This window comes from Dermacentor variabilis, chromosome 2, assembly GCF_050947875.1.
Source record: "Dermacentor variabilis isolate Ectoservices chromosome 2, ASM5094787v1, whole genome shotgun sequence".
Lineage (NCBI taxonomy): Eukaryota > Metazoa > Arthropoda > Arachnida > Ixodida > Ixodidae > Dermacentor > Dermacentor variabilis.
In genome coordinates, this window is record NC_134569.1 from 176,741,908 (window position 1) to 176,804,066 (window position 62,159).

General features: G+C 44.9%; 1 non-coding gene across 1 annotated transcript; it reads right to left on the reverse strand.

Annotated features, from left to right (window-relative positions):
* Window positions 1-50,786: 50,786 nt before the first annotated feature.
* TRNAS-CGA (transfer RNA serine (anticodon CGA)) lies at window positions 50,787-50,859 on the reverse strand. Its single transcript has one exon. It is a non-coding gene; the product is annotated as a tRNA-Ser (tRNA).
* Between the last annotated feature and the right edge of the window lie 11,300 nt (window positions 50,860-62,159).

Consider the following 62,159-nt stretch of genomic DNA (forward strand, 5'->3'; position numbering starts at 1 on the left):
AAGGTCAATCGTTTTTCAAACTAACGGACGCAGGTCATTTTTGGTGTCCAAAGTGCGCAGTAGAAGGCGCATACAGCAACAGCCGGCTCTGCTTTCCAACAAGATCCTGCACATTGCGCACCGATGATTCGTTGAGGTGCCAGGCGGACCCTGACCATCACCTGGGCACCTCAGTTTTGACGTCGCATTCCATAGACTGCGTCGTCTCTACACCCCTCGACTACATGCACCTTTTATATCAGGGCATTAAAAAAAGTTGGTTAGTGCTTGGTTAGGTGGCCGTTTGAAGGTCAGTTTCGGACCTGCAGAGCGCCGACGGTTGTATGACTTTTCTTAGCTCCGTAGGTTCCGTATGTTTAGCTCCGTATGTTCCTAAAGAATTTCCCCGCAAACCTAGAAGTGTAGCAGAGGCTGAGCGTTGGAAGGCAACAGAATTCAGACTACTTCTCTACACTGGGGCTGTAGTACTCATTCATGTTCTGCCGCCTGATCTCTAGATGAACTCTCTTTCGCTGCGCTGTGCAGTCTACATTTTGGCAAGTCCTAGCCTGTACCGGTAGCATACTGATTATGCCGAGTCTCTTCTTCAGTACTTTGTTAAAACTTTTGGAAAATTTGTGCAAATGAGCAGCTTTCCTACAATGTTCACTGTGTATTACATCTTTCAAATGATGTACGCAAGCTACACCACAGGACATGTTCAGCTCATTTCCTTTCGAAAATAATATGCAGTTCCTCAAGCGGCTTCTAGAAAGCCATAAGACCACTTGCCAAGCTGTACAATCGCTTAAAGGAGCGAGAGGAAATGTGGCGGCAACCTTTCCATCACTGAGCACGATTAAGTTTACAAAAGAACATTCAGATGGGCCTTTCAGCTCCTTGGGCACCGCACCAGTCGAAATAGGCCACGTTTGCTAGCTTCATCCTCAGTGTAGATGTTCCTGATACGTGCTGCATTATAGATGGCTGTCATTACTGTGTATAGTGTTGCACACTTTAGAGCTACACAAGCACCCTGCATCATTGGTTGCGAATTCACGGTGAAGGAAAACTTCGGTGAAAAGCAATTTCCTTGGACCATTGATGCGTGTGTGGTTTCACAGCTTTCTGATGCTAAATGTCGGCCATTAAGGAATGTGCTTAAGCTTGTCAGATTAACCTTGCGTGGGAAATGTGTTGCACTTTCATTGCTGCACATTTCTTAATCGCAGGTGTTTCAGTACTGTTGAAGCGATCTAGTCAAGATTAATTCCTTCATGTCATTTCGCTTGCTCTCGCAGTTTAATAATGCTAATAATTCTTTCTGCTCTCTTCTTTCTTTATTCATGTGCAAACTCATATGTCCAAGCTTGATAGGCGAAAAGAATTTTTCTTCTGCTGTTCTCTAACTTCTGTTGTGCTATTGGAATTCCAAATTTTTTTTGTGAATTTATTTGTTCTTTGAACAGTATGCCTATATGCGCTTTTTGGTCTTTGTATCTATAAGGTGACAATAAAGGTTTACATATATTTGAAAGTTGACGTAAGTCCGTTCTTTTGTTTATTTAAAGCAGAGTCACTATAGCAGAATGCATTCAAGCACTCGACCAATGTAAAATATGTAACGGTTGTGTGCTTGAATGTCTCCCGGCCACTGTCGTCGCTACAAGGTATGTGTAGATGTGGAATACCCGTTGGATGTCCCCCCTCCGTCATATATATATATATATATATATATACATACATCTCCGGGCAGATGTCTGACGGTCGTCCATGGGAAACCCATACGTAACCGCTTTGTTCGTCGGTAGTACGTCCGACGCGATATGTACATACACACTCAGTCCCCTGAATATCCATGTTGGATGTCGCGTCGGACGTACTACCGCCGAACAAAGCGGTTCCGTATGGGTTTCCCATGGACGTCCGTCCGACATCTGTCCGGGTGGTTACTTGGGTAGCAATCATCTAGACTATCTAGCCGCATTTTTGCCGTCGCCGTGATGTTCCGTACGAAGTACAAGGTGAGTAACAACCTTCGTCTCGCGCCGTATGCTCTGTGTGAGAGCGAGCGCGCTTGGTGAGCCGTGCATCACGGCTCATTTTTGCGCGCGCAAGGGCGGAAGCGCCCCGCATTTTGGCGCGCGAACCCAACCGAGGCGAGAGGAGGTAGTCAGAGCGGGCTTGTACTTCGGCAACAACTGCCTATGGCGCGACCGCACGCGCTTTATGTTGAAAACGATCAGACTTGGGGGCAGTGTCTAGGTGGGCCTATGTGCCTGCTTTTGCATTTGTGTGCGCCGTTTTCTCGCTGCTCAGCTTGCGTTGAAGCGATGGACAGCTCGAAGGTCACTGCGCTCACTGCTGCTGTCCCGTTTCCTCACGCCAAAATTTCTACGCCGAGTGTCTGCAGTCATCGAGTCTGATGTGTGCGTCCTTTCTTGTGGGCGCTGACACCATGCTTGTTTTTTATTTAGCAAGCGAGTGTTTACAAGCTCTCATGTGTTGATTTGACACCTGACAGCGCAATTGTGATGCAGCTGAATGTGCAGGTATAGTTGAAGTTTGAGAGCTTTGACTGTCGTCACCTTTAGCCATTATTCCATCTTGACAGAGTGGAATGGTTTTAATTTTCTTGCGTTGCCAGTCTGGCATCGTTGCTCGTGTGGCGGTGCCCGGGCTCGCGATTGTTGTTTTCGTTCTGCATGACGGGAACGTTCTTGGTCGGTGGTAGTTTCGCGTCGGCGCCATTTACATTCTCGTTGCTGTTCCTTCCGGCACCCCTCGTATGCATGTTGTTCTTCGGGTGTACAAACTATAGGTGTCCGCGCCGTCGATAACGCATCTGTTCTTAGCGCCGATACCTCTGCCGATTATGTGCTGCGATAACCTTGACCTCGCGTTATTGTTCACGGCGAGCGTTCTAATCTGTTCCCCATTTTGACATCTGCGCCGCCGCACACTACGCGTATCGGTTTGTTAGAAATCGCTATGTCCGTTTCTGTTGCGGGAAGCCGAAAAAATAACGGAACGTTAGTCGTACACAACTTTCGCTCTAAAACTGGCAAATGAGGCACTGGTGTGGAGCATGGACCGGCACCGTGAGAAACACGCAGATTGTTACAACCTGCGCAAAGCCGGCCAGTTAGAAACCAGAGTTAAAATGTTGAGTTCACCTATCTATCGGTGTAACACTAGCGCTCACACTAAATCTGCACAGCTGCTCAGCGTAGGCACACGTTTCCCGTTACCCTCCGTGGTAGCTTGTGGCTGTGGATGGCGCTCCTGAGATCGACGTCGCGTGTACGGTAGGAGCGTAATACAACAACGCTTGTGTATTGAGATTAAGGTGCACGTTAAAACCTCAGATGGTCAAAATTAGAACTGTCTCTCCACCTACGGTGTGCTTCATAATTATATCGTGGTTTCGGCACGTAAAATCGCTGCATTCATTTTTAACGTTTTCAGTTTCCTTAACGTCGTTGAAGGCCTTTGGTCGTTGAAACGCATTTTTTACGTTGGCGTTGTTTTTTTCTTTGAGTGAAATACGTATAGATGCTATAAATGATAATACAGTGCAACGACACATGTGCGGCTAACGGAAGTGCGTAGCTTTCAGACAGGTAAAGTGACAGACCGAAGGATAGGCAGTGCATGTAGGTGTTATTTTAGGTGCAGGTTGTATGGACATTTTGGGCGCTAAATATCTAAGAATCTTTAAAGCATACACAAGCGTCGTAATGTCTATTTTATGCTTATATCTGGATAAATATTAGCACAGATATCTTCTAGATGTTTCTACAAAATGTTTTCTAGCTGTATTAAGATCAAAATTGAAAAGACCTCAACAATATTGCTTCTAGGCATCTTTTGCAGGATGTCTCTAGACGTAGATAAAAGAGGGTTTGCGGCCCTCTTGAATAGTTGTACACGTTTTACTTTATTTTGACTGGTTCAAGACGGTTAAAACGTGTTGTGCTCGTGGGATACTTGCGCATGTCACAAAGTTCGGAGCGCAAGACACTACTTTTAAGAGGGCTGCTGAGCACGAGGTCGCGGAATCGAATCCGGGCCACGGCGGCCGCATTTCGATGGGGGTGAAATGCGAGAACACCCGTGTACTTAGATTTAGGTGCACGTTAAAGAACCCCAGTTGGTCGAAATTTCCGGAGTCCTCCACTACGGCGTGCCTCATAATCAGAAAGTGGTTTTGTCGCATAAAACACCTTATTTTAACTACCTTTAAGACAGGCGTATCGCTGTGACTAGAAGACGAAACCTCTCATTTCACATCGAACAGTAGCTCTGTGTTTGCAGGAAAGAGTGAGGTTTGCAAAACAGGCAGTCGGCGCCTACCATCAAAAGCAATGAAAATGACATAGAAATAGTGAGATTATGTGCTTATCTCAGCGTTATAGCCAAACGCTCACCTGGTGACACATTTTCACAGTGGTGTCTCGAATTTGAATGAGTCGTGTAGCAAGGCTTTCGATGAAATCGAACTGCTGCCGGAACATCCGCACGAAGTTGTAGAATAGCGTCGTGTGGCCACTCGTCTGCTTCGCAAGATTGTGGAAATCTCAATCGAAAGATACATGGAGGAACACTTAACGAACCCACACCGTTCTACGACGCCTCCATCTGTATCAATTAACTGTATAGATGATAGGCTCATTTTGAGTCTCAAGAGCCTGTAGCTCTGCTAGCACCCGTTTGCTAATTGGCGCTTATTGAAAGAAAATTAAATTTCTCAGTAGTCGGGATGTGCTGAATTGCCGGTCGCAAAAAAACGTATCAAACCGAAGTACTTAATGAGAACAATAGACGGTTTTTTTGCGATGTAACAGGAGTTCCAGCAATTGCGTAAAGGGCGGTAATTACATATATGGCGGAGGCGGCTGTAGTCTGAGCACGGCTTTACGCTCTTAGGCAAGTTTCCCAGCTGTCAGTTGCGTCTATGCCACCTATTTACCAGGTCAGCCAGTGATAGAGGCGTATTTTTTTTCAGCTTAGTCAACATTACGAAACAGTTTACTTCGCTGTTCTTGATTTGAAAAGTACAAGTAACTCAATATGCTTGCCGAACGTGACCAGGAGCGTTCGCTTTTACTTGAAACTAAGCTCCGCTGCGTTCTCGACCTTCGCAAGGCTTTACCTTCTTTCCATCTGAGAGGTAAACGGCTTGCCTTTGCGCGTAATTTAGTAGCGTCGGCAGGAATGTTTTCCACGGTGGTTTCACAGTGAAGAGGAAAGGGGCCGGGGATAGGCGGGAATAGTCGCATGTCGTTTTATCCTAAGTATTTTCAGATACACAACGCGTGGGACAACGTGCTTACGGTTAGCCAGGATATCTTGTAACGACATCCGCTCGCTCGGAGAGGCTTTGCCAGTTTTACAGTGTGAATAACTGCAATGTAATGCAGGTTTTCGATGCACAAGGATTGGCAGAATGTGCATTTGGGCACACATCTTGATCTTATGGTGTGCAAAGGTTGGCAATTTATCAATTAAGCAGAAAACCCCGCCGTTCGGCGAGTACCCGTCGGCACAAACAGCTGCCCTGGTATTCCCTCGAACTGCTTAAATGCTCTTACAAAATGAGAGAAACTGGTCGCTACTGTTTAAAACTGCTGTTCCGGAAAGGACAGCCATATTGCGTTCTACCAGTTTCGCATTTTCGTTATTACGAGTAAACATAACTGATGTTTTGAATAGTTTTAGTAATAATTATGCGGAATTAATGACATTGTCAGGATCCATTCCAAAGTTGCCTTTCTGTAAGAATTGGGGAAAAGAAGGTGATATTTTAGGTGATACACAAAGCCGGGCTACTTATCCGTGGCTTATCCGTAGTGCACACTCACCCGTTCAGACATGGCAACCCATCCTATGCAAAACTGTACGGATACAGTAGTGAGCACTAGGACATTGCGGCACTCCTGGCAATGAGCTGGCTCAAGCAATGGCGCAAGCAGCCGTACATGGCCCTCATTCCTTGTACGAACCACAGAATGCCACCTCAACAGAGGTGAAATTTTATATGCTCTGAATCACGGAAAGGCCAAAATGCTGGGCGCAAATACTCTAGCAGTTCATGGAACAACGAAAGCAGTGACCTTCTAGCAAATCGCCATCTTCCTTTCTACGATCACCTTACCAATTGATTCAGCTATTCTCACAAATCTACCACTCTCATCTCCCTGTGGCTTTTTCTGTGAGTCTGCAAAGCTAATCTTGTGGGTTACCATAAATGTTGGATTGGTTCACAAATTAAAAAAAAGCAAAATCAGTAAAGTCCTATCCTTATCCTAGGACGTAGCTCCTCTCCTGCGGAACACAGTTATGTTGAACCAATAAAAACTTGAATAATAAAACGGCACCTTCTGCTCTCTAGTACTCCCGCGATATAAAGAAGCAGAGAACGTAAACAAAATCACTAATCCCGTGGCCAGACTTGCTCCACTAAGGAGCACATAAACGTAGTCCGAAAAAATTAAGACAACACTTAAACTTCGCGTTTAAAAGTGAAACGCGAGAGCGTTGTCGGGCCCATTTCACTAGAATTTCGCATAATTACCTCATTCTGAATTAGAAAATTCATAATTGCTCATGTGCGCATCGGTACCTGTCTCTAACAGTTCAATAAGTTAAATAAAACAGACTCACTAGGTCCCTAGTATCCCCAACAAGCGTCCTTGGGCACTAAGACAGCCCTCAAACGGCTTTTGGAAAAGGGCTTTGTGCTTGGGTTTTTTCGCAACAGAATTACGTTTTCTCGTTTATTCAAGTCACACTTCACACGCTGTCATGTCCGTTGGTTGTGTGTAAGTCGTACTTTACGAATTTTCTGATACGTTTTACTTTGAGAAATTGAATTCACTCGGTGACAACGCCACTGACGCTCACGCCGTATTTTCTGCTCGACGGGACCCTCAACGCTAACGCGTGAAAATAACTTTCGCCCAAGGAAAGCTAGAAATATTCGAGCAGTAAGGTAACATTCGTCTCTCAACAGCTATGCAGGGAAAGCGGGTAGAAATATTTTCTGCAGTGAAATACATTACCAAATAGCATGGCAAGTCTAAGATAATTCTATTCTGATATTCTTGAAAGGAAGAAACATTAGTTAGAGTAGACTTTTTCTTTTTCCTTGCATTGGCTATACACATATTTAACTGGTGAGGTCCTTCGCCTTTATATTTCTAGCAGAAGTAAAAGGGTACCTGCTCGCACCGAAGCGAAACAATGATTTATTTATTGCAGAAGTATAGCATGAAAATCACTTTCTGCACCGCAGTTTCGTTGCGTGTAAGCAACATAACACCCGAATGGGTGGTAGAAACGCGCGAGGCCATTTTTTCGGCGCTGTCAATATGAAGACCGTAGGGAACGTTTTCTGCAGAAACGTAGTGAGGTCCTGTTGAATATCCATTTGTTAAATTCTAAATATAATTGTGAGCGCAGCAGAAAATTTTGAAAGTTTTAAACTATCTTGTACATGTAACAATCCCATTTCATATTTTTGTTAACCATTCGTCAAATGACTAATCCTTGCTATAAGATGGACGAGTCGACGGCCAATGCAGTCGAGGCTGAAGGGACCGAAAACTGCAACGGCTTTTCTTTTTCATGAGCCATTCACTTTATTTCCTTCTCTTTGTACAAGTTGATCGAACAGACGGGGCAAGTTTACGGCAGTTTTAACAGTTGCTTCCGGCAGCAGCCAGCTAGATATAATATTGAATTACTAGTATTATTAGTACTCAGAAAACAATAGAAGCTCAACAGGACCACCCGGTGTAATGCTTAGTTGAATGTATTAATCAGTCGTTCATCTTATATAACGTGACAGCGGTCATAAACACACCAGTTGCGGAGTGCAATGGTTGACTTTCTGCAAGCACGTGTATCAAAAATATGTGGCGAAAGGTGTCAGAATACATGCAGCTACTGCATCAATGAATTCCCGCACTTCTGTTCTGAACACCCTAAAACGTTAAAAAGCATTCTAGAGGGTAGTGGCTTACAGAACATTCAATAACTGCAGAAACATGACCAGTTATACAAGATAATTTGGAGTGAAAGCAAGGCGATTCCTTTGAAAACTTATCAAAAGTTGGAATTGAAGAAAAAGAATAACATCGAAGATTCCTAAAGTGAAGACTTAAGAGAAAAATGCATCAAGCACAAAACATGGTCATGTAGTAGATCAATTGTAATGTAAAAACACAAAGAAGCTATATAGTCCATAATAGACAGACAATGAACTTCATTTGATTCTGAGGAGCTTCAGCGGGGGTCCCTATCGGGGACCCGCGGAAGCCGCTGGCCGCGTCCAAGTCGGGGCAGGAATACCGTGGTGTTCCGCCCTTTCTCGGGCCTACTGGATTGCCTCCACTTGTGTCTGGAGCGATGGGCTCCGGAGTGCATCTTCCCAGTCGGCTTCGCTGGATAGAGGGCCGTTAGGTAACGCGGGGATAGTCCGTAATAGAAGCAATGTTAGCAGCTAGGTGGTTCCAGTCTCGCGAGGTGTGCTGAATGCAAGGTATTGTTTGTGCGACATGACCCACATCAAAATTCGTTAACGTGGTCAACACGTAATGAATGGCATGAAGGCGCAGGATGGCTGCGAAAATATTGGCTGGCAGGTTAAGGAATAGAATGAATCTGTGCGACCAAGCTCACAGACAGCTGTTTGAAGGACAGCGTGTGTTGCCGGCCCTTGGCGACGCCCGACTTTCCCCGAGAATAAAATGCTTCACTCATCCGCTAGCATCGTATGGCTAACCTCCAAAGAAAGGACTTCAACGCCTAAACGTCGGCAATAGTGAGTACCTCTCGTTAAACAATGGCAAAGGGACTTGCGCCGCTTCCAATCATAGTAACTTTCCCGCACGTTAGCTACACACGTCTACCCCAACTGGCACACAAACTTACTCACGCCCACTTTGTCGCCAACGTATCGAGCATAAGTGAATGGGCGCACACTTGTATGAATACACGCCCACCTTATCGGCACAATAAATGACGGACTACACCGACAGCACACGAGTGGTCCAAGCTCAATGTTTTGTCACGGACCAGAGGCGTAAGCGAATTACTAGCGATAATACATCTTTTGTAATGATGTTTAATTAAAGTTCAGAAGCAGCAGATAAGCAGCAGCCTAGCAGCAGCCAACAGCCCGAGCTCTTGCAAATCACAGCACAGGTCGTGCTCGTCGTCTCCGAACTGCTATCGCAAACACGAGGGGCGTCTGCTTCATTAGAGTGCTTTAGTACTGCGCCTTGACGATACGTACGCTGCACGCAAGCGCGTTGCGGAACGCAGCAGCGCGTGTCGCGTCAGGGCTTTTAGTACTGCGAAAAGGCTACGTACGTAAGCATACTGCGCATATCTGGCATATAAAATGAAAGCGCTTGTCTAGAATTAAGCCAAGCCACTTCCAATGTACTAGTTTGATTCCTAGCCAGAATACGGCACAGTAGACGCATACGAGCCGGATTATGAACGTGCACTCGGAAATACGTGCCGTTCTGCAGGTGGCAAAGAGTTCGCGATTGTTTTTTTTTTTTGCGTGCTGTCGTATGGTCGGCGTTGCAATTTTCTTCAACCATGTTGTACACCAGCGTTCTTTGGGACCCCTACTGTCTCGCGTACCTCAGTTGGACGGATATAGAGGCTCTCATGTTGCGTAAGAAAGAGCAGCCGCGTAGGGCGTATGTGTCGCGAAATTGCCTGCTGAACACCTCGTGCCAGACTTTCACACGACGGGTGCGTTTCGAGAAAGCAGATTTTGCACTGCTCGTCCGTGCCCTGCAGATATCCAAGTGCGTCACAAGTGCCCAGGGCGTGCGCGTCTGGGCATCGCAACGGAAGCCCTCTGCATTTGTCTGAGGTGACTAGCGTACCCAAACAGGCTGTTCGACTTGCAAGAATTTTTTGGACGCCAACATTCTGTGGTGTCCAGCGTATTAAACAAGGTGCTTTACCACATAGAGAAGCTCGGTTGTCTTCTGAGTGACCTGACAATGCACCACTGGCTGAAACACTCAGACTTGGAGGCAATGAGCGAGGTAAGTCACGCGTTTGTTCTGTATCCTTTGGTTCCGTAGAAATGTTCCCACAAGCTTGTTACAACATTGTCTTGAAATACCTGAGTGAGTGTTATCACGCCGTAAATTGTTTGCCCCCAGGCTATTCATTGTAAAGGTGCTGCTCTGAGCAACTGCAGGTCGTTTATCGACGGTACAACACGCCCCATATGCCGACCTTCGCAAGACCAGCGCTTCTACTTCTACGGGCACAAGCGGCTACATGTCCTCATGTACAAGTCGTTGATGTGCCCAAGCGGACTCGTATGCCAGCTGGATGGCCCATACCCGGGACGAAAGCACGCGTTGGCGAGTCGTGAAGGTTGCGAAGGTTGGTGTGTACTTGAATCAGGGCCCACACGCCAAAAAAAAATCTATCATAAACCAGTTAGCAGCACTCTGGTGCGAGCACTGACAGTTCCTGTAATCAAATTGTGTGCAGTGTGTTGAATGAAATCGCATTGTATGGGACATTTATTGGGGGGTGCTTGCAGGAATACTCCGAGACAGCCAACTGTGCGAGAAGGTGGAGGCACTAGTCGAGGACACTTTGTTATATATGGCGATCCTGCCTACCCTCTCAGCCCACTGATCATGAAGCCCTATGGAGGAGCAACATTGGCAGCTACCCAACAGGAGTTCAATACGTCAATGATTACTGTCAGGCAAGCGGTTGAGTCGGGCTTCCGAAAGGTAATTTCCGAATTTCCATTTCTAGATTAAAAAACAAAATATTCCTTCAGGCAGTGTCACGTATGTAGAGGGTAGCTGCTATCCAGAATAATTGCCAATTATACATATATGGCAACCCAGGGCCCACTTATTTTGGTGTAGAGCCACCTGTTCTCATGGATTACTTAAGGCCTGCCAGACAGTATTGAATTGCAGTTTAATGCAGCTTACATAAACACTTGTCTTACTTTGAATGGTGGTACAAAGGCTGAACCCCCTAAGTACTCTATCGTCGAGGTGCTACGTAGGTACATTTGTTCAATAAACCATCTGTGAGAAAGCAGTTGTCTTCTTTATTTACAAATATACATTGTGAACAAAACAAAAAATACATTAAAGGGACACCGAACGGAAGAATTGCAGCGTCTTAAGCTGATGAAGCATTCGTCAAAACTCTATTTGATTAATATCGGTGATAATGCGGTATTAGAGAGCAATTAAAGGCGAAAACTTTGGAATGCAATGCAGTCCTGTTATAGCGATTAAAAATGTAACTAAATAAAGGAAATTGACAAAGTTCACGATGCTACGGTCACTTGTTGCGGGAACATAAAGGCATCATCGCCACTTAGCTATTGTTTTTCCATCTTTTCTGACCTACCACGCGTCTTGAAAAAAATTAAATTATGGGGTTTTACGTGCCGAAACCGCCACGCGTCTCCTCACAATAAGCGTAACTTTTATTGCAGTGCAAGAAGCAATTTGTTAATACAGTTATTGTATCAGTTTGGTGGCCCTTTAATGGGTCACTGTGGAAAAAAGCATTCTGTCTATGTTTACCTGCCTAGCTTATTAGGTAGTGTTTCTACAATAATAAATATTGATTGCTGAGTAGTCTCGTAAAACCTTCTGTGCGGCTCCCTCTCGCTTGACTCATCTAATTACATTTGAAATTTCCTCTCGCGCAGTTGAAATTCGCGTTCCGTCTTTCTTCAATTCATGTTTCTTTTCCTGCGTTTATGTTTAGCCTCAATTCTCATTCTTTCAATGGCGAGCCGCTCCATTTCTCCCTGATGATCTTTCTCCTTAAGGGAACTTTCATGTCACCATCTTTTTTTCTAGGAACTAGTGGTCCGCAGTTGCTTCCACAGCTTGAGCCATCCGCTTTTGTGTAAAATTTCAAATTTCACGAAATTAGCAAGAGGCACTGTTTCCTTCACATGTGAAAAGACAAACAGTACAAGTCATTAGAATAAAACAAACTAGCGCACCAATTTTTAATTGGGCGTACTCCAGTATTACTAAACAAAGAGTTAGTGCAGGTCGCTTATCTGAATCCTGAGTGTACTCGCTCAAACTCAGAGCGACCGATGACTTTAGTGTTAGAGAGTTGCAGTGAGTATCTGTGGTTAAAACTTGAATGTACTGAACAGTAATGTTAGCGAGTGCCAATTAATGAAAGCTAGTGCAAGTTTTAATGTGCCTAAATGGCATCGGTTATGTTAGTACATTAGCTGTTAGAGTTCAAGAGACGGCATGCAAACACGTTTGTACATGATGGCAAGTTACTGAATCAGGAGACAAACATGTGTGAGGACTGGTGCATAATAGTTTTATGTACAATGAATTTGCAATGATAAGGAACCTTGCTATCAAGTAACTTGTTAAGGTAGTTCAATATGTGTAGCCTGTTGAATACAAAGAATCAAGACATTACTAAAGCAAAATGGAATAATACAGTACTCAACATTTGTGCCAGTCCTCCCAGAACAAACACTAACGCGTTCCACCTGTAGTTCGCGAATGCATACCGCTGATTTGGCACAATTATCCACAGACGTGGCACCTAATTGAGCAAACTCGTTTACCGTGAGATGGAGATTCCGATTCGTGGTTAGGAACGTGCAATTCGGCGTCATGTGAGCCTAACTCGGCATGTGTCTGCGAGTAAGCTTGGGCCCGTGATTCCATTACCTTTTCTAAGCCTACCTGAGGAACGTATGCTTCATAAGCCAAGTGAGCCTGCCTGCTCTGAGTTCTTGCGAACACAGCTCGAGTGAGCTCACCTAAATGTTAATTTCGTGAGTCTTAGGCAAAAAGTATATACTGTAAATATGTATGCGTAAATTTTGTTTACTTAGGTAACCAATGTCCATGAATAATTTAATAATGAACAATTCACTTACTAGGTGCCACTTGCGCAGCTCCTGTCTCAGTCCCGTCGCCCTCATTGGGTCTTAATGGGCCTGGGTTCAGCAACCTTTGTCGCTGGCTGCGCTGGATGTCGCTGCTTGGAGAGGAACCTTGCGCTTCCAGTACGTCTGTGCCACGTGCCATTCCCTCCAACAGTTCCGTGGCACTGTCAGCTATGTCTTCAAATCTCGCATCAGCGTTGAGTGGCTCTGCCTTATGTGGAAGAGATAGGGATGTTTTAGACGTACTATTTGACAGGTATTGCGCATATTGAAATTTCCTTGTACAGTGATGCCGAATTGAACGTTAGTGATTCTTATCTGCACATTCGCTGCTCCCAGTACTTTATACAAAAGCTGACATCTTGTACGTAGAAATGGTTGGAAAGCTGTGCTATGAAAAAAATGCAACGCAGCAACAAAAGCTGCTGTTGAGTGCGGTCCTCTTTTAGATATCTCGCTGTGCCATGATTCGCACATCATTGTTTTATTGTAGCGCCCCTTCCTCTTCACGATCACGCTCTCTCTGTAATCAGCTCACTAATTAGTTATGGAGCGCCAGCTATCTGCTACAATGCAGTATGGACAGAAATGACCCTGCTGTGCTGGAAAACCGTCCTAAGGGATTTACTGAAGCTGTGTCTACATTATTGACCTAACTTGCCATAGCACTAATGAAATGAGAATCTGAGTGGTTACACGAAAATTTCCTAATTCTGTATGTAAACGCGCACCTATTGTAATCTGAAGTATTGCTTCACTACAGACTACATAGCAAGCATTTGTGCACAGCAGCTGTGCTACGCGCCACTACATACCTGAACTTATACTTAACAGCAAGCACTACTGGTGCCACGGTAACTGCTGCGCTGTCAAGAGCTGCAGTAGCACTACTTCTTTGAGTCTCAGCAGACTGTGCCTTACGGCTTCTGATTTTGTAGCCGTATTCCCTCGCAAGCGTCCAGATCTCCAGAAGGAGTCGTTCCTTCTCCTCGTACTCTTCTTCTGTATCCGACCTAAAAGATAACGTAGTCATGTTTTATACACGGGGGAAAATGAATACTTGCGTGACAAAACCTCACAGTTCGCCTCTGCACGCCGCCTAGTGACCGCGAAGCTGCGGATTGTAAATCCAACTATACAATAAAATATTTAGTATAAATATGGGCTGCTGATATTCTGTTTAATGCCTATGGTGTAACTGGGCTGTCAAGGGCTGCAGTAGCACTACTTCTTTGATTCTCAGTAGACTGTCTTACGGCTTCTGATTTTGTAGCCGTATTCCCTCGCAAGCGTCCAGATCTCCTGAAGGGGTCGTTCCTTCTCCTCGCACTCTTCTTCTGTATCCGACCTAAAAGATAACGTGGTCATGTGTTATACACGCGAGGAAATAAATACTTCTATGGCAAAAGCTCACAGTTCGCCTCTGCCCGCCACCGAGTGGCCGCGGAGCTGCGGATTGTAAATCCAACTATACAATAAAATGTTTAGTATAAATATGTGCAGCGGATATTCTGCTTAATGCATATGGTGTAACTGTATGCCACATCTATTCTCACGATTTTACCTACATCCAGCTTATCTCTGTTGTGCGCGCCTTCTGGTAAAGTCTTCTTTAGCCTAAATGTTTCTCTTCTGCACGCCCCTTTATGGGATGCGTGCTCTATCGATAAGCCATCTCTTGTCCCAGGAGTACATCAGCTCTAGTGCGGCTGCCGAAGTTGAACCCAGCCAGATATATTCCAGCTCAAGATGCTTACCTTCAATTGTAGTCGCCTGAGCAAAATTTGATCAACCAGAAATTCTGCAATAAATGCGATTTCATTTTCGACTAAACATCTGACTTGGAATTCACGACTGCAGCCCTTACATGGTATTGCAAACTGTCCAGTGCAATCTCTGGTGTTCGTTTGTGCGCTTGAATTACAAAAAACAGTTTTTTTTTCAGCCGAGCCTGTGGTCCCTGTGTTCCCTGTACTTTTGCCTCACGGGTGTAAACATCATTGCACACGTTGACAACCTTTAAGCAAGCATCCTAAATTGCGCGTTTACTTGACGTATATACTTCAATGGCATTCGTACAGAGGATAAACAGTAGTAGAGGTAAAACGTTGCGCGAAAATGTTTGTGATGTATAATGTGTAATCTTTCTTCCTTCCAATGCTTTCCTTTATAGCACTCAGCTATTCACAACCCTTCTTCCCTCCTTCACTGTGCACAAAATAAAGCGACAGCCCGCCGTGGTTGCAAGTGGCTGTGGTGTTGGGTGCCTTTCGTCCAGCCTTTCGCGCAAACAGCGCAAGCCAAAGACTTTCGCAAAAACAAAGTTCATATTATCGTTATTCATTGCCCACCTTGCACGATCCTGGAAAGTGTTCTGAGCGTTCACTTCGCGCAGCAAAGCCAAATCGTACGCCACGAAAAAAAAAAGAAGTCTTCCGTTGGTCACCTTCGACACCGCAATTTTGCGAAACTTTTGTCTCGCGCTCTCCCGAACAAACGAGAACAAGGAGATCAGCACGGAAGGCTCCCCCCGTACGTAGCAAGAATCTGATGCGTACGTACGCGGCGGCCGCGTAAGCATCATGTAGCGTACGTGTTTCGTTCTGCACATGCGCACTTTGCAGAACCTGGCAATCTTGCGTACGCAACGTATACAGTACTAAAGCTGTCTGTTACATTGGCTCCGGGCGTGAAACGGAGCCATCCTGGCGATTCAGGGAGTAGAGAAGATGAGGGGGTCGAAATAACGCTTCAGCTGGCTAACATGCACTGCCTCGCGACCTCAACAACAAAGGTCCGGCGATGGTATGACGGGCTCAACGATATAGTTAACAGGGGAGGAGGTGTCGATGATGCGGTAAGGACCGTGTTGCCGCGCAAATAGTTTAGAAGAAAGGCGGGGCATGTGAGTGTGTATCCGTAGCCAAACAAGGGAACCAGCAGAGGAGGTGGGCGTGGCTTGATGACTCGCGTCTTGACTTGTGACGCCTTGATCCTCGCTGGTCAACGAACGAGCCAGCTGGCAGCAGTCATCAAAGTCAGTTACGGCTTAGCACTTTTCACTTTTCCTAAGTATCACACACACACGACAATCTTCAGCGTATCGGGCGACTTCTGAAATAGTTGTACACTCGGAAGCTTCAGGTCAGTAGGTCAAGATAGTATCCAGGAGACACTAAGATTAACGCCCATACAAGAGGAAGAAAGATGAAAAACCGGTGTTCGCTTGTGTCGCGGTGTTATGAGCGAAATTAACGAACGGGAGTACGATGTCCCAATTGGTGTGATAGGACGAGACGTACGTCTTCAACAAGTGGCCCAGTGTTCGGTTGAAGCGCTCCGTGAGACCGTTCGTTTGGGGGTGATACGCTGTCGACTTCCGGTGAATGAACTGGCACTCACGAAGGAGGTATTGTATCGCTTCTGAAAACACGACCCCTATCGCTGAGTAGTTCAGGAGGAGCACCGTGGCGAAGGACGAAGTTGCGAAGAGTTAACATCGCAACGTCACGCGTGGTCTCGGCGTAGCCCGTCAGGTGATCGACGCCAACAATAATCCAGCGGTTTCCACATCCGATGTATGGGGGCAGGCAATAGAGGTCGATGCCTACGTTGTCGAACGGTCGAGCAGGGCACGGTAGCGGCTGTAGTGGGCCAGTAGGGTGCAGTGGGGAGGTTTTGCTTTGTTGGCAGGCGGTGCATGATCGAACGTGCTGCTGCACAAACCGATATACTTCACGCCAGTAATATCGTTGACGCAGCCTTGTGAAGGTTTTTAAGGCGCCGGCGTGGGCGTTTTGAGGGTCAGCATGGAAGTGCCGCACATATTGGTGCGCAGGTGACGAGGTACAGCCAGAGGCCATTTCCGACCGTCAGGCATATAGTTGCGGCGGTAGAGGGTAAGTGGGCTGCTTGACGGCGTAGCGTCCGCGTTAGAGGTACGACCGATGGAGCGCCAAGGTAGTCGAGCAGCAGGACAAGCGACAGGTCCTTGCGTTGCTCAGAGGGCATGTCACTAGCGGTCAGTAGTGACGGGTCTGAGGTCGGAGTATTTAAGGGAAAGAGAAGCCACTTCAGGTGTCATCGGCGAGCGGGAGAGCGCGTCAGCGTCGGAATGCTTTTAACCAGAGCGGATTACGACACGAATGACATATTTCTGCAGGCGAAGCGCCCTACGGCCGAGGTGGCCCGACGGGTCTTTCAAGGAGAAGAGCCGGCAAAGGGCGTGATCGTCAGTGATGATGCTGAACGGACGGCCGTAGCGGTAAGGACCAAACATGCCCAATGCCCAAATCATGGCTAAGCATTCCTTCTCTGTAACGGGGTAATTGATCTCTGCTTTTTTTAGAGTACGGCTGGCATAAGCCACGACGTATTCTTCATTCGTGGCTTTCCGTTGGGCGAAGACCGCACCAAGGCCGACACCACTGGCGTCAGTGTGAACCTCTGTCGGCACAGTTGGGTCGTAATGGCGAAGAATCGGTGGAGAAGTCAGCAACTCACGTAATTTGTCAAAGGCTTCGTTGCATGTTGATGACCACGCGGAAACGCCTTTGCTTACGGTAAGCAGCTTCACCAATGGTGCGATAAAAAAGGCGAAGTTCCGCACGAAGCGCCGAAACTAAAAGCACAGTCTTGTGAAACTTCGCGGGGACTTGATAGATGTGGGCGTCGGAAACTGGGCGACTGTGCGAAGCTTGTGGGGATCAGGAAGGATGCCGTCTCTCAAAAGAACGTGACCCAAGACAGTTCATTTTCGAGCAGGGAAACGGCACTTCTTGAAGTTGAGCTGTAGGCTAGCTCAAGAGAGACAGGTCAGAATGTCGTGCAGACGGGCGAGATGTGTCGGAAAATCCTGTGAGAAAACAGCTATGCCATTCATGTAACAAACAATTCTCCCAATTTGTCCGCGAAGGATAGTATCAATCATGCGCTCGAAGGCAGCAGTAGCATTGCAGAGCCCGAAAGGGATAACGTTAAACTCGTGCAGGTCATCGGGAGTGATGAACGCTGTCTTTGGGCGGCCTGCCTCAGCCGTGGGAACCTGCCAATAGCCAGAGCGGAGATCTAAAGGCGAGAAGTATTCGGCACATTCCAGACAGGTAGAGCATCGTAGATCAGAGGCAGTGTGCAGACGTCTTGTAATCCTGTTTAGGCGGTGATATTCGATACAAAACCGAAAAGTGCCATCTTTTTTGTGCATTTCAACGATATGTGACGACCAAGGGCTTTCAGCAGGCTAAATGACAGCGCTCTGCAGCATGCCGTCAACATGATCCGTGATAACTCGGCGCTCTTGTGCGGAAACGCGACACGCATTGTCTCGCAAGGGAGCATGGGAAACGGTGCTAATAGTATGGGAGACACGTCGTTCGACCCAAGGATGGTATGTTGCAGTCGAACGAAGGAACGAACTCGTCCAGTAGAGCAAGAAGTTGAGCGCTATGAGATGGCGAATGGTCTGCCGCGATGCCGGTGTCGAAAACTGCTGAAAGCGGTGTGGATGAGACAGAAGTTGTGGCGTCCAGATGTAAAAGGGTGTCGCCATCGTGAACGTCAAGGTCTTCAATACACGTGAAAGCTTGCACAAATCTACGGTCTGACTGCGTAGTATGGTGGCTGGATACCGGTGTGTATCAAAGCGTATTCAGACCTAACAGTAAGGACGGCGAACAGAAGATATAAATCCTTGCGGCTAGCAAGCATTTCAGATGGCGTAAACGCCAGTGTTGAGTCTGGCACGGCAGCACACGACAAGGTCACAAGCCCCGACGTCTCCGGAGGCAGATCAGTGTCATACAGTGAGGTCGGCGCCGACCGATGGCTAGTCACATAGCGGCGAAAGAGCCACTTCCGCGCGAGAACAATCGATGAGGGCACTATGACGCGACAGGGACTCCCAGCCGAGGATGAGATCATGAGAACAGCAGGGCAACACAAAAAAGTCCATGATGTATAAAATGACTTGGATGACTACACGGGTGGTGCATACAGCTGTAGCATGAATGCGTTAAATGTTAAAATGTTAAATGTCAAACCAGTAATTTTTTTCCTCCTGCCTATATTGCAATTTTTTTGCATATTTTAGTTGGACTTAAACTTTCACTTCTGCCATTTTTTTTATTTCTTGTTTACCTGTACTGGTACAAAGATTCACTAGAGCCATGTACGTCATGTAATTCTGCACTAACTGATATTTTTTAACATAGACTGCTTCTTTAGAAAGCGGTTACTGTAAACTATATTTGTCTTTAACAAGTGAAAGATTGTCCTTTATTAAACTCTAATGCACTCGTGTTTCAAGCTTTGTTCCATTTCTCAAACATTAAAATAGGGTCCTACAAAAGTATACAACTATTTTTCAACGTTTTTAAAAGTGCACGGCAAAAATTTCGATTACTTAATTAATAAATTAGATCCCGTGCATTGTGCGCAATTAATCACTTGAAGGCTTTGATAATGAATGATTAATCGCCAATTACATAAGTAATCGGAACCATCCCTATTCTGAAGTGCTGCCTGTCAATATCCTTGTTGCCATGGAGGACGATGTTTTACAGCCACCTGGGCTGTGATCGTGGAAACAGCTCGCTTTTCCATTCGTTCGGTTTGGCTGAGACGTCACAAAGTGGACCGGCCGCAAGATTTGTCAGAACGGGAGGGAGAGCACAGCCAATAAACGAGCGAGCCCAGCCCTGGAAGTTTGCGTCGCCAATTAGGGCTTCAATAGGGGACGATATCTTAAGTGCACCATGTTTGTTGTTAAAGTGCAGTATGTTTGTTGAAATAAACACGTAATATGAGCAAAAATTTCTGACTGTTGCAACATATAATCTGCGCCAGAAACGTCATGCGACAGAAGAAAACTAACTTAAGCGGCATATATTTTGGTGTAGTCTGCTAGGTGGTATCGCACATGCCAAAACATATTGGCAGAAGCGCCCAGTTTAATTGGCAATCGTTGCTCATCGGCTGCGAATCGTGATGTCGTCGTACAAAAATGTGAGACTGGGCCCGCACGTGTCGGCGCACCAACGCGAACTTTGGTCGCCTTCATGGAGGGCCACCGGTACGTTGTGCGATCATCGTGCGTGCTGAGCCAAGAATGCACGGTCGAGCGTAAGCGGCAGCTCCGGAGCGAGCTTGCCGCCATGTTGAACGCAAAAGGCCCGGAGACGAAGACAGCAGAGATTGATTCTAACTGGTGTTTTGGCGGAAAGAGATTTTTCTCTCCCGCCGAGGTGCTGCTGCAGCTTCCGCAAGTCAAAGGCGAGTGGGAGAAGTGGTTCTGTTGCTCGCGATGTTTACAGTGCTGTCCGTAATTGCAGCGGCACGGGTGGAGGCTGCCTGCCCGGCCTTCGTGGCCATATCCTCGGTCTGGTTGGCACCTCCGCGGTGACGGGAGTGTGCGAGCCGTTCTTCCCCGCCGCTCGACGATGTAAGCTATTGACAAATGCTTCAAAAATCGTGAGGACGCGCCAGCTATTTACTGTAGCTGCGTCGTGTATACTGCACCGCGTAGGCAGTGTTATACCCCAGTCACGCCGGGCGCTTTTATTCGGGATCGCACCCAATTTGGATGGAATTTCTCGACAGCGATTGGCTCCTTCCTTCATTCTGCGGAAGGGACACAATCGAAACCGAGACATCTTGTCCCGATCGGAATTGATTCACATCTAAAATGCCTGTATGACACTGGTATAACAGATATAGTTTTTCTCCCTTTATGTGCATGCGTTTGCTGCTGGCATGCACAAGACGGTTTACTACTGGGATTTCACGAGATATTTTTCTGCTGTCATAACTCTACGTTAGTTGCACATTGGGTGGAGCAGATTATGGTGACTTTTCAAAACTTATTCTTTGCGTCTAATACATCAAGCAGCTCACCATGGAGGGGACTGTGGCGACTGGCTCTGTGGGCACCACGGCTGGCGCAAGCGGTCATTCACTTGAAGGTAAGCTTTTGCCTTCCCTGTTGCCTTCCTTTTTATGGAATCTGTTTCGTCTATAAGGAACGCAAAATATTTCTGCTCTAACTGTTGAGTGAATGTACAATTTTTACCAATATAGGCGCACGGCAGCAGCCAGAGATCCCTGCCGAGCCATTGCCCCGAAGCCCTCCAGCTACAGCACAGCCTACAGCTGGCCCTAGCGCAGTGAGAACCAGTAAGTGTAAAGGAAATATCCTCCCTTGTCACAGCTTGAATGCACTGGACGTAACGTAGTTGTGTGTTTAGTTCATTATAAAGTGGTACTTTTTCCAGGCTACCAACCCCGGGTAGAGCGCCGGTCTCATGGTCGTCGTCGGGTCTCCCCCACCAGGAGACCTTGGTACAACGCTTGGCCGACAATTACGCCAGAAGCGTCGTGCAGCACGACGAAACAAATGAAGTGCGTGTGCCCTTGCCTGCTTATATGGTGGAGCATAATAGAATGCAAGTAGACAGGCGTAACGATGCTTTAGGAATCTTATGAGCTGCGCAGAGGAACATTAACTCGCATACATGGCTAACACACGTTTGAATAGCTGGATTGAATAAAAAAAACCAACAAAGAACTAAGGGAAACGGACGAGAACGTCATCGCACGCTATGTACATGGTCATAAACACGGACACTAGCAATCATTAATACAATGTAACAGCTTCATACAGAGTCATCACTGCCACTAGCATTTCCGCAAACAGGCAATGATTGGGTGTACTAGAGAACAGGGGCACTTGCGATCAATCACACCATAACAGCTTCATACATTCAAATTTCCACTAAAGCTGCTTCTTTTGAGCAGTTTCACAAGCATGACAAGTCGCCTGTAATTTAATGACGCATTTAAAAACGCTGCCTCACATTAATTACTAGTTTCAAACCTTGGCCGCACACTTTCAAGTATTAGCTAATAAATTTTTTCGCATATGCTGTAATTGCACCAAACACATTCGGTTGAGCGTGCTGGTTGTGATAGTTCTCCCCCTTCACATAAAAATTCATGTGGGAAACATTTCTCCCAGGGCAGCGGGGTAAATTGAGTGGCGTATGTAAAACGCACCTACAATGCTCTGGGCCTTTCGGCTTCATAATTATTTACAAAGGCTGTAGCTAACTCACACTTAGTGGTGATGTGCAGGCTAAATATAAAGTTTCCTTTCTTTCGCCCACTCTGAAACACTATCGCTTGCATAGTTGGTTGAGGATGATGGAGAACACAAACGCCAACAAACATTTGAAACATATAAAGGAGAAGAGGTTTGATTAATGATTTGCAATGGCAGTAACAGGAAAGCTTTGCCAAACAATACACTCAGGTTGTGGCTATTTCCACAAAGTTTGAAGTTGCTTACTTGTTCTGCAAGGCTGGGAAACATCACGCTTAATGGCAGTGTGACAGCTTGCAATCCTAAATAGGGCCTAGCATTCTTTGGTATAGTGATACAAGAAATCATCGCTTGTTCATTGGCCAACCCACACTCATTGCTACGTCATCTGTTAACTTTGCGGCCACGCGATAGCTTAAAAGTACAAATGGTATCGATGTTTCTTTGTACTACTCCATGAAAAGCAACAAGAAACAGATAAATGGTGCAGACAGAGACAACAATACAGAAATTGTTTGTCCTTGTCTGCATAACCGATGAACATGTGGTAATCTGAATGAGCATACCTGCAGTTGAGCGCCTTTATAACTAAAGTGCTTGGGACCACCAAAATCATTCGTTTTACAGCTCACTTTCTAAAGTTCGTGCACAGCACGCCTCACACTAGAAACCGACCGAACATAATTACTCTTTCGTTATACAGGTCACTTTGCTGTAGAGGTGCTCGACCGATTGTGCGAGAATGGATGCTGATGTAATGATTTTTTTTTTCTAGCTTCTTCGTGGTATCCGCCAAGGCGTGGACCGGCTGGCTGCAGCTACTGAGCGGCAGGCTAACCCAACTTGCCGAGACACTGTGGCCAGTGGGCCAGCTTTCCTGGGCCAGCTTATGCTAGAAGCAGTGGCTGCAAGGAGGCAGTAGTAAACTTGAAGTGCTGTGTATTTCTTGCCATCTTTATTATTTATTTCACTAAGACTAGTAGGGTTATTAACTTTTATGGGCTCATTCATTTACACTCAAGATAATAACTTTGATCTCATTTTGTCCGTTTAATTTCTTTTTATTTATCTCTAAAGTTGGAGATGTTACTCGGAGATAGTGAAATAAAAGAACATTTACCTTATTTCCATTATGTGCACATACTATTGCTGTAACTTTATCGTTAGTATGTTGTAGTACTTTTAGCAAGTATCATTAATATGTTTATGGTGTTTCAGTCAAATGAGTTAGATGGCAGTCATGTTAGTGTTTTGCTCTTTCTCTACTTTCTGTTGCGCATTGAGGTCTACTTTTTTTCTGGGGAGGTTCCATATCCAGCGTCTACTTGAAATCGCTAGATGTCAGCTTTCGAAGTGTGTTACATGTTACATATAGTGAATGGAAATCATTATTTGGTGCCTGACGGGGACTCCAGCTAACAGCTGATGCATTGTACGCGGAGGATAAACAGTCTTAGTCATATTGTATACAACTAGGTCATGTTATTCCTTCCATTTATGTCGAAGTGCAGACTGCTAGTCAGCCTTGCGTGATGTTTTTTTTTATTTCTATGCTTACCACCTTGGTAACGAGAGGGTAATAAGTGTTACATGAAGCACTTCTGGCTAGTCACATGGGCTCCCGATGTAATGTTTTTATGCTACTACCATGGAATTTTATATATGCCAAGCTGCACCTATGAAGCATTACTGTACTTCATATTGAAGAGTAGTTCACAGTGCTGTGATACGTGACCTACGCATGTCCTGCATGCTTCCTGCTACAGCAGCAGCACGTTAGTCCAGCTCATTGCGACATACTTCATCACAGTTACTACTTCGTAAATGTTGATGTGGAGTGTATCTGAATGCAGAGCATGTAGTGGCCGAAATTTATATGTATTTTTTGGGGGTGACTCGAGAATGTTTACATAATTGACGTCATGAAGTACATTAAAGTAATAACAATTCCTTGAGCTACGCCATTTCTTGCCTTTACTCCATGCTGGATGAATATAGTGCATAAAGAATGTACCCGTTGCAGTGTGAAACGAAATGGTCTGAAGTTTCAACCTAGCTATCCAGATGGCTACAGGGATGGACAAAATGTTCAAATGGCACGACATGTCTTGGTGCAAAACATACCGCTGTCTGTTTTGTTTGCATTATTCTCTGTTATAACAGTGTATTGCTGTTTTGTATATTGTGTTTCTAGTTGTTTAAGAATGAAATTACAAAGAAAAAAGAACCCGGAAAAGAGATGCAGCAGCCCACGCACTCAGGAGCTTGTGCTGTTCTTTGTATTCTCCTTGAATTTTCTTTTGCCATCACGAGCCAAGTTGCCCAGCAACACTTCTTTAACGTCTCTCTTCCACTGTTTCAGAACCTTTTGTTGCTGTGACACACCCTGTGAAAATCCGCAATGTAGATTTCAGTAGTAATCAAAACAAATATTTTGGAAAATGCCTTGCATCCTTCTCATCAAGGGCGACCATTTCAATTTTTCGATTCTATTATAAGGTTTGCCTTTTGACGCCTGCGTTGGAGAACTCACCTGAATTGACCCCGCAGGGGCGTCTGCGTCAGCAGGCGTTTGGTGTGTTGCGACACCACGGACCCGAGCATACGAGGGTTGGACCCTCCCGCGTGTAGCCGTGCGTGGCTTAGCCGTGTCTATGGAAAAGGGGATCCTGGGGGTTGAGCCGATGCTGGATGTTTTGGACCATTAAGGCCCCCCGGCGGAGGCAACACACCTCTTCGGCCTCAGCTTCACATAGACGGCACCTCCAGACTGACCCACCTGGAGGAAATCGGCAGTCGCCTTTTCCTGTCTCTCTCTCCCTACAACCTTCGTCTTTCCCTTACTTTCCACCTTTCCTGTCTCCTTCTCTCTTCTGTTTACTTCCTTTCTCCTTGGCGGCAAGGGTTAACCCTGTGTGGCTACCCAACCTTGGGTACACCATATTTGGTTATAGTGGCGGCGTACGACTGGCGTCGTGCAGACTTGCATGCAAGCTCTGCCGCGTCCCCTCGTTGGGCTCCGTGGTGGGCGGTCGGCGCTGTTGCCGAATTTTTATACATTTTCATGGAAAATTCCTTCCCCAAACTACCTGATCGCCCTCAGAAACGAGGGCGCACCGAAGATCTGTTTCGATTTTTCGGACGACAAGTCCACAACTTTCCTCGATTCCACGTGATTCACTCAGAAAAGCCAGACAAATTAGTGCGATCCATTTCACCATTCCTTGTTTCCAAGTCCTTGACCGAAGTTTTCGGTACAGGATATAAGGTGTCGAGAATGTCAAGTGGTGATCTCCTTTTGGAGCTCCAAAATCAGAAGCAGTATGAGAAGCTGCCGAAACTTGTGTCATTTGGGGAGACCCAAGTAACAGTAACCCCGCACCGTACCATGAACACCACCCGCGGCGTTGTCTCGGATGATGACATGCTAGAGCTCACTGAAGCTGAACTCTTGGAGGGCTTCAGTGAACAGAATGTAATAAATGTTAAGCGAATTAAGATCAGGCGAGACGGTAAAGAGATCAATACGAAACACCTGATACTCACTTTCGGTTCAAGTGTCCTCCCCGAGTCCATCGAGGCCGGTTATATCAAACTTCGTGTTAGGCCATACGTGCCCAATCCTCTCAGATGCTTTAAGTGCCAAAGGTTCGGCCACAGTTCACAGAACTGTCGAGGCCGGCTGACATGTGCCAAGTGTAGTGACTCTGAACATTCCTCCGAAACATGCCAGAAGACTCCACATTGTGTCAACTGTGATGGCGAGCACGCCGCATACTCGCGCGCCTGCCCGTCCTGGAAAAGAGAAAAAGAGATTGCGACAATCAAAGTCAAAGAAAATATATCTTTCAAGGAGGCACGTAGGCGGGTGTCACACCTGTCTAAGAGCAGCTTTGCCGATGTTGCGCGTAAGGGGGCAGCGTCACAACGGCCTCCGGCGGCTGTCCGACCCACAGGCAGTGAATTGGCTGTTACGCCATCTGCCCCCGCGGCGGTTGCAGCTAGCGCTGCTCCGTCAACCGAAGAGAAGGGACCATCCACCCCGAAGGTGGGTGCAGCCGAGGCTGCCCCAACATCCGAGGCCCCTTCCAGCGCTGGCAACGGCCAGCGCAGCCAAATCCCTCAGGGATCCTCATCGATCTCCGGGCTGGTGGGCGCAGGGATCTTGCCCTCCAATGCGGGACTCCCTCTGAAAACCTCTCGCTCGCAAGAGCGCTTGTCCGGCGCCTCACACGAGGCAATGGACACTACACCTGTCCCCAAGGCGCACTAAACGCCTAAGGAGCGGCGAGAATCGCTCGAACGCTTCAGAAAGAACAAAACACATATTGCAGGGCCTCGAAAGGGCTCTGTAATCTAAGGCATCACTTTCGTTTCCGTAAACACAGCACCAATTTACCTTAAACATGGATACACAAATCATTCAATGGAACATCAGAGGTCTCCTTAGAAACCTTGCTGATTTGCAAGAACTCATCCACAAACATAATCCAAAAGTGCTTTGTTTACAGGAAACACACTTAAAATCTAAACACACAAACTTTCTCCGTACGTATGTTACGTTTCGCAAAGATCGCGATGATGCCGTCGCATCATCGGGTGGTGTTGCCATTCTTACTCATAGAAGTATTGCGTGTCAACCTTTACAGCTACAAACGCCCCTTGAAGCAGTGGCGGTTCGAGTTGTCCTACTAAACAAACTCATCACCATTAGCTCTCTTTACATACCCCCACATCACAAATTAACGAAACAAGAATTTCAATCCTATATAGATCAATTGCCAGAACCTTATGTTGTTCTCGGCGATTTCAATGCGCACAGCTCCCTGTGGGGCGACTCTCGTACAGACGCGCGAGGTCGTCTCGTTGAACAGTTCCTTTTCTCTTCTGGTGCTTGTCTTCTGAATAAGGAGGAAGCGACATACTATTCTCTTGCAAACAGAACATTTTCTTCAATTGATCTTAGCCTAGTCTCCCCGTCACTACTGTCTGAACTTGAATGGGAAGTAAACGACAATCCTTACGGAAGCGGCCACTTCCCTATACTACTAAGAACATATAAAGAAAACGAATGTCTACCACAGGCTCCCAGGTGGAAAATAGATACAGCCGACTGGGAAAAATTCAGAACTCTCACCAGGATCTCATGGAATGACATGGCCTCTTGAAAAATTGATGCTGCCGTTCAATATTTTACAGCCTTCATTATATATGCCGCATCAAAATGCATATCTGAAGTAAGTGGTTTCGCATGCAAACGGCGCGTCCCGTGGTGGAACGACGAGTGTAGGACCGCCCGTAAGAAACAAAACAAAGCGTGGGGGTTGCTACGCGCCTGTCCCACTGCGGAGAATCTTATTAACCTTAAAAAAGCAAAATCTGAAGGAAGGAGAACGCGCCGACAGGCCAGAAGAGAGAGCTGGCAGAAGTTTTTATCGGGTATCAACTCTTAAACTGAGGAGGGGAAAGTCTGGAGCAGGGTTAACAGGATAAAAGGACGACAAACTTATTCACTCCCTCTAGTAAATACACAGGGCGATACACTGAAAGATCAGGCCGACTCACTTGGGGAGCACTTTGAGAGTGTATCAAGCTCAAAACATTATTCGCAATCCTTCCTAAAATATAAACAAATAGAAGAATGCAAGCCACTCGTCAATAAATGCCGACAGAATGAACCGTACAATTGCCGTTTTAGTGCTGCCGAGTTGAAATATGCCTTGAGCGCATGCAAGAGCTCTGCACCGGGATCCGATAGAATCATGTATGAAATGCTCAAAAACTTACACAATGACACGCAAGTAACACTACTTACACTTTTCAACACTATCTGGGACGCAGGGTACCTTCCAACGGCATGGAAAGAAGCCATTGTGGTCCCTATTTTGAAAGAAGGGAAAGACCCTTCTTCAGTGGCAAGTTACCGCCCGATAGCCCTCACAAGCTGCATGTGTAAGGTATTTGGAAAAATGATAAATCGGCGACTCATTCATTTCCTTGAACAAAACAAAATGCTTGATCCCTTTCAGTGTGGCTTCCGAGAAGGGCGCTGCACAACCGACCATCTTGTACGTATTGAAGGACATATTCGTGACGCGCTTGTACACAAACAGTTCCTCTTATCGATATTCCTCGATATGGAGAAGGCGTACGATACGACCTGGCGCTACGGAATCTTGAGAGATTTGTCGGAAATGGGCATTCATGGTAATATGCTAAACGTAATAAAAAGCTACTTGTCCAGTCGTACCTTCCGGGTGAAAGTCGGCAATGTGCTGTCACGTCCTTTTACACAAGAAACTGGTGTACCTAAGGGAGGCGTGCTCAGTTGCACACTTTTTATTGTTAAAATGACAACGCTTCGTGCGTCCTTACCACCAGCCATTTTGTATTCCGTCTATGTGGACGACATTCAAATAGGCTTCAAATCCTGTAACCCCGCAGTATGCGAGAGACAGGTACAGCATGGTTTGAACAAGGTGTCAGAGTGGGCAGAGAAAAATGGTTTTAAAATCAATCCTCAAAAAAGTTACTGTGTCCTGTTTACAAGGAAGAGAGGCCTAGTTCCGGATCCTTGCTTACAAATGTGTGGACAACAGATTCCTGTAAACAAAGAGCACAAATTTCTAGGTATTATACTCAACAATAGACTCACTTTCGTCCCACACATTAAACAACTCAAAGAAAAGTGTCTGAAAACAATGAACCTAATGAAACTTCTATCCCAGACTACGTGGGGTAGTGACAGGAAGTGCCTAATGAATCTGTATAAGAGCCTTATTCGGTCACGATTAGATTATGATGCCATGGTATATAACTTTGCCGCCCCAAGCGCGCTAAAGATGCTAGACCCGGTTCACCATCTAGGCATCCGTTTAGCCACGGGCGCTTTCAGAACAAGCCCAATTGAAAGCTTATATGCCGAATCGAATGAATGGTCTCTCCACCTACAGAGATCATACAACAGCTTTACATATTTCCTTAAAGTACGCTCTAATCCTGAACACCCATGTTTTGATACCGTTACCGATATGACGTGCGCTACACTTTTCAGCAACCGTCCCTCCATAAGACAGCCTTTTTCGCTGCGTGTGAAGGAGCTTAGCAATGAAATGCATGTCCCACTCCTCGAGCATCGCTTAATGCACACAATCAAGCTCTTACCTCCTTGGGAGTGGAAGGTGATACAATGTGACATATCCTTTACAAAAGTTACAAAGCACGCTCCTGAGGCCGAAATCAGAATGCATTTCCTAGAACTCCAGCACAAGCATTCCTGTGCAGAGTTCTACACAGACGCTTCCAAGTCAAATGCCGGGGTATCCTATGCAGCCGTCGGCCCATCCTTCTCGGAATCCGACGTACTGCATCCGGAAACAAGCATATTTACGGCTGAGGCCTACGCATTACTCTCTGCTGTGAAGCATATAAGAAAATGAAAACTTCCAAAAGCAGCGCTCTATACAGACTCCCTAAGCGTCGTGAAGGCCTTGATGTCAGTCTACACACACAAAAATCCTGTACTTAGTGAACTCTACACCGTCTTGTGTAAAGCGTACATATCTAATCAGCGTATCATTATATGCTGGGTGCCTGGCCACAGGAGCATTGAGGGTAATGTTCTCGCGGACGAGATGGCCACGTCAATCGCATCTCAAACTGTTAAGCCTACCGCTGCCTGTCACAGATCTGAGGCCTTTCTTGCGAAGGAGATTGCGGGACCACTGGCAACGCATGTGGGACGCGGAAACGAATAATAAGCTCCACCTGATAAAACCACAGTTAGGATTCTGGCCCTCTACTACAAAATCGCGCCGAACAGATGTCCTATTCTGTCGTCTCAGAATAGGACACACGTTTGGCACCCATAATTATCTGCTTACTGGAAGTGAACCTCCAACCTGTGGTAGATGCGGGGAGAGGCTGACCGTGCTCCACGTCCTTCTGGAGTGTCGGGAAGCCGAATCTGAAAGAATGAAACATTTTTCCTTAGCTTACAGACAGCACATCCCTCTTCATCCAGTAATGTTCCTCGGTCCAGAACCGCTTTTTAACACAGACACAGTCCTAGGTTTTCTGAGAGATGTGGTCCTACATGTTATTAGCCCCATGCATTCCTAGCGCTTCCTCTCTTTAGAGGATGCCGCTGGGATAGTTGTACGGTATAGCACATGCCTCCAGACCCTTGTGTTTCAAGGGCTCTAAGGAGGCAGTAGTGCTCTAGCATTTATTATAATATGATATATTTTACCTATTGTATCATTCTTTTTAAGTGCATCGAAATGTTCATAGTACAGGTCATATGTCATCGCCATAATTTTATTACACAGATTTTACGCACTGTAGAGCGTATATTTTAAGGCCCCTTTACAGCCACGTCACACCAATTTCATAGTAATCATAGTTACACTGCACACCCACTACCACAGACATGGCGGTTGTAGCGCCCCTCCGGAGCGTCAATGCATGGATGGCCTGGCACAGGTGTCAGCAGCTATAGCTCAAGGGGTAGCTCGAGTCTCCTGAATGTTGGAAACATAACTGTGCAATATACTTCACTGAATGCAACATGTCTGTAGCACTCACCAAGCACGCATTCTCCTCGTCGCAGGTTACTTGGGAGGCGGCCTAATAGTGGTGAGTGCCTTCATACGTAAGAGTCAGGGCAGTATCCGGGGAAACGGGGACCGATATCCACGATGCGCATGTGGGCATCACACACCTGGAGGGCAGCACAAAAGAGCGGAAAATGGTCCAGAATAATTAATTTGAGCAGGAATATTTTTATGTTGCACGTCATGCTGACAGATAAATGAAGTCTGAATAAAATGTGTGCACCTATATGATTTCATCATTCTTTTCCAGAAACAGCTGCATTCTTTCTCACACTAGTAAAAGCAATCTCCGAAATAGTTTTCTTTAATTATTGCAAGAAATGTGCAAGAAGCTACATTCACGAGATATTTGTGAATTAACGCTCGTAGCCGCCTTAGTTCAATGCGATCTGCGTACTCTTATACCCGTGCCGCATGGGCACCATCGATCGCGATCGATTTGATTCGCTTCGAAATTGTCAAGCGCGATTACCGCCCTCCCGCAGCTTAAGCAAATGAGTCAATCTGGACCGAGAAATTCGATTCCGAAAGGGCTCGATCACGATCGTTATTGCTTTACGTGATACCCATATTGTACACACTACGACGACATTACATGAAACCGGTAAGCTACTATAAAAGATAAAAGCGTGCAAAAAAATGGCAGGTCGTGAGTACTTACGATCATGGTATTCAATGCGTAGGACCCCTGACATGAATCCCGCAGCCTCGCCCGGACTCAGTCCTTCAGGCTGTTTGATGGCTATGAACATCCCGTCGACACAGGCCACTACATCGGGAATGCGACCTCGATCCGCAAAGGGTGTCTTTGCGCTAGCCTTGCCGGCCGTTGTCAACGGGAAGGTCGCCCAACCTTGCTGCTGGCCCATCACGGTTATTGCTTCCGCAACCGCGTGAATGCTCTCGCTCACGGAAGCCTGCCCGATGGATATGCATTCTTTGCTCCCTATGGCTCTGTGGAAGCTCCCCGTCGCGAAGAAACGGAGAGCACAAAGCACCTTGTCTTGCGTCGTGATGCCACGGGTCCGAAGCCACCGATGGCGTCTTCCAGTTCGCAGAGCCACCGCACAGTGCACGTCGAGAGCCTGAAGTGCTCGCGGAACTTTTGCTCTGTCAGCTCGTCAAATGCGTCCCGAAAGATGCGTCACCGAGGCTGCCCGAGAGACTCCCAAAGCATGACAATAGGAGCGGCCATCGGGACTCGTGAGCGCAAAACCACCAAACAATGAAGGCGGTTCTCTGAGCGCAACGTTAAACGGCTTGCATTCTCGACAAATGCGCATCAGGTCATTCAACATTAAAGAAAAGACCATTTGTATTTATCACAGCGCAGGCACAACATTTAATTTCACTGTGATCACAGTTGTTTTTATCAATTCATATCGCTAACGTTCTGCGACGGCGGATCGCGTTTTAATCTCGAAAAACGGGACCCCCGCCAGGACCAACCATGTTCGGCGAGTGACGACATTACGAGCAGACGACAGACGCATCGTCCGCTACTAGCGATGCTATAGAAACGGCCTTTAATTCTTCCGAACGAATACCCTTGTCGACCGTTCTACGCTAGCGACCGATTCCACTCGGTTTTCGAATGATTGACAGGAGTGTGACGTGTGCGCATATTGTGATCCCGCCCCGGCGCTATGGCGGCCGTGACGAAACGCGCGGGCGCCAACGAATCACGAGAGTGCAAGCAAAGGAACGGAAAAGCGAGCTGTTTGCGCGATCGCACACCTGCTCTTAGGCGCCAATCCTCTTTCTGTGCCGGCATCACTACGTGATAATTACAATATATATTCCTTTCTGTTTTTCTCTGTTCGCAAGTCCCCCCTCACATTATAGTCATGGTCGCATTGTTTTCAGTTCAATTCAGCTTTATTCAACATCTTTCATATGTTTGGAGCAGGGACAAAAAGCCTGAAAAGGCTTGAATAGGTCCGTTCACCACAGCATGGCATACCGTGGCATCAATGCCATACAAAAAGTAGAGGAGAAAATTAATTTGCAGAAAAATCAAAAACTACAGAATATACAAAAACTATGCGAACAACAGGCAAATCTGTGCGTAAAGAAAAATCCATGAATATACAAAAACATTGTGGGAAATTAACTTGATCAGAAACGAGAAAAAAAGTACAGAAAATACTAGTGTCTCCACAGAATACAGAACAATGGAGAGTTACACATATATGTTACGTAGCTGATTCAAAGAGATCAATTCTATATCCGTGCCATTTTTGGCCAACTCATTTAAGGAGATCGGTAATGTGTAATTTAACATTTTCTTACCGTAGGTCGTCCGGCATCCACAAACTTTCCATATTTAGGGATTGCGGTTGTTGTATGCAGGGGAATGTTTTTGCAACCGCGCCAGTGATTTGAGAAAGTAATTTTTCTTGTTTCACAAGGAACAAGAAAATACAGTACTGCAGCTTCTCCAGTGAAAAAAGTAATTTTTTTTGTTTCACAAGAAACAAGAAAATACAGTACTCCAGCTTCTCCAGTGAACGAAAATTAGCCATCAGAAATAAAAAGGGTCAGGTGTTTTTTACATGCAACATGTCATGGGTCAAACAGAAAGACGTTTGGTACTGAATAAAACACCAGAACAGGCTTAGCTGTTTCTTGTGAGAAGAAAACTTGAAAATTGCATCTCAATTACTTTGTCAATTCATGATGATGATACTAATGTAAGGGCCATATTTATTTATTTATTTCAAGTACCTGCAGTGCCCGAAGGCATTATTGCGAGGGAGAATGCACAGTGCACATAAGCTCGACAAAATACTGAACTGATCAACCAAAAATAACATCAATAGTAAAGTTCACGCCGCTATAAATTCAACAGAAATGCTCTGAACGATGCTTGAGTGCGACAATCAGCAATTTCCTGCAGTAGCTGATTCCGCTGTGATATTTTGTGTGGAAAAAACGAATGCTTGAAGACGTTTGTTCTACAAATAAGCTCTTATTTTTAGAGTGGTCACTTGTGTGAGATAAGAAATGAGGACGTAACAGGTAAGTCTGCCTGTTTTAACCATACGGAAATGAATATTAAAAAGCATTTCTAATCTCATGTTTTGTGTGCGTGTGCCTAATGATTCCCACCCTAAGGTATCCTTAAGTGCAGTAATACTAGAAGTCATAGTTATTACAGGCAAACGGGGTGCGCGGTCATGCTCGAGCATATTAGACAGTTTTGGTTTACGCGTCCCAGGCCATACAGGCGTACTCTAATATGGGCCTTACGTTCGAAATTAAGTAGTTCTTCAATATTGGGAAGAGCTCACCGGAAGTTGCGTTTAACAAAATTTGCCATTTTACAGGCTTTCGCTGTAACATATTCAATGTCCTTAGTCCAAATTAGATTCGATGAGAAATAAACACCGAGATACTTGTACTCACTTAGTCTCGATACCTGGACATTCTCTAATGTATAATGAAACAGATATGGATTTTGTTTACGTTTAAAGGAGACGTATAGGCACTTACTTGGGTTCGAAGACATTTGCCACTTAACACACCAGCCTGTTATACAGTCCAAATTGCGTTGCAAGAAATCGCGGTCAGTGGCAGACCTAATGCAGTGATAAATCACACAATCATCCGCATACAGACGCACATTGCATGACACAACCTGAGCAATGTCATTGCTGTAGACCAAAAACAGAAATGGCCCCAAAACAGATCCCTGGGAAACTGCCTAAGTACCAGCAGTATAATCAGATTGTGGGCCATTAATTACAACACGCTGCATGCGTTCTTCTAGATAACACTTAATCCAATCAAGCATGAAGGAAAAAGACCGAGGGATGATAGCTTATGAAACAGCAAAACATGGGGAACAGAATCAAATTCCTTTCTAAAATCTAGAAATATGCGTTCAGTCTGTACACAGAAATCGATTGAATGAAAAAGATCGTGGCTGAATTCTAGGAGCTGTGTCGAACAAAAACGACCAGACCTGAAACCATGCTGATTTTCGCCAAAAGAATTGTTCCTTCCATTGGGTTTTATTATGGCACTGCATACCATGTGCTCCAGTGCTTTACTACACACACTCGTTAGAGAAATTGGCCTGTAGTTGGAGACAATATTTTTTTGGGTGACTTTGATGGATTGGTTCAACGTTTGCAACTTTCCACTCTGTAGGTGAACAAGCACTTCACGATTTCTGAAAAATAATAAGCAGATAGTGGTCGATTATGTCAGAACAAGCCTTTAACAAATAAGAAGGTATACCGTCAAGGTCACTTGCAGAAGCATTTATATTGTCAAATAACTTAAGTATACCACCGTGTGTCACGACCAGTTCCGGCATAGGTTCGAACACATTGTCGGGAATACGCGGTAATTCATTATGACAGGGAGTTGTGAAAGAAGACTGGAAATAAAGATTGAAGCAAGGAGCTTTATCGAAGTCATCAGTAAGAAGTACACTACCGTTCTTTAAGCTCGGGATGTCAACTGATTCTTTGCTAATTGTTTTTAACACTTCCACATTTCTTTCGGGCTACATTGTAACTGGGCCCAATGCTAAGTATTTTTCCTTAGCAACCTTGTTTTTACTTTTATCTTTCCCAATGGTTTTTAGCATTAAATAGAGGTGGGTTACTCTGCTTTCTATGAGAATTCAGAAGACAATGGTCATCATATTAATCAGTCGCTTGACCTCCCGAGTGACCGAAGGCTTATCACTACGTTTTTTTTTTGCAGACAAGTGTTTGCATGGAACATGTGTATCAACCAACTGCTTCACTGTGGAGGAAAGTGTATCCCATAGGTTATTGCAATCTGCGAACTGAGCGAAGTGACTGAATTCCTGCATGAATATATCAAGATCATTAGATAATGAAACGTAATTATCTTTCTAAAAAACCTTCCTTGGGTGATCATGTGCACATGAGAAGGGGACTATCTAAACATGCGCCACAATGCAGTCATGGTCACTAATACCGGGAATTACGGCGTTATCAGACAAGCAATGGCTGGTTTCAAGAAAGCACATCTAAGACAGAAGAGCTGTTGGGACCAGTTCACGACTAAAATCGGATAGCCGGAACGTCCCGTGCACACACATTGTTTTGAGGACTGATTGTTCTTTGAGGATATTGTTACAAAGAATTATTTTCACACATTCAAATGCTGGAACTGGGTAACTTCATGAACCAGTCATTACTGCCCATGAAAACAAAGGCAAATCATTAGATCACTTTAGCTGCAGAGCCCCTAGACCCCTTTGTTGCTAAGTGCAATGTAGTAGCCGGTGCCACAGAGAAAAAATAAAGCTGTACACCTAAGCTGCTGGCACGTCACTAAGGATAAGGGATCGGTGCATAGCAAAGACTTACAAAGCCAAGCGTTAGATTGAGCATGAGTGTTACTTTTGCATTTTCTGACTTACAAATGCCTTTCTCTTCTGCCTGTGCAAGCACTTCTACTAGGGGACTTGCTTGTGCCATTCTTTTCATGATGCAGTCTCCATTCCATCTTTTGGAGTGGCATTTCTCCTGCAGTAGGTGAATCAGCAGTTATATTTATTAATAAATTCAGCCTTTAATTTTGGAAAATTGCTGTTTCAACTGCTCAGAAGCTGCATCCCAAGTGGAATAATTCTGTTTTATGGAGCAAAACAAAATCATGCCTGAACTAAGGAACATTACATTTGGGACACAACATGCAAATACAAAAGAAAGAAAATGGTTGCTGCATCTTCGCAAGACCACTACTTCTAACTAAAACCAGTTTTTTGAAAATGAGAACCATAAACACAGCCACAGCAAGGACAATACAAAGCAATGGGTACAATCACAGTACAGAGGATTTTAAGGAATATTGAAGAGAAACAACAAAGCACTCTACACTGATTACTACTTCCAAAACCAATTGTGTTAATTTTCCTGTTAGGAGGATCATCGATATATGAAAAAATAAAACCAAACTACCACTTTTTGATTTTCAATCCAGAACCCCCATGTCGGTATGCCAGTTTGATGTCACGGGTTTGAAGTTGCAAACTCTCCCAAAATGCTTGCTTTTTCTACTGAATAACAATATTATGAGGTACCAGACTTCCTTTTTATAATGCCCACCAGCTCATCTCCACATGCTTCTGCTTGGTTTTCTGTTGAATGCTAATAAACGTAAATGTTTGTTTTTGTTGTGGTGCCAGTTCTGTTCCAGGCCCAAACCATTCGCAGTACCTCCATCTGCACTGACAGCAGTGTTAGCCAGGCAACTATACTGCATCTTTGTTGCAAACTGCAACACGGCAGAACTGCAAAAATTTGATCAACTTTGCTGCACGTACATACTGATGGCTCCTGGGTCTGACAGGTTTGGCTGTCACCAGCCGCGCCCTTTCCGTTCTCTCCACCCAACTCCTCATCTGAACTTCGTCCACGTGACACTTGTCAAGTATCTTCCCACATTAGAGCCACTGTAGAAGAGCAAAACTTTTCAAAACTTATGTTTAGTCTTTGGCCAGCTTAGGATATATTCTAGTTCACCTTCACCAATGAAAAATAACCTAGTCCCGAGTAAACGCAATCTAAACCCATGACATCACAGCAGGATGGTGTGGAAACACCACCCATTTGTTTTTGCATCTATTCTGGCTTGCCTCTCACAGCAATTGTACAAACATTATTCACTAATAGAGCTGAACTTAACTTAATGTTGAATGTCCGTTTAACAGGTAATGATGCGCAGAGTTTTTCACAGAAGGAAAAATTCAATCTCACAACAGAATTGCCATTAAACGAGTCTGGTATGCTGTTGTCTCAAGAAGTTCATGTGCGTACAAAATAACTGTTTCCTCTGTTGACTTTTGCGGACCATACAGTTCAAGGGCAGGTAAAAGTGCCGCAGTTGTGTGTTGAAGCAACAGGGCTACCGCGTCGCTCTGGTCTTAAACAATCACAATCACGGAACCAAACGCTACACTGAATCGTGTCCCTGAATCAAGCACATAATCATTACATGCGTTATTGTAGCTCTCTACCGTAGCTTTCTTTACCAGCCTACAGTCATCAGAGAAGTCTTCTCTTCAAACTGCTGAGTACTTTCAACTGCTCGGACATGCTCATGCCTTTGAACTCACAATACAATATGAGCCACGTGCCGCCAACAATGATAGGAAAAGCTGATGCCGTTCACTCAGTGTCTTAGTGACGTTCTTGTAGTTTCTGAAAGATCGAATACATTCTTTAAAGTACTGATGCTTACTTTCGAACCTCATCGCTCCACACATGACAAAGTGGGCCGAAGTGCGGCAAGAGTTCACTATAATACAACATATTATGGTGCTTTGGCCTGAGTTTTTTCTCTGGGAAGCTGTTGACAGCGAGAAACTACATAGTCTTCAATCAGCACTTTCATATATGAAACCTGGGCAGCTATTATCTTTTGAGCCATTAGAAGGTCTACTATTTGCATCAAAGAGATGACAAGCTCCGAAACAGCATCATTTATGTCTACCACTTTGCTGCCCAAGTACACAGGAAATATTCTCAGCAAAGTCCAGTTCTGGAGTGCATGGCCTCCAAGTTTGTTATTACTGTGGTGGGATACTTCAGCAGGCTTGTTACACAAGTCATGAGCATTAAGCTTCATGGTAGAGATTCTGTTACTCAAGTAACCATATGTGAACCAGCCTTTGTTCACAAAGTAATGAATGCATAATACGAAATCATATTGCACCACACCTTCAAAAAGGCAATGGCCAATGCATGGCGGCAAACCTGCGTTGCAAACACAAGAGTGTTTTAGAGCATGGAAAGGAGAATTTGCAGTCAAACCACAGTCACTTTGCACACCATTTGCATTGGCAAGGCGGCCTTAAGTTTCATTACAATTTTTAGGGGTACGACAACTACCAACTGCATTAGGCACCTTCTCAAACTCTGCCCCGCAGTGGCGTCTGCGTCTGCAGGCGTTTGGTGTGTTGCGACACCACTTATTCGAGCACACGAGGGTTAGACCCTCCCGCGTGTAGCCGTGCGCGACTTAGCCGTGTCCGGGGAAAGGGGGATCCCTGGGGTTGAGCCGATGCAGGGTGTTCGGACCTTTAAGGTCCCCCGGCGGAGGCAACACACCTCTTTGCCCTCGGCTTCACGTAGGACTTCCCCTGGACTGACCCGCCCGGGGGAAATCGGTAGTCGCCTCTTCCCGTCTCTCTCTCCTCAAACCTTCGTCTTTATCTCTCACTTTTTGATCTTTAGTGTGTTCTCTCTTCCATTTACTTCCTTTCTCCCCGGCGGCAAGGGTTAACCTTGTGTGGCTATCCTGCCTTGGGTACGCCATATTTGGCTATAGTGACGGCGTACGGCTGGCGAAGTGCAGGCTTGAACACAAGCTTTGTCGCGTCCCCTCGTTGGGCTCCGTGGTGGGCGGTCGGCGCTGTTGCCGAACATACACATTTGCCTATGGCAGCGCAAGCCTCTGTTGTTTATGATCAGCGTCTGAAGAGATGCTGCACCGAAGTACCATTCCATTTCGCCTTTCGAAGCAATGCTCCATCTTTCCCCAAGTAATATGTAATCCACAGCGAAACCTACATGCCAGTAAGAAAGTTATCTCCATTCCTTGTAGCGAAATGCCTGAAAGATAAAATCTGACCGATATACAAAGCCTCTAAAATGTCTAGCGCGGACCTCCTCCTAGAACTTAATGATAAAGATCAAGCACAGAAGCTGTCTGAACTTACCAGTATTGGCGACGCGACAGTGACAGTTTCAGCTCACAGAACACTTAATACAAGCAGGGGAGTACTGTCTGAAGAAGACTTTATTGGCTTAAGCGATGAGGAACTGCTGGAAGGTTTCCAGGAACAAAGAATACTAATCCGCAGAAACGACCAAGAAATGTTATATGTTATAGAAATGTTATATCATGTTTGGTGTTGACACACCAAACATGTTATACTCACCTTTGGAACAAGCGTAATGCCTACTTCACTCGATGCAGGTTATGTCAAAGTAAATGTGAGACCATATATCCCGAATCCCAGACGATGTTCCAAGTGGCAAAGATTTGGACATGCTTCACATGCATGCCGAGGGCAAACAACTTGTGCAAATGCAGCTCCAACGATCATCAATCTGAGAATTGCACCTCCTCACCACATTGGGTTAACTGCAAAGGAGAGCATCCCGCTTTCTCGCGGTCTTGCCCTTGCTGGAAAAAAGAAAAAGAAGTAATTGCACTAACTGTTAAAGAAAAAAAATCTCGTTCTTCGAAGCCAGAAAGAGACTGCCGTACCTTTCGCTACGCAGTTATGCAGATGTGACGCAGGCGGGGGCAGCGTCATAGAGGCCCCCGGAGTCCTCCGAGCCCACGCACAGTGGTGCCGCAGTGACTCCTCCCGCCCCCGTGCTGGAAGTCGTAAGTACTGCTCCACCCTCTTCGACAGCCCTGCAGACATCAGTCCCGCAGGGCCCTAAAATCAAACGAACCCCAAGGCCCGAGGCACGTGTCTCGGCGCCTAACTCTCGGTCCTCCAGCGCCTCAGAGAGAGCGATGGAGGTCGACACAAAAACCCCGGTGTCATTGACACCGAAGGACAAGCGCTCTCTCGATCGCGGTAAGAGGGAGAAACTCCCAATAACAACTAAAATAAGAAAAAGGTTATCGCTCAATTGTATTAGCCTTTTTAAATTTATGTCACCTATACCTTACCTCTTAATTTTTCCGTAGTGCCATTTCTTATCTTTCCATTTTAAGGTGGCTCTTATTATCCACTGGAACTTTAGAGGGCTTTGCACAACTTAGGTGACATTAAAGACATATTAATAAACTTCTCTCTTGTGGCCCTGTGCTTACAGGAAACAAACCTAGGCGAAAAACTCAAAAACATATTGAAAGGTTTCACTGTTGTACGGCGCGACCGTACTCAAACGAACCGGCTGTCAGGTGCTGTAGCCATTGTCCTGCCAGGAGGTATAGCAGCCAGAGAAGTTCCCATTAACACTCACATAGAAGCCGTTGCTGTCACCGTTTTAGCTCACAAAACCATCACCGTTTGTTCAGTATACATTCCGCCGCGTTAACATTTTACCGTAAGAGAAATAGAGTTAATTTTAAACCAGCTACCCGAACCATTTTGTTAGCCGGTGATTTTAATTCACATAACACGTTATGGGGTAGTAAAATTACTGCCAACAGGGGTCAAACGCTTGAAGATTTTATCCTAATAGATGACATATGCCTTTTAAACACCGGTGCGGCAACTTACTACTCCCCAAGCACAGGAGCTATGAGTCGCTTAGATCTGGCACTGTGTTCTCAAGCTCTGTTTGGCGATTTTCAGTGGAATGTTATCGAGAACTCCTATGGTAGTGACTATATGCCTGCTATCATTAAAAGAACATCTCCTACCATACCACTAAGACCACCCTGTTGGAAACTCCACCTAACAGACTGGCCTCTTTTACTGAAAAGGCCACCCTGGATAACATATCAGATGAGCTAACAATAGACAAAATGAATGAGAAGATTACCGCCTGCATACTCGCTGCAGCAGAACAGATAATCCCCCAATCCTCTGGCTTCTTAAGAAAAAAACCTGAAACCCTGGTGGACGAAGGAATGTACAAAAACAAAACAAACTACAAAACAAAGCGTGGGGTATCTTTCGGCGATGCCCAACCCAAGAAAATCTACTCTCTTTGAAGAAATCAAAAGCGAAAGCCAGGTATACACGCAGACACGCCGAAAGACACTCCTGGAAAAATTATGTCTCGTCTATAAATAGCTCAATAACATGCAAACGAATGTGGGATCAGGTTCGTAAGTTTAGAGGCGACTACGCTTCTTACGCTATCCCCATACTATCACCTCCAGGCACGCAAACAAATATAGAAGAAGAAGCAGACATCTCAGGGCAACATTTCCGTGATATATCAAGCTCAGAGAACTGCTCTGCTGCATTTCAAAAACATAAGCAATTAATAGAAAAACTAAAGCTTCCAACCACAGGAAGTTCAGAAAGAATGTATAATGCCTCTTTAACACTTCCAGAAATCAACAGAGCACTTACTACTGGCAAAAAAACAGCACCCGGTCCGGACAGGGTACATTACGCAATGCTAGCTCACCTATCCCCTAAAGCAGTTGAGACCTTGCTCCATTTCTTCAACATAATCTAGGAAACAGGAAAAATACACAAAGAGTGGAAGAAAGCCATCATAATCCCATTCTTGAAAGCTGTAAAACCTCCCACAACAGCAACCAGTTATAGACCCATAGCACTCACAAGTAGTCTTGCAAAGTCATATGAAGCCGTCATCTACATAAGATTGACATACGACCTTGAAACAGAGAACCTGCTTGATAACCATCAGTGTGGGTACAAGAAAGGTTGCTCTACAACAGATCATCTAGTTAGGCGTGCAAGATACGTGCCGCCTTTCTACACAAACAATATTGTCTCTCGGTTTTTTTTATTTAGAAAAGGCGTGGAGGTTTGGTATTTTACGGGACTTAGCGAATTGAGGGATCCGCCGTAGAATGCTTAAATTCCTTGCTGATTTCATGTCCGATCGAACATTCCTAGTGCGTTTGTGAACGGTGCTGTGCCGCGTATTTATTCAAGAAAACGGTGTAGCGCAGGGATGCGTATTCAGCACAACATTGCTTGTGGTAAAAATGAACTCGCTCAATAACGTAATTCCGTCCTCTGTAATGCATTCACTAAATGTGGATAATCTACAAATTGCATGTCGTGGATCGAATATGGCAACCTGCGAACAGCAAATTCAAATTACGTTGAACAAACTCACACAATGGGCATCTGAAAACGGTTTTCGCTTTTCAACGGAAAAAACTATTAGTATTCTCTTTTCACAAAAAAGAGGCCTACAACCAGATCCCATGCTTAGGCACATTACCGGTAAAACAAGAACACAAGTTTCTGGGTGTTCTATTTGATAAAATGTTAAACTTCCTGGTACACATAAATAGCCTTAAAATTAAAGTGAACAATGCTCTTAACATCCTCAAAGTCCTGTCGCGGAAGCGCTAGGGCTCTGACCGTAAATGCCTGCCACGCATCTACTGCACTTTGGTGCGTAGCATATTAGACTACGGTAGCATCATATATGGCTCAGCCAGACTATCTTACGTCCGACGACTTGACCCAGTTCATAACTTTGGACTACGACTGGCAAGTGGTGCTTACAAAATATGTAAGCTGTAATATGACTGTAATGAACCTTCTTTATAGCAGCGCATAGTGCTACTAACTTTCTCTTATGTACTCAGAATTCTGTCCTCACCACAACACATATGTTTCAGCATAGTCACACAGTGCAACTCACGCTTACACTATAGGAACAAACCAAACATGATTAAGCCATTAATCCTGCGATATGAGGAATATGTTCGGGATTATGACATTCCTCGCGAAGTCCTCCAGGTTGCCAGAAAGCCACAGCGTTTGGCCCCGTGGTACGATTTTGAACCGTTATGTGACTGGACATTGACACATTTAAAGAAGAAGGACACCCCACACGAACACATTATACAAGTATAGCGCGCTTTTCAGGAAAAATACCAAAATTACATAGAATTTTATACCGATGGCTCTAAAACAAAAAAAATACGTGGGTGTGGGGGCCGTAACGCAACATTTGGAAATAAGTATTCGATTACCACAACATGCTAGTGTCTACACAGCCGAAGTATACGCAATATGGACTGTAGGTAAAATGAGCATAGCTGATAAACACGAAAAAACAGTAATATACACTGATTCATTAAGCACACTGAAGGCTCTACACGCGAAGTCCGAATGTGAACTCCTGATAGGGGATATTTTAAACATCGTAACGTTAAACAAATACGGCCGGTCAATTAGGTTTTCCTGCATACCAAGCCATGTCGGTATACCGGGAAATGAAGCAGCGGATAGGTGTGCATCAATGGCAGCGCACAAATACATAACAAACACAGCGCTTCCATATCGCGATAGTATCACGGCGATTAGGAAGGCCTTGACGACCAAATGGCAACAGACATGGGACCATTGCTTAAGCAACAAGCTACATCTTACTAAATCCGTAATTGGTGAGTGGAAGTCGTGCACTCACCAGCAACTGTTCTATGAGGTGATCCTGTGTCGACTTCGGATTTGACACACACATTTAACACACAACTTTCTCCTCCGAAAAGAAAACCCGTGGACTTGCGAAAAATGCAGCCAACTTCTTACAGTAATACATATCCTTATAACATGTCCACAGTTTGAAGCCCAGCGACGGAAGGTTTTACACAACCTATATAATTTAAACATACCTTTACACCCTGCCCTATTATACTGGCAGATGACCCGCTAGTGCCATTTACTAACCTGTTCCACTTTTTAGAGACAACTGGTTATTTACACGAACTATAATGCAAGACAGGTTTGCCTGCTCTAACCTTGCATTTCCATTTGTCTTGTGACTGGCGCAGCATGGTCTTAGTTGCCTTTGTGCCATTAAACCCCAACTAACCAACCGACCCACCTTCTCAAACTCTGCGCGGGTCACAAGGGAAAATCTGCAAAAGTACATGGATGTGCTAATGCTCTGTGCAAAGCCTCCCACCACGTGGCATCCAAGATTGTCACCGGCATGAAACTGAGGCGCGCAGCCTAGTAAACCTCATTAATTGACAATCCTGAGCTTTCAAGACTGGCCAAATCCTTTATCAAAGGCTGCAAAACTATGTTTAACCCAAACTCTCTTATATCCTTGTTGCGACAAAGTATCACCAGGTGCAAGCTTTCCGCATTTTGATCTACAACGCAGTGGCAAATTGCCTAGTACACACCAAGCAACTTGAAATTTCCTTTTGCTGACCCCGATAGATTTGCAATTTCAAGTTCATCTTGGTAACGTGCGATTTGTATCACATTTTCTTGTCTCTGAAAAGTTGGCACAAAATAAAGTCACTGAAACAGTCAGCAAACATAGTCCGAGTTGCAGGCGACTGCTTCTGGGTGAAAAGTGCCACAACAATTGCATAAGGTTTGCTACTGGCACATAGTGGGAAATGGGAGCACTGTTTTGCCTGTTGAGGCCTAAATTAATCTCAGATGGGCTCACATTGCAAAACCATTTTTGTGGTACTCGTACCGTTGATAACATGAAGCCAGTGTTTGCGATGCTGTGCTAAGGTTGTCATTAGCAAGACGAGACTGCACTGCGGCAGACGTCTCTTGTGGAACAATTGTGGCTACCACTTTCAATGATACATCCTGGCTCAACCTATGAAGATTTTTTATGCCTTTTGCTACATATTGCACAGTTATAGCTGGAACATGGTGCCTGCACTGAAGTGTGAGAAGTAGCAAGGCAAAATTCCTTGTGTAATGGTCATTTTCAGAACTACGTGCATAGGGTTCCCCACAAGAATCATCCTTTGAACTTTGATCTGAAAGATAAGTTACTTGATTACCTAAAATCATTTGGTCTTCCAGTTCAGGACTTATGCTTGGTGCCTGCGTGTGCTGTGAATCACTCTTGGCATTGTGGCATCTACACACATTCGTCCGAAATGATGCACCAGAATGCAGCACACTTGTACAACATTCCAACGGACAAGAAAGGCAATTCAAACGGCAAATAAATTGCTCGGCAATGTGCGCAATAAAGTTTGTGCGAGTGGTCTGTAGTCTCCCACATTGCGACACAGTACATTGATAAGTAGTATTGCAGTGTAGCTGGCGCTCGCTGATTTGGTTCCTGTTATTCCTTGAGATCGGTTGCCTGAAGCGCCCATAGGTTTTCAAACCAGTATGACACTCCTTGACGTGGCATAAAGCACCGTCCACCAAGCTACTGTGGAAGGCGAAATTCTCAAAGTAGGACTTCAAGTTTGTAAAAGTTTTTGTACAGAGGCGGCAATTGCTCATCTTGCATCAGTGATGATTGCGCTACAATAGAAAAAGGACATTCTTCTGTAAAGCTATTGCACCCACTAAGTATTCCAGATTTAATAGGCTTGACTAAATTTCTATTTCCTGCACTCGTTTCCATCTTGGTCATATGAAAGCAGGTTGACGAATATATACTATTTGCAATGGATAGTGATTATTATTAGGCTCTGCAGTCAGATTACACACAGGTACACTGCCGACATAAGATAAAAAGGTAATGTTCTTTAATGACAATTTTTTAGATGCCCTTCTGTTAGCATGAAGGTAGTTTGACATTACGATCCAACACACCTGTGAGTGCTTGTGAAATCCACAAGACTCACTATTCACTGCGAAGGGCTGAAATACATGCGCTCACCCACACTTGCCTTACCTGGCAAAGAGATGAACTGTCTCAGTCACTGAAGGACAGGCCACCGTTGTTTCACTTTTCTGAATGCTTCGTAGGGACACACATTTTCTTTGCTTTCGCTTTGGAAGGGGGATTTTTTTCATTAGGTTTTTCTGTCAATACATTTCATCATAAAATTTGTGGTCACACATAAACACCAGTACTGCTAATCATGACTGTCTTTTGTTTGTCGCTTCTTTTCTTTATCATGAAGCTCTACCAACAAGCTCAGGGCAAGCAGGAACCTATTCATAGCTGTATCATGCTAGAAAGAGCGTACACACATTTTTGTGGTTAAGATGACAGAGCAAGTATTATTGAGGTGGCGAAACAGCTCTCGCTCGGCGACCCAATAAAGTCACGGCGTCGGGCACGGTGCCGACGCATCCTCGGTTGCAAGACGACTCGTCGAGAAGGTAAAAGCACGCGGTGTGTTTTCCGAAAAAGCTCGCCGGTTCAAGGCCGTTCGGTGGAATTAACCACTAGTGCTTTACACACAAATGGAGTGCTTCTGGCGCTTCTTCGCCGGCTCCAACTGTATTGAAAAGGTTCACGAAAGAAATATGTCACTTCAGAGGAATTACCCACGTGCTGTATTTTTTAGAATGGCAAATCTATATTGTATGTTTTATAGAACACAAGATCGATAGGTTAGGTATGATTTATTCCAGCGAATGACGGTACTTACGTCTATGGCATTAGTTCATATTTAGATTGTTCTTTGAACTTATTCCTCGCCATGCCTTAGATAATTGAAAGCGTCATTATTTACTATTGCTGGGAGTCGCCAACTCCTGCGATAGTATTAATTCAGGTATTTGACGATCCGCCGCAGGCTGGTGAAAACAAAGTGCGCGGGATGCACTATGCCTACTTCTGTTACCTGTGGGCGAGTCAATGAGAACGAGTGAACCGTCGCAGCGTCGGCAGACGTCGTCTGCTCTGGGAATACTACTAGTAGCCCGTTCCAACTGCAATGCGGCATGTAATTAGCTCAGTATTCCTTAATAGCTGCTGCTAAGATGTCCGCAGCTTCTATGTACTGATGTTGCAAAATAAAATTTCGGAAAATTTACAATATACGAGACGAGATCACGGTTTTTGTGTGTCGCATCCGTAGAAGAACATGTAAATGGAGGTAATATGGCCCGACGCGTCATCTGTCGTGGTGTGGCCAAAACTGTCTTTTCCTCCTCACCTGACCGTGACTTTATAGGGCCACCCGCATGCGATGGCCACCGGCACGCCTAGCAGATTATTCTCTTCGAATACTACTTTCTCAAGGTTAAGACACAAAAACTATGATTTACTATCATGTTAAATATGAGCTGCAACGCACGATCCGTAGCCAGAGCACTACCGTAAAACTAAAAAAAAACGAGCGGGTTCGGTCATTTCATACACATACATTCCGTGCTTTCCATCATCAGCTTCTTCACAGTGAAAACACACTAGCCCACTGAGCTACGTGATGCCCTAAGCCCTTAGTGCAGCATGCTTCGTCATGGTGCATTGCTGGGCTAAGAAATTTAAAGTCATATATTCAAAAAAGATCATACAAGGCACGTACTGACATCTCTCATTATGATCAGCATAAGGAAAACCAAACAGTGCTACAACTCGCCACACAATTATACCCCTGTAATAAGGGGAGACTTGATCCCATTTGTATCTAACGACGTTGTATCCATCAAATGACACTAAATACCGTGTCCTGCTGCATGGCAGAATATTGACACTGACGTCATTGACATGGACAACGTGTCATTTGCAGATTATGGCAATCACAATTTGTCAAAGACTAGGAGGCACAAAAAAGTTTGTGTATGCGCAAAATGTTTTAAAATGCACGTGTCTTGAACAAAAAAATATTTTGTTTAGCATGACACAGCAGCCAAACAGCCATTTAATGTTTTGGCACAGGTCCTGGCGTAGCAATAAGCACTTTTGGCACAGTGTAAAGCATATATATTTGCCACATATAGTGTGTCAATTTAACTGAAGTAGTCAATAAATATGGAAGTTGGCTTTATGTCCACCAATAATACATTTGGACTTGAAATTACCATAATAGAATAATTTATGTTTAATATAATGTGTTCCCTACATGAATATTGCGTTGTAGAGGCGCTTCTACACTTTAGGCTTGCAATAGGCGCTACGCATTTGGCATGCTTTATGCAAGGAAGTACAAAAAAATATGCCGAACTAGAGCACTTCAGAAAGACCACACCCCATGACATGCCCGCCTAAACCAAAGCTAAAGGGAAGATGTCCACAGGTTTCTTCTAATGTACACAAATGTTTTCTCCATAACCGTGCAGGCAACATGGAAAAGCTGATGATATTGCAACCACAATATCTGCTTCCCTAAGCATGCAGGGTTGCAAGGAAGGTCCTTATTCATTCGTAATTATATGTGAGCAGTTGAGTAAATGTACTACAAGATATTTTTTAAAGTCGCACCGCCAATAACAATACTAAATACTGGCGAGCGGACATTATCCGAGAATCCTTTTCGAACAGACATCATCCTTGAATGAGCTCCGTGCAACACTAGTACAAGGAATACTGCTGTGCTGCACGAATGGCACAAGAAACAAAGTACAGCCGCACATTGTAACCAGTGTTCTTGGAATGTAGCACTGGAACATCAGCCAGAAAGGTGTGCAATACAAACAGCACGGAAACAGTGAATTGAGAACCAATCGCTTCGGCTATATCTGTGATCTGTGGTTGTGGCTGCTCCATTAACTTGATGCTTTAGGTACTGGTTACAGTTTTATTATGAAGCCAGCATCAACAGTAGGGAGCTCTTGTTCCTATACTTCTTTAGATACAGGCATGGCACAATTTTACGCTAAAATGACTTTTTTCGAGCAGAATAGCACAGAAGTCCGCTCTTGGCATAATTTAGATCAACTGGCACAGCTATTCCACCAGTGCGTGGTAATTTTCATCTGCACATCCTGTAATACGTTTCTGCGCTCACGCAGATTGCACTTATGACATGGTGCTAAACACAGTCTAAAATTCACTTGGCAATGTTGCTGGGAATGAGAATACTAAAATTTTAGGAACAATTAAATTTATAGTTTTGTTACCCTCATAAAATGAAACAAGAAACAAAACACTGAAAATTGAAAACAGTAATTGCTATAATAATCTGCTTAATTTTATTATTTTGTTTGGTTGCAGCTTCTTCTCAATGAGAAAGGTCATCCGGTACAGAAGCGTATTCGAACTGATTCAGCAAAACGAGTTGTTTCCAAGGTAAATTTTCTCTAAGGGCACATCCCGATGTAGCAACAGACTAGTGACATTAAATGCAGATGTCGTTAGACACACATGACATTCAATCTATTAGTGTGATGTGGGTCACAGTAGCTTAGATGTGAAAGTTTTCTCCGTAAATATAATTGAAGGCTGACTCAAAGTTTGGGCATATGATGGATGTGGGAAGCTGCCATATTCTCGCGGCTAATTTTATCGGCATTCTTAAATAAGCAGTCGTTTCCTTATCAACAAAGAACAGAAGACAGGTAGTGTTGGCCTAGGTAAGAATATGCGTCATGCTTTATATAGATGCACGTGTTATACCAAAGTGCAGCCGTGAGCAAAAATATGTATACTGCAGGAGTGTGTGCCAAGCTGCATTCACGCATCATCTGCTGCTGTGTCATGTTGCTTTTCCTGACAAGGTACACCGATCATTGGCTAAAGATTCAACACAGTGATACTTCCTGTGCTCGATCACATCTGAAATGCTGTTTCGAAGAGTGACTGCAGCAGAGCAGGTTAGCACATGTGATGCATATTGCATTTATTTGATTGTTCTACGTTCTATACTGCTTTCTTTCATATAGAATGTCTTGCTTCTAATTCAGTGTTATATCATTAGAAATAGTTTCAATGCTTGCTGCCGCTCATTCAAATACAGTTGTGCAATCCGTGTCTTTTGTTACACAAATGGACTGTGGCAGATCAATAGCATGATCTATGAAAGCAACGGCAACATGCCGAATTGCATTCAGAGTCATCAACAGGTGAAAACTGGAGGTTGTGACCTCAGCCAATTATGGAACGTTATCGGTTTGCAAGGGGACAACTTTGAATGGCTAGAGCGGCATGCATGCCTTGGTAATTGTTTTTTCGTGCACATGGTACTTTTGCCACAGCGGTCTATGGTGATTCTTATGCGTGCATTCCTTGTTGTCATACTCAATGAACAGCTCCTGTAGCAAAAGCTCTTGGAAAATGAAAGCTGTACAGTGCCCCTATTTTCGTTTCTTAATACACTGAGTGTACTGTTGCTTGGCAGAACACAGCGGTGCCTTGATACTATGTCACCGTTCTTCGTACCACAAAGGTCAGAGAGCGCCAAATTGTGCTATGGTGGCTTGAAGTCACGGTTGGAGCAGCGCTACGGGCAACAGGCAACGCTGAGTGCAATTGACAGTGACGATTGCTGGCAAAAGCGCGACTTAAATGTCTACATTTGAGTGGAGCCACAGCAGCTGTGGTACATTTTAGTTATCAGCTAAAGCCAGATTTATAGCTTCACATATTATGTACAACTGGAACCAACCACTCTGCTGAAATATGTGCACAAACTTTGTGTTCTAGACGGCACACAGTAAACGGCATGGTAGTGACTGACGAGAAGAAAGGGGGTTAACCGAGGGGCCCGATTTTTATTAGTCATATCATAAGAAGCCAACAAACACTGATACCAAGACAACATAGGGGAAATTACTTGTGCTTAATAAATAAAATAAAGAAACGATAAATTAATGGAGATTAAAGTGGATGAAAAAACAACTTGCCGCAGGTGGGAACCGAACCCACAACCTTCGCATTTCGCGTGCGATGCTCTACCAATTGAGCTACCGCGGCGCCGTTTTCCCATCCACTTTCTTGGGTAAGTGGTGTTGGGCCTACGATAAATTTGCTGTAACGTGCAAAACCAAATAATGTCACGCTCTAGATAGACGTTGACAAACTCTGCATTAATAATGCCACATATCTTTAGGATGCAATGTCAGGTACTTTATTTCAATCGATATGATAGCTCCCATGGCCGAAGTTCATAGCGTGTATTCATTTCTGAACAAATGCAGCGCAGGAGCGGCGAAGTGTCGAAATTCTGTTTCCTCTATTGATATACGTAGCATCCTTTCAATACCTGGCAACACTTAGATATCTCAAGCCTCCAGTTGTTTGTCCCCTAACGCTAACGATTACGTCATCTACCGTAATGACCGAGAAAATAAATGCGATAGTGGGGTTCTGATTGCTGCCAAAATGCACACAATTTGCTGTCGATGTTTCCTCCTCACTAGAGATCATATGGATACGTATTACGTTATCATTCCTAAATTCACTTATGTGTGGGTGCCAATATATGCTAGAGGCTTCTTGAAAATTCTGATCGTTTCTTTTCTGACATGTGTGGCATCCTTGCTGATAATTCTGCATTAGTTCCGAGTGCCAATGTTTTCTCAAGAAGTTTTAGCTATCCTAACTCTAAGTTATTTAGCCTGATATCTAGCTCTCACTACTCCAAGAAATTTGTGGACGTCACCCCTGTATTTCTGCTAGTAAAATTAGTCAACGAATCAACCTGATGTCGCACCCACAAATTACTAGTACTCTTTCCAGTTTTCTTTGGTTCAGTGACCACAAACATGCCAACCTAACTCTTTATATGCCAAAAAGTCGGCGCAATATTACTTCCAAACAGGTTTTTAATTAGAGGGAGGCCGACTGCAAGGAAAGTAAATCTGATCGTGAGAGTTTCTATCACAGATTCGTTTCTACTTTTTTCTCCAAATTGTTTATTTCAGTGAGAAATAAAAATTATTTATGGTCAGTGAGAATCTGGAACCACTAATTCCTGCTCATGTGCCCGTAACGTAATCTGCTTTTAACATATAGAAAATGTAGTTCCATGCGTCACTTCGCCTCTTTACAAAATAAGAACGAACGGCTAAACAATTGCGAAGTGATGCATCATGATCGAATCGGAAAGGCTACTAAAAGAGTAGTGCCGTGCTATCTTTGACGCGAACCGCTAGCGTTATCACATATGACTTGCATTACCGCTTGCGTTACCACTACAGGATGACGCTGGAAATCCGACAGCCGAAATAAATGGGCAAATGAATTTAACAAATTCATCACTTTTCTTTTGCACTGCATTGTCATTCTCATATACCTTCTATTGACGAATAAATTGGAGATGCGTGAATATCGTATCAAGTTACTGGTTGAAGGCATCGCATATTTATAAAAAGAAAAGTATTGGAAATTTTTCATGTCGATAATAGCAACACAATGATCCCGAAAATAACTTTAGCTCCATGCAGTTTAATTCTTTGCTACATCTTTCCGCAATTTTTATCTACTGGAACCCTTCCGCTTGATTGCAGATTTGCGAAAGTCATCCCTGTCTTCAAACCTGAAGCTAAAGTTATCATAAGTTACTGCCGCTTCCCGATCCTTAACCAGCATATCATGTAAAATACTTGAACATATCATCGCTACGACACTATGCAACACCTGGAAAATAAGCTTGGTCACCCTGACAGGCGTAATTTGAGGAAAGGCCTATCATGCCAAAGCCAGCTCATAGAAAATACTCATGTCATTTTCTTGCAATATGGACAATAACACTTAGGCTTACTACATATTTGTTGACATTCCAAAACAATTTGCCGTGTACCGCACTCCCGTGTTATTACTAAACTCTCATTAATGGTTCAAATGTGTTCACAATTGCTTCTTTCCGTGAGATGACATTGTCTGGTAACCCAAAATATAATCTGTTAGGCACAATATTACTCCTTATTATATGAATGAGTGCGCATAATCTGATATAACATCAACTATATATTTTCTCCCTGGCAACTGCGAGATATATAGTAGAATACTCACTGATGCTTATCAACTGGCTCTGCAACAAGATCTGAACACTATCTCAAATGGTGTAGGCGGCAAGTGATCGTCAATTTGGAGAAGTGGAAGCTATTGACGCTCACCCCAATTGGGCTATTTCAACATATAGCTACTCTCTTCTAAGCCGTAACGCTGCATACAAATACACATGTTTTCTCATTACATGTAATATTTCCTAGACACTTCAGGGGGCATGCCGCTGCGACGAACGAGGTCATGAAACCGCTCCTTTTTGCGCAGGCTTTCCTGCTATGCACCCTTGCTCCGCTACATTCCGGTTTCGGCCTCATCGATCCCGCCACCGCTGGTCAACCCGATGACGCTGCTACACAGCCTCCTGTGAATGGCGACCGAGCAGCAGAAGACTGGCTGAATCCTCCGCATCCAGCCACCGTCGAGTTCTTCGCCTGGCAACCACGCAGTACTGCCACCTCAGCAGCTTTGCCTTGCCTACAAATACCGCTTCCGTTCTGGGGCCATTCGGGGCATGCCGCTGCGACGAACGAGGTCATGAAACCGCTCCTTTTTGCGCAGGTTAGTTACCTCCCTCTCGCTAGTTGCCTCCGAACCAGTAGTCCATTTTTGGTCGCAGTGTCGTGCCCCTCTGACCTGCTTGATTGTTACCGCAGATTGTTGTGTTTTTCATGTTATTTTTGCCTCAATGTCAATTTGGTATCTCTCTTGCTTGTCATGTCAGGGGATGTGGAACTGAATCCCGGACCTTCTAACGGTGACGAACTTGTATCGCTTGTTTCAATTTCACACACACTGTCCCGCCTGGAGCAGTCCCAAACCACTGTTCTCGCAGAACTTTCGCTAATCCGCGCTGCCCAAACTAACATAGAAGGTCTGGTCGGCCGCCTGTCTTCGCGTGTCGACGCACTGGAAAAAGTTGTCGAGAATAATCAATCGAACGACTCGTCTTCTTGCGCCTTGAAAACAAGTATTGAGAAATTCTCGGCGGAAATCAAAGCTCTTACCAACAAATGTGATGACGCCGAGAATCGCCTTCGCCGGTCAAATTTGATTTTTTTCGGAATAAAGGATAATAAAGGTGAAACCTGGGCAGAGTCCGAGACCCAGATTATTTCCTTTTGCTCAGAGAAACTTGGCATTAACCTAATTCCTGACGACATTGAGCGAGCGCACCGGCTGGGGCGATTCCAGGCGGACAAAAAGCGCCCTATAGTTGTGAAATTCGGGCGTTTCAAAGTTAAATCAAACATTCTATCAGCGGGACCTAAGCTTAAGGATACGTCTTACGCAATTCGTGATGATTATTCAACACGCGTGCAAACAGCCCGAAAAATGCTTTTCAATTACGCCCGAGAAAGGAGCACTAACTTTAAGATTCGATTCGACAAGCTCACCATGAACGGCAGACAATTCATATACAATTCCGAAACGAATTCTGTCCAGGAAGTGCAATTATAGCAACCGTCACCCGCTTACTTGTCGCCGCCACGCCCCCGACCGCAGCCACCCTGCGGGAGATACTTCGCACCGACTTGTCATAATTTGGCGGTTCTTCTAGCCAATATTCGTAGCTATTTGCCGAAGAAAGACTCTGTTGAAGCCTTCCTAAATGATAGCAGTACAGATATAGCAATATTTACTGAGTCCTGGCTAACTTCTGATATCTCGAATGATGAGTTGCTACACGATGTGCAATCTTTCACGGTGTACAGGTGCGACAGAGTGGGGCGGAGGGGTGGCGGTGTGCTTGTTTTCGTGAAGTCGAGTGTGCCCTCTTTCTGTGTCTTACCAATCAGTAATCATGAAATTGTTGCTCTGAAGTTAACACTGCCTTCCAGTACAATCATTTTATTTGCATGCTATCGTGCCCCGGACGCCGACATTTCATTTGTTAACCATTTGTATTCAATTCTACTGGACCTTCAGGCCCGCTATCCCCGCGCGAGGTGCTTGCTTTGTGGCGATTTCAACTTCCCTGACATTAACTGGCTCGACTTATCGGCGCACAGTGGCCAATCGAAAGAGTTTATTAATTTAGTTCTTACCTTTAATCTTACACAAACAGTCGACATGCCAACCCGTCAAAACAATACTCTTGACCTTGTTCTTGCTTCGAACCCTGAATCCATTCAGTCATTATCATGCATTCCCGGTTTCAGCGATCATTGCTCCTTATTATTCAAACTGTCCGTACCCATCCCTACTCGTCAACCATCAGTCAAATATATACGAGACTATAAGAAGGCTGACATTCAGAATATTATCATCGAGCTGGACAAGTTTTTTCATTACTTCCGCATGTCCTCCACTTCCAGAACAGTAAATGAAAATTGGCTGCTCTTCAAACAAAAATTGTTATCACTCGTTGACCGATATGTACCCCTTGTTTGCATTCGAGGCGATGCCAGCAGACCCTGGTTTTCTAATGCCCTCAGAAAACTCTCAAATAAAAAGAAACGACTCTTCCGAGCAGCAAAACATTCGGCTAGCGCTTTGCGTTGGGAAAAGTATTTCTGTTGTCTTCGCGATTACACAAAACTTTTGCGATGCTCAAAAAGAAAATTTTATCATCTGGATTTACAGGACATTATTCGCTCCAATCCAAAAAAATTCTGGAAAATTTTAACTCCCTCCATTACGTCATCACATAATATCTCATTGGTTAGCAATAACGGTTCTGAAGTTCCACCAGACAAACGCAGTGATGTAATGAATTCTTACTTTTACTCAGTTTTTACTAATGAACCGACCTTAAGTATCCTTCCCCTATCTAAGTTTCCGTTTTCACAGATGCCGCCCGTTATCATCACTACACATGGTATCATAAAACTTATTGAAAGGCTAAAAGTTTCAAGCGCCCCTGGACCGGATAATATATCGTCTAAGATACTGAAATGCACCAAGAACATATCAAGCCAGTTTCTGCAAATAATATTCGTGCAATCGATTGCTACCGGCTCACTTCCAGACGACTGGAAGCTGAGCAAAGTAGTACCGGTTTTTAAAGCAGGTAACCGCTCTGATCCTGCTAACTACCGACCGATTTCACTAACATGCATTGCTTGCAAACTACTGGAGCATATAATATATTCACAAGTTGCATCTCACCTTGATTCCAACACCTTCTTTTTTCCAAACCAGCACGGCTTCAGACCTGGTTACTCTTGCGAAACCCAACTTTTCCATTTCACAACCGATCTTCACCTAAATTTAGATTCTTCATTTCAGACGGACGTTATATATCTCGACTTCTCGAAAGCTTTCGATCGTGTACCCCATCAGCGCCTTTTAGCCAAACTTTCATGCTTGTGTCTTGATCCGCTGATATTAACATGGATCCGTTGTTTTCTATCCGGTCGTTGTCAATTCACTGTCATCGATAATGTTCATTCGCCCACAACTGAAGTTCTTTCTGGTGTCCCGCAGGGCTCGGTGCTCGGCCCACTTTTGTTTTTAATCTTCATAAATGATCTTCCTTCCAGCATTTCGTCGAGCATTCGTCTTTTCGCAGATGACTGCGTCTTGTACCGCCGCATAACCACATCCAACGATCAGTTATTGCTTCAAAATGACTTGGACAGAATTGAAGACTGGTGTTCGACATGGCTCATGAAGCTGAATGTATCAAAGTGTAAATACATGCAGGTAACACGCAAGCGCACTAACCTCAGCTACGCATATTCGTTGTACTCAACCGCCCTTTCTCAAGTTGAATCTTACCGTTATCTTGGAATTCACATCACCAGCAAACTCACCTGGTCCGAGCACATCACGAAGATGCAGCTGATGCATCGAAATCACTTGGGTTTATCAGACGGCACCTCAGCTTTTCCCCTCCCTCTATTCGCAGTCTAGCTTACAAAACTTTTGTCCGAACCAAACTAGAATTTGGCTCCCCAATTTGGAATCCACATCAGGCTTACCTAATCGATAGCCTAGAAGCCATTCAAAACCGTGCAGCCCGATATATTTCATCCGATTACGACACTCACTCCAGCGTTACCAATATAAAATTATCGCTTGACATCGAGCATCTGACACTCAGACGACAAATCGCCCGATTGACATTATTTCATAAACTATACTTCTGTTTTCCTTCGCTTCGGGACTCTCTTCTGCTACCACCTCTCCGAACATCACGCCGTCTTTTCAATTCCATGAGCATTCTACGTCTGCACGGCTCCTCTAACGCATTTAACAAGTCATTCCTGCCTCTTGCAATTGAAGAATGGAATTCATTACCAGACCATATTGTAATAGAACGCGATCCATTTAAGTTCCGGCAATTGCTGACGTCCTATTTGAAAACATGATGTGGAAATTATTGTCTTCTTCTGTTTGCCTCTGTTTGCTTTACTGTTGCTATTTTTATATTTGTATATGCTTAAAGGGTTCTTGTACTCTTTTTTTCTGTATATACCCTGCTGATCACTGATTGTGACAATGTTTGACAGTGACCTGCGTTGTTGTGTTCAATGTTCCCCCCCTTATGTAATGCCCCTTCCAGGGGTCTTTAAGGACCAATAAATGATGATGATGATAAAAGATTATTAGCATTGCTTACTACTGGGTACTCAAGACAAGAACTTCATAGGGCTCCTTCGGTAACATGAAACTGGCATAGGCAGCGGTACAAGATAGATTTACAATATTAAGAATATGTATACAAGGTTCGTAGATAGAGAGAGAGAGATGAAAGGGGAAAGGCAGGGAGGTAAACCAGAGAAAAAGATCCGGTTGGCTACCCTACACTGGGGAGAGAGGGGAGGGGGAGGTAAAGTGGTAACAAAGTAGAGATAAGGAAAGGAAGGAGCCTAGACACACAGTCACCATCGGTCACTGGCACCGAATACTGTCATCGCACAGCACAGTGACACTTGCCACACTATCAACATTTGTTCAGGCTACAGCCGCCTGTCCAATCCTGTCGCCCTCAAAAACCGCAACAGTGCCCTCGTCGCCCTCTGCTGCGATGGCTTGTGATGGCGGTATTGTAAAATAAGTTCCTCTGTGAGAGGTCTTTGGTCAAAGCGCGCTATCGCGGTTGCGAGTGATTGTCTCTGTAAATTATATCGAGGACAGTCACAAAGAAGGTGTTGAAAAGTCTCCTCGTTACCACAGTCCTCACACGTGGCGTCGTCGGCCCATCCAATTCGGTAAGCGAAAGACTTGGTGAAAGCCACCCCTAGCCATAGTCGACAAAGCAGGGTAGCTTCGCGACGGCAGAGTCCAGCTGGAATACAAAGGCGTAGAGAGTAGTCAAGATTGTGGAGTCGGTAGTCGTGAAAACTTCCAGCGTTCCACAAGGAGAACGTGATGTCACGGCTGATCATTCGAAGTTTTCGAGCGGCATCTGTCCTTGATAACGGTATCGGCTCCTCTTCGTCCCCTTGAAGAGCCGACCGAGCAGCGTTGTCAGCGTGTTCATTCCCTATGACTCCGCAGTGACTTGGAAGCCACTGAAATGTCACGTGGTGTCCTTTCTCAGTTAAGGTATGAATGAGTTCTCTAATCTCAAATACCAGTTGTTCGTGTGGTCCGCGCCGCAGGGCCGATAGCAAAGATTGCAGTGCAGCCTTCGAGTCACTGAATATTGACCACCTTCGAGGTTGCTCTTGGCTGACGAGACGAAGTGCAGCGCGAAGGGCTGCAAGTTCCGCGGCCATCGGTGTCGTTGGGTGACATGTCTTGAAACTGATGGTGGTGGCTTTCGCTGGGAAGACCACGGCTCCAGAGGAACACTGGAGAGTTGTCGATCCATCAGTATAAATATGTACGTGTCCGGCGTACTTCTCGTGCAAAAGGAGCAGAGTTAGTTGTTTAAGAGCAGGTGATGACAGCTCAGATTTTTTCCTGATTCCTGGTACGGTGAGGCGCACTGCGGGTCGAGCCAAACACCATGGAGGAATCGATGGCTTGGTTGCGGGGGTGAAGCCTGACGGGAGGCAGGTGGAATATTCCGAAATCGTAGTACAAAATGCTGCCTGCGGCCTTTCTGACGGTAGTGTTGCCAGATGGTGGGAACAGGCACGGGCAACGTGCCTAATGTGCACTCTCAACACTTCTACCGCAATGTGTGTTTGTATAGGTTGGTCCCGAGCAATCGCAATAGTCGCTGCTATCGATGTGCATTTTGGCAAACCAAGACAAACCCTGAGAGCCCGAGCTTGAATAGCCTGTAGAGCACGGAGATTTGTCTGGCAGGTGTTGGTCAGTACGGGCAAACTGTATCTCAAGAAGCCCAGAAAAAGAGCCCTGTACAATTCCAACATTGCATGCACTGACATTCCCCAAGTCTTTCCTCCCAGAAACTTGAAAAGTTGGGAGATAGCTGTCAGACGCTTCTTCAAGTAGGTCACGTGGGGGCTCCATGAGAGATCTCTATCAATGATTATGCCAAGAAATTTGTGAGTCTTCTCATAAGAAATTAACTGGCTATTTATTGATATGGCGTAGGGTGTCATTGGTTTGCGAGTGAACGCCATCAGTGCACATTTGTCTGACGAGATTTCAAGACCTTGGTTGCGGAGGTATATAGCTATTAGAGTAGCAGCTTTTTGAAGTCTTGCACGTATCTGAGGACGTGTCACACCTGAGGTCCATATACATATGTCGTCGGCGTACATTGATATCTTGATCGCTGCTGGCAGATGATCAACGAGACCAATGAGTGTGAGGTTGAATAGGGTAGGGCTTAGTACACCGCCTTGAAGAACACCTCGGTACGTGTAGTGTAGTGCGGTTTTACCATCACCGGTACAGACAAAGAAAGATCTCATAAAAAGGTAATGAGAGATCCATTGGAAAACTCGACCACCTAGACCAACCATCTCAAGAGCATCGAGGATAGCCTCGTGAGATACGTTATCGTATGCCCCCTTGACATCCAAGAACAAAGCTGCACATAATCTTTTGCGTGACTTTTGAAGCTGGACGTACGTAGCGAGATCAACAACACTGTCTACTGAAGAGCGATCTCGACGAAAACCAGCCATGCAATTCGGTAACATGTTGTAGTGCTCCAGGTACCACTCCAAGCGGGCAAGGATCATCTTTTCCAGATAGAAAATGACTGTAGCATACCTTGGTAACTAAGGCATGCAAGTTGAAGGTTTTGTGTCCACCCGGTTTCAAAGGGATGCGAATGAATCATCATCGTCAATGATCGTCAAACTAGCTTGCGCAGCAATCGATCTTGCACAACTCGAGTTTCCATCACCCATCTGGTCACCGCGAGAAGCCGATCCAATAAACTCACTGGAATCAGCACAAGACTCCTCAGCAAGTTTTGTCGCCATGGATTGTCATCGCCGCTCTAGTGTAACAAACATGAAGTCCATATTCGCACTTACATCCTTCCAATCACTACGTCATATCTATCACTTCCATCAGTACGTCATAAAATACTTAAAGTTATCATAGAAATGGGAACTGCTGCAAGCGCAGCTGCATCAGACATCACGGTGATTTAAACATAATCCCCTTGAAATTTTCTGCGTTCTCTTCACAAGAAATAGCAGACTCACTCCAGGAACTAGTATTCAACGGCAGGAAAAACAGAAACTTGGGAAAAGAGAACACAAGTTTTGCGCTCCACTGAAAACTGATTTTTATTGTCAACTGAAGGTATCGCAAGGCCAAATGCCTGAAATCAATGAATTGAATTGGGGTGTTCTCCGTGCTAAAACCACGATGCGATTATGAGGTGCGCCGTACTGGAGGACTCCGGATTAATTGTGACCACCTGGGGATCGGTAACGTGCCCCCAATGCACGGCACACTGGAATTTTTGGATCACACCCCCATCGAAATACGGCCGGTGCAGCCGGGGCATGATCCTGCGACCTAGTACGAAAGCAATGAGCGTAGTTGAAAATTTTTTGGCGGCTAATAACACTAGCTGCATATATATATATATATATATATATATATATATATATATATATATATGCGACGAAGGCCGAACCCCGGCCTAATGTAGCGAATACAGCCGCGTGTTTTTCGTGATAGCGTTCGCATAGTGACAGCCACTCGCTTTCACACACACACACACACACACACACACACACACACACACATATATATATATATATATATATATATATATATATATATATATATATATATATATATATATATATATATATATATATAGCCTTCGAGCATTTGGCGCCCCAGAACTTCGATCTCCTTATGACGCATACGGTAGCGGGGCACCCCCCAATTAAATTTGGCGACATGGTGTTCCTTGATGTAGCAAATTGAGATGACTTGTGGTATGAAATTATGAGCTGCACACCCATCGGGTCGCTAAATCCCTAATACACGCTAATGCATAACTGTACATCGATGCCTTTACAATGTTCGGTTTCTCAAAGCTGACGTGGCGGCTTCAAGGTAGGTGCCGCTCTTTCCAGCTAACCCTCCACCACGTAGCACGCATTCCACGTACTTTGCTAGCACTCCCTCTCCGTCACGCTGGGAGACTGCGTTCCATTGTCACGCACATTCTCGTTTACAATGGCAACCCTGTTCAGCGTCTCGGCTCCTTCAAGTCTTTTTTCAACTACCTTCCGTGCATAGCGCTCCCTAGATGGGCCTTTTTCACGATTGAAGGGCGCCCATAGCGGCTCTCGCGGAAATGACATCTGGTGGCTCGGTTGGTTCGGTCCTCCGTCGGTCGACGTCTGTTATTGAGATGTTGATATGATTCCGAATGCTGAATATGTTATTTTAGTGGGCGTTTTTCTTCTGTGTTGTGACTATTTCCTCTGTGTTGTGAACTGTGTTTTAAGTGACAATCAAACTAAAATTCAAGCTCAAGTCTATGCAGGCCGCCTGCTGTACTGGCGAACTATTTAGGTTCTGACTCCTCTTTATCCCTTTTATTATTCAACAATGGTCCTCGGAAATTTGCCAAATAAGTCATGTCGCCAACGTTTGGTCTGGTAGATCCAGCATATTGATATGCAATGGCTTATGTAGTATTTAGTGTTCCTTTGTTCTTCTTATTACTCTCTCAATGTGCACTCTTGCACTTGCAACTCGTTTTGTCATCTCAGCATCATTAGCACTCATTTGACGCTACCCAGGGATGCGAAATGGAGGCATGTAGTGATCAACATGAGGAGGAAGTAGGTCAGTTACCTTAAACCCTTTGTCTAGCATTAGCCCATTAACTGACTCTAACAAGTCTAGCACTGCAGACGCCTCTACAATGGCCCTGTCACTTGCTCCTCCAACATAGAGGGATGACACAAAGC